Source organism: Sturnira hondurensis, unplaced genomic scaffold (genome assembly GCF_014824575.4).
Source record: "Sturnira hondurensis isolate 20B ecotype Veracruz unplaced genomic scaffold, ASM1482457v3 Scaffold0004136, whole genome shotgun sequence".
NCBI lineage: Eukaryota > Metazoa > Chordata > Mammalia > Chiroptera > Phyllostomidae > Sturnira > Sturnira hondurensis.
In genome coordinates, this window is record NW_028076767.1 from 33459005 (window position 1) to 33531093 (window position 72089).

At 36.7% G+C, this 72089-nt stretch overlaps 1 long non-coding RNA gene across 1 annotated transcript; it reads left to right on the forward strand.

The window, feature by feature from the left end:
* Nucleotides 1–28016: 28016 nt before the first annotated feature.
* LOC118985925 (uncharacterized) lies at nt 28017–41800 on the forward strand. Its single transcript, XR_005066231.1, has 3 exons — nt 28017–28026; nt 37128–37134; nt 41742–41800. It is a non-coding gene; the product is annotated as an uncharacterized LOC118985925 (long non-coding RNA).
* Nucleotides 41801–72089: the final 30289 nt, after the last annotated feature.

The following is a 72089-nucleotide window of genomic DNA, read 5'->3' on the forward strand; positions in this document are numbered from 1 at the left end:
TATACTGCCCGAAAGGGTAAAATTTCCTTCTTTTTCACAGCCTGGTACTATTCTACTGTGTAAATGTCCTATATCTGTTTTATCCCCTCATCTACTGATGGACACTTGGGCTGTTTTTATATCTTGGAGATTGTAAATAACACTACAATGAACATAAAAGAGCTTACATTCTTTCAAATTAGCATTTTGGGTTCCTTCAGATATATTCCCAGAAGTAGGATTGCTGGGTCAAAAGGCAGATCCGTTTTTTCTTTTTGGGGGTATCTCCATATGGTTTCCACAGTGGCTGCACCAATCTGCATTCCCAACAAGACCAACAAGAAAAAAGGTTCCCCCTTTTTCACATCCTCGCCAGCACTTGTTGTATGTGGATTTATTGATGATAGCCATTCTGACAGGTATGAGGTGATACACCATTGTGGTTTTATTTTTCTTTCCTCTGGTGGTTAGTGACCTTGAGTATCTTTCCTATGTTTATTGGCCATCTGTATGACCTCTTTAGAGAAGTGTCTATTTAGGTCCTTTGACCATTTTTCAATTAGGTTGTTTGGTTTTTGGCGTTGAGTATAGTAAGTCCTTTATAAACTTTGGATATTAACCTCTTACCAGAAGTATGGGTGAATGTTCTCCAATTCTGTGGGTTGTCTTTTTATTTTGTTGATTTTTTTCTTTTGCTATGTAAAACCATTTTAGTTTGATGTAATCCCATTTGTTTATTTTTTCTTTTGTTTCCCTTGCCTGGGGAAACATATCCAATAACATTTTGCTATAAGCAATGTATGAGATTTTGCTGCCTATGTTTTCTTCTATGATTTTTATTGGTTCTGGTCTAAAATTTAAGTCTTGGACCCACTTTTAATTTATTCTTGTTGTGGTATAATAAGGTGGTATAGTTTCATTTTTCTGCACTTGCCTGCCCAATTTTCCCAACACCATTTTTTAAATAAACTATGTTTAGCCCATTGTATGTGTTTGCTTCCTCTGTCAAATATTAATTGGCTATAAAGGTGTTGGCTTATTTCTGGGCTTAAGGATGCATATAATCACATTAGGCCCACTAGATGGTCCATTATGATCTTCCTATTTTAAGATCCATAACCTTACTTACATCTGAAAATTTATTATATCATGTCATGTTACAAATTCTGTGAAATAGGTCAGGGGCATCTTGGAAGGCCATTCTGCTTAACACAACATATTTAAGTATTGTTGGGAGTAACCCATTTTATAGAAAGTGGCTAAGTATAAAGAAGAAAGATTATATATGGTTTCAAAGGCAATAAGAATAGATAGTATCCCAAATAATGGTGATTTGATCGACATTAGATAGAATAATCAATAGTTTCTTAAAAAGCTATAGGAGAGAAGGAGTGGCTTGTAAAAATGTATTCAAAGAAATTAAGGGATAAAAAAAGTTCAAGATGTAGAAGGTGGGTCCCAGAGTGTAAAGCTTTGGTGAGAATGAATATAACAAAAGCTAGAATGTTGTAATTGATTCAGTAAGTAAATCTCCTTCAATACTTTTTCAGGAGGAATCTCTCTCAAGTGTCTCGGGTGGGGTGAGCTATAGAAAATAGATGGCTATGTGCAAGAAACTAGAGAAAAATTACCCTTAGGTATATTTTACATAATTTTTTATGTTATGGATTGAAAATGTAAGGGAAAAATATGTAGCTGGAGCTAAAATGTCAGGAAGTTATAAAGGACCTATAGTGGAAGGAAGTTAAGAATCTTCAAAATGTTTGCATGTTTGGCTATGAGGTGAGAGAAGAAATTAGGGGTCGAAAATGACTGCCAGAATTCTGTTGTTCATTGGGTGGGTGGTGCTACCAACTGTTCACCATGAGACAGGGAAGAGAACACCACTGAAGGACCATTTACTGTCATTTTCATTTCATAGATTACTACTTACAATACCCATGTGTGCCTTCCCTGTTATTTAAAGCACCGTAATTTTGTGCAGAAGAGCAATGGGCTTGGCTAGAAAACTGTGTTTTCCAGCCTACTTGGCAGCGACAAATGGCTACAATATGTCAGTGGCCAACATTCTGTTGGGCTTCCTAGATAGTCCCTTAAACAGGACTAATGCCCCTAGGAAGGAAACCTTCCCGGTGCCTTTCCCAACCTTCATCCTTCCCATGTGAAATGTGTGGATAGCTGTAGCTCCTGTAGCTTTCATGGATCATGAGGTTATCTTGAACAGAGAGTGACCTCACTTTGGTAATGGAAAAAAATAAACAGCATTGAGTCACCTAAACTTCAAAACCAAGAATGGTTAAGAGCAACAAGAAAGGAAATCCTTCTAAAGCAAAATAAAGATTTGCTAGATGGACTAATTAAGAGATCTATTCCACTTTCTGAACAGATGATCTTTATTATTCCTGGTAATGGGATATGATAATTACTATGCACCAGTAAATCCATGTGTTTCTTAATGTTCTCTTCCAAATGGTAAGAATTTTTTTCTTACCATGGTGTAAGACGTGTAACATTCAAAAGTCTGTTTTTTTAAAAATTAAGAATTAGAATTTTGTTATAATTATTATGTTAAGTTCTAAACAACTGAACATTTTAACTTTTCCTTAGTGGTTTTGTTATTTATTTATATTATATAGACAATTCATCAAGTGACTTTCTCTAATTTTTATAACAAATTAAAACCCTTAAAATTGAGCATATTATTTTTATATTTGACATTACTACTTAAAATTTTATGTCATCAAACCTATAAGGACAAATTATGAAAGAGTACAAGATATTTCTTTTAAAACACTTTAATATATAAATTTAGTAATTTAATATTATCTTAAGTATAATGTAAAATACAAATTTTAGCAATTGACCACTAGTCAAGTTTAAGTTCTCAAGTCTTTGAAATTATTTATTTTCTAGAATCCTGGCCAGCAGTTTTTACCATGATATTAGGCAAAGTATTTTGGTTTCCTCACATTCTAATACCATACTTCCCTTGCATTCCTTGATGAAATGTATTATATTTTTCCAGATTCCTACAAAATCTTGGACATAACTTTTTACATCTATACCGCAAGATGGATTTTCCCTTGATCTGTTAATTGAAGCTTATGGAAGAACAAGGGGTGGAGAAGGTGATGTAAATGAGATGGGGGCAAGGATTCAACTACTTCCAAAAGACTCGAGGTCTGTCCAGAAAGGATCCAGCCAAACACTATGAAAAATAGACATCCATTGAAGAAGATACAAGAAATATTGTACATAGGACAGTGAAGCCTCAGTCCCCTTCAGAGTAGGCACCATTGGACCTCACACAGTTTTCCCAATCCCAGTCTCCCAAAGGCAACTTTCCATGAGTCTCTTGCATTTCTACATGTCTTGTGAAACACAGCTTGCCCTTTTCTATGTGTACTTCCTGCACTGGAAAATATAAATAATGTCTAGTATACGATATAGGGCTCCAGGTGCCCTATAATGGAAACTATTGTATGTATAGACATCCAACTGGGTCCATTCACATCACCTCTATGGAACTGGAGGTAAGGGGAATGGAAACAGTATACTTATGCTTATGCTCCTTACTAGGAATAATAAAATCTTTTATCTCTAGGGGGAGGCAAGATGGCAAGGGAAAAGGTGGATGTTACACTCACCTCCTCCCCGTATCAAACTGGAATTACAACTAAAATGTAGAACAATCAACCAACTGAAGACTAACTGAAAAGAAGTGTTATAACCAAGGGTTTACAGAAGAAGCCACACCAAGACTGATGGGATGGGCGGGGCCATTAAAGGGCTGGCCCTGCTCCCACTGGCAGTGGCTGAAAACAGAATGATCTCTCAGCTACAGAGGTTCCTCCTGAGGAGTGAAAGATCTCAACCCCATGTCTGGGTTCTCTAGCCTAGAGCACCAGAACCAGGAAGAAGCAACTGTATAATATCTGGCTGTGAAAATCGGTGGGGATTCTGACTACCAAGAAGAGAGAGAAGACCGTTAGAAATCCAGGTGCTGTCTTAAAAGGTCAGTGTACAAAATCTTGTTTATAGCTACTCACCCCAGGCTCCAGCAGAGAAAGGGTGGAGTAGACTAGAGTCAAGTGAGGAGAGATTGGTGTACATGGCTCTGGGGAGAGAGCTAAAGGGACAACTGCCATGGTCCCTGTGTTGAATCCTTCTCCCACAACACAGATGCCATTTTTCTTGGGTGGAGCAATCCCCTCCATATGGGAGAATGCAATAGCCCCACCCTCTTGATTCCCTCTTGCCCCACTTTGGGGAGCTTATGCCCTGTGGCGGAGTTATCTGTCCTCCTTGGTGTAAAGAATTGGATGAACTCAGGAGGTTTCAGTGACAGAGCTGTGTCACTCTTGGGTGGAGACCATTCTCCAAACCTTCCCATGTGCCTGACTAATGTCACCTTGTGGGAGATCCACTAGCCCCACCCTCCCAGCTCCCAGCACTCCCTGTACTCTGCCACCAAGCTTGGTCTCTTTAGGAGGTCTGAGCAAAATCTGAGACAGCTCCTGCTGTGAGACTGGATCCATTTTTCCCTCTCATACCTGACTGGTGCCAACCCACCCCTTCACATAGCTAAATCTTGGCCTATCTAACATGTTGTCTTTCACGTCTATAAAATTCTCAAACCCTTTACAGTTTTGGCATGCCCTTGTAAACCACGTTATAATTACTTAGCATGCTATGTTTTTCTGTAATCTCTTATCAACTGAATACTGAGTAAATGCATATATGTTTGATCTAATCAGATGTTAATTTAGAATATAATGCCAGGCAAATTGTATAGGCATGAACCCGGTCAGGATGCTGGCCATATCTGTGATCAAAGTTTATGTGCCATATCACTTAGCATCATGGGATAATATTACCCAATAAAACCAGAATGAAAAGAAACAGGCTGGTGGATTTAAGTCGCTATTTTCCAGTGTACAAAAGAATATTGAATATCCAATATTGTGCACAATAAAAATAGGCAAATGATTAGTATCTCTTAAAATACCACTAATTTTTTTTCTAAACTGCAGGTAAAAATGGAAGGCTTGCAGCAAACACTAAGTGGTATATATTAACTCTTATATGTTTCATACAACAAGTGCTTTCTATTTTATAGACAGTTTCATTGATTTTAGCAATTCTTAATTTTTTAATTATCTATTATTATTTTAATATAGCTAATTTGAATACTGGTATGCCATTCTGAGAATATAAAGATTTGATTAAAGGTATCAGATACAGACATCTGTATCTTTACGACAATGACATCTTTAAGACATCCTTATTTTTATATTCATATACAGCTTGTAGATGGTCATTAAATTAGCAAGAATTACCTACATTATAGCTGCTCTTTGGAAAGAATCCCCTTGAGGACTGTGAGATTATTTCTTAGAGAAAGTACCAGGATGGCTTCCCAGCTATTAAATGGTGATGTATGTTAGCTGCTACCTTTGATAGGCCTGGCCTCTGAAATTTAACTACCTGCTAGTTTCTAAACTAAATATGAAGAGGATGTCCTAAGTCTTCTATCGGAAGTACCTATCTAGTACAAAGTTCCTAAAATCTCAGCAACCATTTCCTCTTTATTGTTATATTAGTAAAATTTTATAATTAACTTATAACACTTTAAAAAATTGTCCTGCTATTTCTATAAATATACTGTGCCTTTGTGGTCAACATAATAACTATTCCTTATTTTTTAAGATTCTTTAGGTAATTAGCTTTTATACTCCATTAGCATAATTTCAGAAAATTTTACTCATTTTCATCCTATGTAGTATTGCATTTCTTTATTTCAGCGATCATAATTACCTCCAAACATCTGAAATAGTTAAGACAATGGAGGAATTTACTTTATTCTTTTAAATTTGCCTAAGAAAATTTTTGTTTTAAATTATGGTAAGTTTTATAGGTAGCAGTTAAATGCTTTTAAAAGCCTAGCTCTATAGTTTAGGTATATTAATAGAAGTAAATATGCCATAAGAATAAAATATATGTCATATTAAACCAAAAAAACATATTTGTAATGCTAAATGAACCGCATTGCTAAGGAAGATAAGCAAAGCATTTAACAATGTGTAAAATAAAACTAATTCTTTCTAAGAATAAAAAAGAAACATTTTCACTAAATTTTTCAAGACTACCAAGAAAAGATGTTTTATGTCACAGTTATCACAGTATTTTCCCCTTTGCCCAGCCCAACCCCACTTCCACAGTCCATCCCCACACCGTTGTCCATGTCCACCGTCATTCACGCATCTTCTTTGACTAGTCCCTTCCCCTTCTCTCCACCATTATCCCTCTCCTTCCATCGCTCTGGTCACTGCCAGTCTGTTCCATGTTTCCATGACTCTAGTTCTATTTTGCTCATTAGATTGTTTTGCTCATTAGGATTGCTTTTATTGGTGAGATCGTATGGTGTTTGTCTTTCACCAACTGGTTTATTTCACTTAGCATAATATTCTCCCAGTTCCATCCATGCTGTTGCAAAAGGTAAAAGTTCCTTCTTTCTTTCTGCTGGGTAGTATATTCCATTATGTAAATATACCAGTTTTTTGACCTACTCATTACTGAAGGGCACTTAGGCTGTTTCCAGCACTTGGCTATTATAAATAGCACTGCTAGGAACATTGGGGTGCTTAACTTCTTTTGAATTGGTGATTCAGGTAGACTCACTGGGTCAAAAGGCAGTTCCATTTTTAATTTTTTGATGAAATTTCATACTGTTTTCAACATTGGTTACAAAAAAATTTTTTTAATTAAATTCTTCATTTTCCAGGTACTATCTTAGTGATCTTTGAAATTTAGATATTTAAATTTGTGTTAATTCAGTTCCTATTTTGTTCAAACATTATGCAGTTTGGTAGAGATATAAGGTTAAATAAATCTTAGAGTACAAAAAGAAAAGAAAATATGTTTAACAGCAGACTACTATTTACAAACAGGCTGTACTACAATAATATAATACAAGCAAGAGTTTTGTTAATTAAATAAATATGTACTTATTCACTTTCAAAATTTAATTTGAAAGTGAAGCTTTCAAATTAAAACTGGTAAGTTTGAATTCATACAACAGATTTTTTGCTTTAAAAGGATAATTCAGTGTATGTATAAGAAATTGTAGGAAAATTAAAATTGTAGAAAGGTACTCAGGGATTATAAATGTGAAAAACAATCAATATGCTTTATGACCTCCTCTTGTATTTTTAATTCTTAGTGGAAAGAACATTCTGAAAAACTAAATAATAAAAAGTTTATTATTGTACTTTAAGGGGGAGTTGTTAGTAATGAATATGCCTTTATCATTAAACTGACAGATTTATATGTAACTTAAACTAATAGAATATAAAATAACAAGTATATTGACCTAAACATGTTATATCTTTCCTGTTTTTAGAATTTTAGTGTAGTTACTCTAGATCCCTAATTCTCATCTAGCATTTTACATATTTTGCTGATATATGCAGGTAGGTAGTAGAAATATATTTCTGAAGCCCAGGAAAACCAAGTCTAAGTGAGAATTCAGAGTCTCAAATATACTCTTTAAAACTGAAAGCATTCTCAGCTGAAGAAAATAAACTTGTGTTAATAACAGCTAAAATCATAAAAGAAAAAAAACCAAGAAGAGAATCCTGGAGACCAGCTGCATTTAGAGGATGTCTGAGCCAGAATAACAGGGAGGAAGGGAACGGTGCAGATCACACTGGCTGGAGGACAGAACCAGAATGAACATTACACATTCGTAAGTACCTTTTAGTGTGCAAGTATCTTTAAATAATAACCAGCAACACTTGCATTAAAAGAAAAGAACCTAATAGTGGCATTTTAGGCCCTATTGTAAGTCAAATAGAAAAGTCAAATATATGAAAGCAGGAGTAACTTTCAACATTATTCATTGTCAAGTGGGCAACGATAGATCCCACTTTCTCATCAATTCCTTCAAATAGTAAAAAGAAACAATGTATGTGAACTTTCTTTGTGCTAAAAGTTTGTCATCCCTGCATCTAGAAAGGTATACATAGCAAAACAAACTTGAAGTCCTTTTGGCTGTCTACAAAGGGTTAGAAAATGACTTATTTTTTTTAATATTCAACCTAAGCTTATTTTCTGTCTGTAAATCAGTAGAAGTGTCTCAGAGAGTTTCATTCCCTTGTATTGTGTTTTTAAAATTATATCAAGGTAAGTGTATAGTGTGTTCATTAAAAATAAATATAATCTTTTCCCTAATCCTTAATGGATTAAGTTGAGTTTGAAGTATTGATCAGCAAGAGAATCTATTGAATAGTTTAAGGGAAGGTCATTACAATTAACTAGACAGAAATAAAAAAGCATCAAAGTTTATGCAGCTGGGCTGAAGTTTGGGCAGGAGAAGAGAGAGGGGGAAAAGAGAGCCAATATATAGCACTGTAAAATAGTAGAGGTTGACCAAGGAACAAACAGTTCTCCTAGCAAATAAAGTTAAATGTCTGCTTTGTCCCTGCAAAAGACCTCTCTATCCTACAGTATTAAAGTTATAATGACAATATACTTCAAATGAGTCTGGTTAGCTCCAATTTGTGAGACATTTTGGGGAGGCAATAAGGGAAACGATGGCGCCTAAGGTAACGGTAACTTTGACGCCATAGTGCTCCAGTCCAGTCTGCTCCATAGACTGTACGTCAATGTGACGGGCACTCGGGAGATGATTAGAACTGCAGAATTTCAGCCCCACTTCCTGCCCCCAACCCACTGGATCGGAATGTACAATTTAACAAGATTTCAAGCAGATCTGTGAGCTGAAAAGCATTGCTCTACAGAACATCTGCAGACTGCTGATTAATGGGTACTGACACCGGTCAATTCAACGTGGGCAGTAAATTCTGTAGTTAGTTATCTCTGTTGTCTCACCTGTTCTCCTCCTTGGCACTGACACCTGTGAGTCAAGCAAGACCAGAATGAGGCAGGAGCTCCCATGGTGCCCTGAGGACTGGCTGGTTCCCAGCAATCGACATGCCTGCTGCATACCAGTAATCTGCCTGTTCTTTCATCACCCTGAAGAGGTAATGAAATGGGGCCTCAATATACCACAAGCTTACACAAATCAAAATGCTTCATATTTTATAGAAAATAATGGCTAATAGACCATTTACTTTGGAGATATAGAAAAACGGTATTAATACATTTATATGAATCGCATGAGTAAATATGTTGGTATATTAATTAGATACTGTTTCTTGGTTCTAAATAGAAATATTGTTCTGTTAATGTTTAATGCTCTATGAAAGAAAATAATTCACAACTAAGCTGCTTAATTTCCCTTTTTCTACTTGCAAGTCTTAAGTAGATTTTACACGTTATAATAAAAGATTTTGTCAGAACTTCTTATTTCCTAGGGATTTAGCAAAATATAATCAATGTACTTTCCAAAAGTTTCAAGTTCTAGTAATCATCTTTAGTAAACTGTGTTTCAGATTCTTCTTAGTCCATCCACCATATTCATTAAAGAGAAGCTTCCATATTGAGAGCCTAGAAATCAATCCAAGAACATTCTTCTAAATCAATTGCACCCAATGGGCTGATCTGCAGATAGCAAATACTTACACAGATTGTATGATAATGGCATTGGAGCCCATTATTAAACAACCTTTCCTCTTTCGGAAAGATATTGACCTGGAAAATTTCCAGCAGAGAAAGACTTCCAGAATAATGCATTTTTATTGTGAGTAATTCTGTGCTTTACGTAAAGCTAGAAATGAAAAAACATAAATCACTTTCTACTTACTGGTAAGAAGAGAGGTTATATTAAACTTAGAAAGTTACTGTAGAGATGAAAGTGCTTGATGCTAACTATAGAATGAGAAGAATTCTAAGAAAACAAATAGCTTTTACTCACCCTAGCAGACACCACTTTTAAGTCTAAAGGTAGTTATTAGCTGATTCAGAAATTATAGTAATCAACTATATATTCAAACTTTATATTTAAAATATGATTATTTTAATTACTAAAAACAAGTTTTAATGTTAATTTTGTCTGTGTTTACATAAACAAATTAATAAGTATTTGAGAGGAGACTTTCAGGGTTAATGTAGTTCCTTGTAAATAATTCAATCAATTCCACAGAAATAATTAACATGATATTGTGTCTGTAGACACTATCTGAACTTTTAAAAAATTGCTTATAAATAGTAAAATGGTTTATAGTTTATAAAATACATTTCTTATTATTGCAATAACAAATTAGCATTTTTGAAGAATTTATGTGATGAGAATATATAAGAAATTGCATGTGCTAAACAGAAGTTCTTATATTTTTAATGTTATTGCTGAATTCTTGGTTGAAGCTCCCACAAACATAAATAACTAATAAAATAACATTTTGAAATTATGCTACATAAACTGAATATTTCTATAAATCTCTATGAGTAAATAGTACAGCCATTGAACTTAGGGGAAAACTGAAAATGTCTTGATTGAAGATTTCAAAGATTAACCCAGACAAGAATCTCATGAAATACTGCTGAAATATAAAATCTAAATAGCTCTCTGTAGCACTCAGCAGAAGAGACTACCTACCATTACAACAGAGCTGAATAAAAAAAAAGTGATACAAGGACATTAACATTACTGGAAATAATCCAACAATTCAATGAAGTCATAAGCAGACTAGAAGCATGTGCATCTTTATCTTAAATCTAAGTTTTTGTAACAACAATGTTATAGATTTTAACATAGAAGCATGGAGAACAATGATAAGGTTGCAATAGACTGAACTAGAAGGAGGCACTAGTTTGCCTCATCCCTAAACTTCAGTCTAAATCCAATATAGTGCATCTGTGGCCAGGCCTCTAAGACTACTAATAACTCAGAGAAGGAAGACTTCGAGAAATTCTAGCCCAACAGGATGGCAAAAAATATCCCTTACTCTCGCTACTTGTTCTTACTAACTAGTCTTTTTGGATAATCAGGCTGCTGATTTGTTACAGATTTTTTTAATCCTGTACCCAAATTCTTATTTTTGAACTCTAACTTTGTTTCCTATGCTGGAAAGTCTGAAACGCAACACTGAAAACTGTCGATTTTCCTGATTCTAGGATTGAGATCCTGCCTTACTCTTACCCAACGAGTCAACTTGCCAAGGACTGGACACCATCCTGGAATCACTGTCCAGGGGAACAGGGTTTGCTCTTTGTTGTTCCCCTTAAGCTCTACATGCTCCCCACTCCTGAATTTCCCATTTCTGTGGTCTGACTCTTGGTCTTGATGGCATGGTCTGTTTTTGAAGATCACCACTCCTTACGGTAATTTTATGCCTTTTGATACGATACCAAACTGGATTGTCTTCTGTAAAGTTGACTATTTTTTCAAGTAAATATAGAACTTTGACATGGGTATTTATAACTATCTCCTGAAAGTTATGTCCTCAGATGCAAGAAGTCTTGCTATCCATTTCTTAGGAGTGAAAATACACTATAGACGCTTGAACATTTCTAGAAATGTCCTAACAAATTAAGAAGATTCTCTCTGAAAAACTGAAATGGCATATGCCAGCCATGAAGATGCGCTGCAGAGAGCTCTTACTTCAGGGAGCATGACTGACTGCTACCCACTGAGTGCCCACCTCTCTACCGAAGACATGCTGAGGTGGGATCCTCCCAGCCAATGACTTAGAGCAGCAGAGGTACCAAGGCCGGCTCATTTTTGTGAGCAACTCTGAGTTAAGTCCTCCCCGCTAATCTGGCAAAAAGCTTCTTAGAATAGCACTCCAATCAATGACCCTTCTTTTGCCCCTGTCTCATTCACAGGTATCAGTCTACAGTGCAGTCTGATGTGTTCCCCAACTAACTACCCTCGTTTTTCCTCCCAGAAATGTTCCCCAACAAATCTCTTGCCCACTGAATCCTATTGGCATATTTTACCACCCTCTTTGGCATAAGAGTCACTGTGAGCGGAAGGCACTTTAAAAACAGCACATGTGGGAAGATTGTTCTGACTCCTCTTATTTGTCTAAAGACAGGTCTTCCAAGGGGAACTCAGTTGTCATAAATACTTTCATGGAGGAAAAATGACTCATCCCAGACAACTTTGGTCACAAACTATTACATCTCCCACCTCTTCTTCTAAAGGCCCATCATCTTTCCTAAAAATCATTTACTTCCCCTTAAGTCCCCTTCCCCTATTAACATCTCACCACTATTTTGGGTACTCACTTTCTTTTCCTGCAATGCCCCTGTGATATAATACTAAAAATTATTAAATGTATATACTTTTTCTCTGTTAGCCTACCAATTGTCAGTTTACTTAACAAACCCAGCTATTAAGCCCAGGATGACGGAAGGAAAGTCTCTCCGACTCTACCATGTCTTGGTGTGTGCTGCTCAGAGAACCAAATAGAAAAGACATAACAATGATGAAAATAATGGCACTTAGACAACACAGTTTATGGGCTTTGTATAGGTTTTTACTAAATTAAAATTTTGTTATCTGGAATCATGTGACTATCTCTATAAAAACTTAGAGATTTGATACTTAGTTCTCTGTTTTTAATCTTTTTAAATTTATTTTTAATTGTTGTTCAAGTACAGTGTTCTGTCTTTTATTCCCATCCTAGCCCACCCACCAAGCCCTCCTCACTCCCTCCCATTTCTGCCCCCCGCCTCCCGCCATAGTTGTTGTCCATGTGTCCTTTATACTTGTTCCTGTAAATCCTTCCTCTTTTCCTCTGAAATTCTCTCCCCTCTCCCCTCTGGACACTGTCAGCCTGTTCTCCACTTCAGTGTCTTTGGTTATATTTTGCTTGTTTGATTGTTTTGTTCTTTAGGTTCCTGTTAAAGGTGAGATCATGTGGTATTTGTCTTTCACCACTTGGCTTATTTCACATAGCATAATGCTTTTGAGTTCCTTGAACAATTTTTGTTTTGGCAATAATGAATTAGTCCTTAGTTTCTACTAAAGCACTTATCTGGTTGGAGTCTAGTGGAAATTCAGCTTAAACATTAATCAATATTTCAAAGAAATCAATTAATTTTCATAAAACTACACTGCGTTAAAAGCTTTCTTCTTAGATCAATGAAATGAAGATGACATTTAAAATCTGGTTATTTCAAAAAACAAAGTTCTACTAATATCATAAGTATAAAAAATAAGTATCCTAAAATTAAAGGAGAGATAGCCTGTAAACAATATTAAATATATAAACTCACCTTTAAAGATATTTTAGAATATTTAGGAGAAATATTTTCTTAAAAGGTGTGGTTAACAATAGTTAGTGGTTAGTAACATTTTATCATGACTCAGAAGTAAATATCTTAACTACAGAAAAACATCAGAAAATACTCGAATAGTTTTAAATTCGAATAGAATATGAGGTCTGTCTGGAAAAAGTCCAGCCATTGTTAATATAATGAGAATGGTTTGCACAGCATGGATGTAGCCTGGCAACCATCCCACATTTAAAATGACTGAGCAAGTAGGGTAATGAATCTGCATCAAATTTTGCATTAAGTTTGAACATTCCTCCACAGAAACTATTCAGATGATTCAGAAGGCCACAGCTATGGGCAAACTGGTGACTGGCAGCTTCATCACGACAACATGCATCATGTCTCATGCTAGCTTTTTGGCAAAACGCCACACACTCAGGTAACTCAGTCTCCCAAGTCACATCCAAGATTTGGTGCCCTGAAACTTCTGGCTTTTCCCAAAACTAAAATCACCTTTGGAAGGCAAAAGATTTCAGGCTATTGATGAGATTTGGGAAAATATGACAGGAGAGCCCGATGGTGGTTGGGAGAACTGTGTGAGGTACCCAGGTTCCTACTTTGAAGGGAACTGAGGTGTTAGTTTCTTGTGTGTGATGTTTCTTATATCTTGTATCTCCTTCAATAAGTGTCTCTATTTTTCATTCTACAGGGCTGGATACCCTCAGCATAGACCTTGTATGTAACTGAATTTATTAGCACAAAAATAAAAACAAAGAAAATTGTACAATTTCTGAATTACAATTTAAGTGTTTAAAATTTGTAGTGTTTGAAAATTATCTCCAGTGGTATATTAAGTACACTCCAAGTTAAGTTAGAAGTAAGATTTCAATGGAAAGTATTCAATGAAAATGTTGCAAAATCATCTGTAAATTTTCTAAATATTTGAAAATAACATAAAGTAAAAAATACCTTACTATTAGACATTATACTTAAATATCCATGTTCTAAATTAAGCAGTAGCAAACACTATATTATAATGTGCAGTGTTAATGTTGGTGGCATTACTTTTATTTTTACAGCTGAGAAAACCAGACAGCTGTATGCTTGTACATTTCTGTCACTAATTTAACCTTCAAATTCTTAATCAGATGAGACTTGCTATGCACTTAGCCAGGCATGTGCAGAGCAAGGACAATAGGCCCAGTACAGAAGATCTCCCGGACAGAAAGCCCCAGGTGCCTAACAACGACCAAACTGGTAAACAAGGACCTCGCCTCTAAGATAAACTTTTCTCTACGAGCATATTGCTGGTCATGTGATTTAGATCCCCTGACCTGTCGCATTGCTGGTCATTGTATTTGGACCCTGCCCTGACCTTTCCACCCCAAGCGTGTCATTAGTCATGTGGTTTTAGACCCCCTTAGACTAGGGACAAGGGGGCAGAGAATAGCCTCGTTTAACTTCCACATGAGCCCTTGCATGACCACTCCATTAAGCCTTAAGCCCTCTGGACAGTGAAGTTCTAGCCTGCATCACATAATCTTAGGAATAAAGTCTTGGGTCTCTTGATCATAGAGACAGAGTTTTGGTCAAACTAGCAATCACATCTAGGCCTCAGTTTTGTTTCAGTTCCAGGTTCAGTAAAGCAGCAACACCACAGATGATATCAGGACCAGAACAAGCTATACCTTCTCCTAGTGCCAACCAATCAATGAAAACTACCATCCTGAGGGGACACACCTGGAAAACTGGTGAATACTCCATTGAGATCTTCCCCTGGGACCTCCCCTGAGACCTCCCACCTTTGGATAGGAGTAAAAGGCCTTCTAGATAAAGAACCCAATGCACCTGTCTCTATGGAGCACACCTGTGCCTTTCTCCAATCCCAGCCCCAGGTGCATTTTCCTTGCCTATCTCTTTCTCCTAAGCTGCAAGGCCCCCTTCTTTTGCCTCTGTAACTTGTTTCCAGAGCCAGTTTCTTCTAAGACTCATTTATTTTACCTATGTGACTTTCTAAATAAACTTCCTCTTATAGTTTGAGTCTTGGCTCTGAATTCTTTCTTAGCCAGAACTCAAGTACTGAAAGTGCTGACAAAGGTCCAGTCTGACTCCAACAGTCTAATACCTGGTACTGTTTTGTTGCCAACAGAGAGACAAAATTTAAGTTGGATCCAGAACAATTTTTATAAAAATCAGACTTTTATAAAGCCACTCAAAAATCCATAGGACTTATTTGCCAGTATTAAAGAGCCACAGTTGAAGATTATACTTTTAGGGACTATTTCTATAGTTTGTTGAAGAGCCACAGTTGTTTTCTATGCCTTGCAGAATAAACTGTAAAGAACATTTTTGGCTTTTCTTCCCTTTTCCTTATATATGACTCATACAGAAGATCATGTGCATAGCATGAATGTTTTCCTGAGTAATACTACCTGTTGTCAACTATTTGCCCAAAACTAGAAACACTTTGTTTTTATTACACTCTTACACACGTGTTTGTATGTTACTGTATAGGCTGCTTTCATACATGGTTTGTTTGGGAGAGTAACTTTGTTTTTATACTCTCTACTTTTGAAAACTGTATATACTATCTTTCATGCAGCAAACATTCATAATATATTTTTCATCAACAGTGTGAAAAATAGTAAGACTGCTGGAAGATGAATTTTTATTAATATCTGTCAGTGTAATAAATTGCCAGACAGAATCTCCATCTCATATGGGACCTTCATATAAGTCATAGCATCCAAGAAAACATAGAAACTCCCAGCTTTTCAAAACATTGTAACCATGTTAATAAACAGGGTAAAATAGCCTTTAGTGGAAAACAGGGCGAAGTTAAAAGGAAGAAAACGAATAGCACTGACATTGTGTAAAAAGAGCAATGTAAAGAGATCAATCTTTCACAAAGTTCTGCTTCCTAAATTACTATGCTCCAGCATGTTCAAATTAATTTTAAAGGTTTATGCTCTAATGAAATGACAACTTGTTTCTAAGTCATTACTCACAGGTTTACAAATTAAAAAATGCTCTTAATTGTCATCTTTATGAGATGTAAAAGTTTTCTGTCCTTTGAAGTAATGAACTTAAAAGGGCAGTTCACTTTCTCCCCCACATCCGTCACTAGATACTCTGGGCAGACTTTGCTGAGCGAGTGGCCCCAAGCTGGTGAGCTCCAGCAAAGGGAAGCAAGAGGAGCAGATCGAGCATCCCCTGACGTGTGCCACGAGGACTTGCAGGGTACACTATCTAATGCCCAATATTTCCCCCCAAATATATAAAACTAGGAACCTTACTGGGTCCACAAAACCAAGGGAGATGTCTACTTTGAAAGCAGCCCTGGCTCCAATGACTTAGTCAAGCAAGTTCTGGGAGTACAGAGGCGCCAAGGAAAGCAGCTGAGTTGGAAACATCTTTAAAAGATCGGGCCCACAGCACCTACATGTGAAGTCCAAGTGAACCCAACAGCAAGAGGCTATAAGGCGTAGGTCATAAGAGAAGAGGAATCTGTTGAATTATCACTTGTGAATGGGGACAAAGAGAACTAAAACTTCTACACATATATAAATGAAGTTCTAATTCCATTATAGAAATGTGCTTTATGATTAGAGGCCATTAATACTATATTTCTCTTTCTTCTTAACAGTTTATAATATGCTATTGCCGAAAAATATTGCATTGGAGGGCAAGCGTGTATGTGAATGTGTTTGTGTATAGTGTGTGTGTACATGCACGTGTGAGTGGTGTGTTCATATGTTATAACATCAGGTGCTGGGTACTGGGAAAAATAGAATTATATCCATCATTCACATAAGTTGGATAATGTTGAAGGATGAATAAAACTAGAACTCATGACAACCTCTGGGTAGTTCCACCAGACTTGGACTGTCAAAGAATACCATAGAATACTGTTATCTGGGGTTTATTATTCTAAAGTGGCTAACTCGTTTTGAGGAAAATATGCTTCGGGTTGGGAGTAAATAGCAGTTTATCCATTCGATTAACAAATGTATACTGAAGACCTATTATGTCCAGAACAAAACTAAAATAGAGATCAGTACACTCTTTAATAGAGATCAGTTACATTCTACTCTACGTACATCCAATGATATGCTATGAAGAAAAATGATAGGAAAAACAGGATTTGGAGGATATTTTCATAGGGAGGGCAAATGTTATTTTACAAATGATGGATAGAGAAGGTCTTTGTAGGAAAGATAAAAGTTTTCATTGGTCCTCTCAGAGTCCCTGGATGGGTCTGAAAAGTAAACTAACAGAGATCAATTGACTAACTGAAGAAAAGGGTACAGATTTATTTAATATAAGTTTTATATGACATGGAAGCCTTCATAAGGAAATGATGAGCCAAAGAAATGGTTAGGCATGAGAATTTTTATGCTAGGTTTGATGAAAAGTAGACAGTCATGAATAAACTTTCTAAGCTAGAGTAATGCAATAAAACAGAGAAATATGGTTAAGTATGAGTTAAGTGAAATAAACTGGGGAAAACTTAGCAAGACCTGTCTGTTGGAATTCTTGGTGTTCCTCTGTTTTTGGAGCTAAGGATGCCACTTCTCATCCAGGTATACAGAGAGTTACCTCTCACATGAGACTTTCATGACCTGTTTCATGGGAGAAGCATAGGGGGAAGGTCAGGTCATACTGTTTACGCTGTTTTTTTTTTTTCCAAATTCTTTCAGCTTAAAATATTTAATATGCTAAAGTGCCATATTTTGGGGTCCTAAATCCTGAACCCTATCACTCCCCAGGTAAGGGGACAAGTAAGCACTAACAATATTCAAATATTTAAAAATTTCTAAGACAGCATTATTTCCTACCTACATAGGAAAATGCCTGAGCAACCATGAAGACAAGACAGCTACATGAATCTCAGCTCTGCATAAGAAAAGCCTAGGTAATGTGAGAGTGAGAGTTTACTACAGAATGTAGTAAACAAATAAAATAATCTACATTTTTAAAGAATCACTCTGGAGTAGTGTGGGGAAAAAAAGCAAGGAGACAACTTAGAAAGTTATCGTGAATTATTGAGTTGAGACGAGGACAGTAGTTACTGAGAAGCGATCAGCAACTTTAAGGAACATTTTGAAGGTAGAATACATCCTGGCAAAACATTTAATAAGCTGTAGCCTTTGATAACTTAGAAGGCAGGCCATGTGCCGTGGAGGCCCATATTTCTGAGGAAGTAGAAGGGGTCAGATTGTTAGGACGTTGATAAATTTGCAAGAAAGGGAAAGTAAAAACTTCTATTTGGGGCCTCCAACTGTTATCTATTGCCAAAATAATATTGCTGCCACACAAATCCTGAGAAAAATTGTAAGGATTTCAATCGAGTATCTGTAGGTCAGTTGCAGGGGTGGGGGGCAGGGTTTCTTTCAGGTAGTCCTAGTAGGCTAGTGTGCCAGCAGGGAGCTCCTTGGCCTAAGACGGGCTCTCCTGGGCCATTCAGCTCAGCCCCAGATAGACTCTCCTTTTCTCACAGGCTGTGCTAGGTTCAGTCTCATGACTCTTGTACAGTCACACATGAGAAAGCAGAAATGTACAAGGGTTTTGTAAGTCTCTGTTCATATCATGTCTGCTAACCTGTCATTGGCCAAAACAAGATACATGAACAACTCTGTAGTCAAAATGAGAGAAGACTGAAAGAGAATCGTAAGGATACAGGGAGGCCGCTAGTAGGAGCCATTAGGAAACCAGTTTTTCAGGGCTTTGGCGATTGCAAGTACTGAGGAACAATAGATGTGACTGTTGCTCACACCCTTTTTGAAAGGCCGATTAAGACTTCAGAGCCAACAATAAAAGGTTTATAGCAAGGACCTTGTCTTCCTATTGTACCTGTTTTTGAAATGATCTCAAGGTAGCTGTTAATGGTCCCAAAGACCACTCTCAGGCCAGATGATTTGCTAAAGGACTCAGAAAAGCTGTTACAATTATGGTTACTGCTTGTTATAGGAAAAGGATACAAATCAGAAAAGGAAAAAAGTGCAAGGGACAAATTCTATGAGAAATCAGGTTTAAGCTTCCAGGGGACCTTTCGCAGCAGAGGTGCATGGATGCACTTAATATCACAAATAATGATGTATGACAGAACATGCAAAGTAGGGTCAACCGGGGATCTCCCACGCCTTCTTATCCAGCGTGTTTTTGGGAGGTGAGTCATGTAGGCATGTGACACCTGCTGTGAATGGCTTCAGATACTCAAATGTCAGTGCTCAAAAGGAAAAACAGGAGTTCACTATTAATCCCACTGTTAGTATAAACTATCTAATCAGACTGGCACTGCATGACAGAAAGCCTCTGACACACAAAAACTGGTTTTTACTACAGGTAACTTTGTTACCACAAACTATCTGATCCAACTGGCACTGCATGGCCTCCAGTCTCAGGTGTACAAAACACTAATGTAATGAATGCATGTATGTATATACATGTACACACACATAGACATGCTACACATCTATGTATATATACACAGTATCTACAGATACATACAAGATGTATAACATATACAATAAATTATTTAAATAACTATAATAGGCAGGCAATAAGAAGATGATTACAGGTTGCCAAACACATATCTTTCTCACAATAGAAATGAGTGACTGTATCGCTGAATTAATGCTATCTTGTAAGATTTCAAGAATTAACAGTGAAAAAGTTACTGAGAATAATTTTTTAGTTATTGTTGCTTTCATGATGCATGTGAAAAATAAAGTAATCCAGTACAAAAGGAGTGGAATGTTTTCTGAGTTAATAATACCAGTGTGTAAGGCTAGTCTTTGTGATTCATCTGACATTGAGCTTGGTGAATAGCATGTTTTACAATCCACAACTGTAAACAAACAAAGAATACCCAAAGTAAAAGGTATTACATGCTATGCAATTTTTACATCATAATATTGTTAAAATTAATTTTCAAAATTTTGTTATGAAGAAGTATTATGAAGACAAAGAAAAACTTTTTAGTAAGTTAGGAATGGCCCAAAATGAAAATGAAATCCTCAGTGGTATTTCTGTATTCCTCTGCTATTTTGGTATGACTATTCAGACAAGGCCAATGCCAGTAATAACAACAGTGATGGTAATCAGGATCTCATCTAAGCTGATAAAACCATGAAGTAAAAGAGCCAGACATTTAAATTAGATCATACAATGATCCAGTTGAGGGAGATTTTATTTTATTTTATTTTTCAGTTGAGGAAGATTTTAAATTTCCCTCTGTAATAAGTATTTGTGTTGCCTTAGCTAAATTTGAAGTCAATAAACTGCTCCTGAAAACTATCTCCTCTTCAGAATTTTAAAACTTAAGGCTTTATGTCTCTCACATATCCCCCCAATGTGAAGCTTTTTCTTTGAGATTCACCTATAGTTAAGACGGTACTCACAGTGAGCCACAGTGAGAACTCACAGTTCTACGGTGTGTCTAAGACAAACTGTATGAAGAGATTGTCCCATTTATTTATTTTCCAATTTTATAAACAAGAAAATTGAAACAAGGACAGTTTAGCAACTTTCCCAAAGTAACAAAGGCAGTAAGAGGTAGAACCCAGATTGAAGTCTAACTCTAAAGCACTTGAACTTAGCTTAAAAGATTTTCTGATGCTCTAGTGCTAACTTCTCAGTACCTTTAATATTTGCCTTTAAATTATTTTTTGCTTCTATTTTTGTCCACCATAATTATAGACATAGTTAGTCAAAAGATAAATAATAAGTTAAGGAGCTACTATTTTTTAAATATAAAGATATTTTTTAAAAATATATACTATTTTTTAAATATACTACAAATCAATAAGTAAAACACCAAATATTAATAGAAATAGAAAAATTACTAGGATTTGTTTAAGCAATTCATGCTTTAGAAAGATCCCTGTGTTCCACTAAAAATAATTAATTGGTACGTTCCATAAAAGAAATTAAATTTAAGAAGTCTTTAAGATATTAAGTCTTAATATCTGTTGACACTCTAAAAAAGAAAGGGCAATGTAAGATTAATTGTCCCATTTTAGCTTTAAAAATCTGTAAATTTTATCTTACTAAAAGCCAAAATTCAAGAAAAACAATAAAATATTTAAACCATAATTTCATTAATGGCTCTGTTTACTAAACTTCAAGAAGAGATGAAAAACAGGACTCTCAGAACTTTTGAAATGATTTTAAAGTTCTTAAATTTTGGTGTGTAAATAGAGATATTGATAAATTAATTTAGAGAGATATATTCTTTATAAATATTCTTGATAAATAAGGTAATCATAGAGAAAGGCATTCAACAATATAAGCCAATAAGGCAATGCAGATTAACTCTAGCTGGATATCACACAGACCTATCAGTATGACTACATAAAAAAGAAATGGTGATAGCAACCAATGTAGGTATGGATTTAGAGAAACTGGATCAGTTAACTGGATCAGTTATAACTGATCAGTTATATCAGTTATTGCTGAAGATAAACTCATACGAAACTCATATGAAAACAATATAGTAGCTTCTTATAAAACATGAGCTTACAATGTGACTGAACAATTATCATTTTGGACATTGACATCAGAAAAATTTTTAAATATTGTTTATACAAACACACGAATGATCATTGAAGCTTTATGTGTAATAGCCAAAACCTGGGGAAAATCTGAACTTCCTTCAAGGGGTAAATGGTTAAACAAATTATGGTATCTCCGTACAATGGAACACCACTCAGCAGTAAAAAGGAGCAAACCAGTGCCACCTGCCATGACTGGTCTGCATCTCAAGAGAATCATGCTGAGTAAAGAGAAAGCCCTGTTATAGGCTGAAGACACAGTTGCCAGGGGAGAGGGAGGAAGGTGGGAAAGAAGGTGAGCATGACTATAAAATGGCAGCACAAGGGATTTTTTTAATGGCACCATTCTGTATTTCGATTGTGGTGGTAGTCATATAAATCTACACATTAGATCAAATTACATAGAACACACCCACAAACAGTCACGCACATGCGTGCACAAATGAGTTAATGTAAAACTGGTAAGATCTAAATACAGCCAGTGGATTGTATCAATGTCAGTTTCTTGGTGACTTGTATCATAGTTATACATCAGTTACCTCTCGGTAAACTAAATGAAGAATACACAGGGTCTCTCTACAATATCTCTTACAATGGCATGTGAGTCTATAATTACCTCCAAATAAAAAGTTATAAAAAAAGAAATAAAAATATCCAAATATCCCGAAGGAAATTTAGTCTTCTTAATTATGTGTAACTGAAATATACTAATATAAATGTGTTCAAGGAGTGTATATTTTCATATTAAAGTAAATATATCTAAGCACAAAATCTGACTTTGTTTCTAGGGTTTTAGGTTTCACTGTTTTTCTATTGGGTTCAATATCAATATGCTTTGGAGTAACTTGAACCTCACAGAGTTCTGTCATACCCTCGTTGTTTTCTCCCCTTCAAATATCACTACCCATTGCGGCCACATCTTGAACCGGCAACCCCCCTCACCTTCTCCACAAAGAAAAATTGCACAATTGTTTAACTTCTTTCAGGACTAACACATGCCTCACACTAAGCTCTCAAAGACTGCCTTGGATAACTCTGATTTGATAAGTCTGTTAACAGTTCACACTGAAAAACAGAAACTTAACACTCTAAGCTTACTGTGCTGTCACATATTTAAATCCAGAATCTCGTCCCAAGTAGCTGAACTAATTGTCCTCAGTCAAACATACTAGTTAAAAAAATTTAAAGGTGGATTGACAATTTTCCTTGTTGGAGATAATTTCTTTAGAATTGTTACAAAACTTTGCAAAGCATTTCCTTTTCTTCACCTGATACGTCACTGACTGTCAACTTCCCTCAATCTTTCTGAGTGGTGAGGAATTGCATTCCTGTTCCTGGGCTCTTCTCAATTGCAGGTTGAAATGGAAACGGACGCATACAATGTAGAATTCAATGTCCGGGAAATGCAAGCTTAGTCTTAGTATTTTCTTTGCCTGGGTTGGGTCATCTGTGTCCCTGTTCTCATGATCTATTTTAAGGACCAATAATAATTTAATTTCCAATACCCACTTGTATTTCCATTTACTAATGCATCCTTATCCAGAGTCTTAAATGATTCTTTATAGTTGGTGTCTTGTCAGATGATTCCACAATTCACCCTGAAACAAAATGGGCAGGAGGGGGTAACTCTAGTCCAACGACAAACAATATTTTCTAATCAGCCTTCCAGTCAGTAGAATTTTGGTGCTGGTGCAGTTATGAACACAAGGAATTAGAGCATGGAGCCTGACTTTATCTACCTTTGGCCAACATTGTGAACTGAGAAATAATAAAGCAGCCCTGATAACTGACAACTGGTAGATGGCCCCGCAAAGAATAGCACTCCATGATGCTCCCTGCCATATTAAAATGATTTAACAGAATATCAGCCTCTGATGGCATTACTCCATGGCTGTAATTGAATTATACAGAACACGAAGACATCAGGCAATCACAAATACTACCAACTATGCCTCTTCCCTGGCCAATGAACAGACCAACTGCTTCTCTAACTATGACAAGTCTAGCTTTACTCTCCCATCTTATCTCCTAGACTAAAGTCATTAAAGTCTGCAATTACGAATTTTCTATCTTGTCGTGACAAATCCTAATCCAGAACAGATCCCTCTTTCCTTAGTGCTTCTCACAAACCACTGAGGATGCACCCCAGCACCGCGACAGGCCCATGCTGCCTTCACTGACACAACCTTCACCGCCGTTGGAGCAGGCACGCCTGCTTGGTCAGTCTACTCGGTCTTCAGGTGTGTCCCGGATGGTTTTACACATTAGGGTGTTTCCAGTTCACGCACAAAGGGAGGGCCTCGTTAGAACAACTGGCTACTCCAAATACCGGTTTGCCTTAGAGTAAGTGGCACTTACTCAAATCCCTAAGAGAGAGTAAAAAGAGCGCAAAGTGGGGTTGGGGAGATCTCATAACCCTCTGCGTCCTGACTCCAAGTATGTCACCTTTGCAGAAATTCGTAATGTTGCACATACAGGATATGTGCACTTGACTGAGTGTTAAAAATTTTGAATGTACATTTTTTAACAAAAATGCAGACAACATGGCAAAATGGAGCTCATCGCTGCATTGTAAAGATTCTATTTTTAAAAAAATACGTTAAGTATAGTTGGTGTATCATTCAGAGTCCCAAAATGAAACATAGAGTGCACTAAAAAGGTGAATTGAAAGAAGTTTAAGAAACAAGTAATTTATATAGCTTAAGACAGAGTTGAGTAAACCAATATGTGATGTCGATACACCCAGGAGCTAGTAAAACTTACAAAATCCTGAAATTTGTTTTAGATGATGATCTGAATAATTAAAACTTTTATGTCTACAACATTAGATTTTGTCACCTCTGTGGGATATTTTAAAATGTTTTAAGTCACCATTTCAATTTCCTTAAAATCTCTTATCATTAGCATATGCATAAAATCAAGTTTTAGTAAATCTAAATAATTATCACTAGTTAAATAAGGTTTTTAAAACTTGCAAAATAAGAACAGATTAAAAATGTGATCACCCTAATCTAAATTCTAATCAAATATCTGTAAAGGGAATTCAATACTTTAAATTAAAACTATCTTCTTGCATGTGTAAATCAAAGTTACCCTTATTAGTGCTAATTAGATTAACACTTTAATTAAATCTCAGTTATTCATAATAGAAATTTTAAATATCATGAAAATTATATGCCAGAAGTAATTAGTAAAAAAATCTAGTTTTGACAATCTTGCAAAACTCCCATGCAAACACAGCTTTTATTTTAGACTCCATAATTTTACTTCATAGTGTTTTTTTTAATGACTGATTTTTTTTAGAAAGAGAGCAAGGGAGAGAGGGTTGGAGGGAGGGGAAAGAAAAAGAGAGAGAACTATGATTTGTTGTTACACTTATTTATACATTCATTTGTTGATTCTTGCATGTGCCCTAACTGGAGATTGAACCCACAGTCTTCACGAATGGGATAGCACTCTAACCAACTGAGCCACCCAGCCAGGGATTCACATAGTGTTTTTGACATGAGTAAATTTGAAAATTATTTACTATCTTACCAGATAAATTCACTTCTCTCTCAATAGAAAAAATATACCCTTTATTCAGTTCACCTACAGAGTAGGTTTAACACAAAGCCTTAAATACAGAAAAGTATAATAAGGCATTTATAATGTTGTCCTCACACCCACATTCCAAACCTCATCTAGAAGCAAGAATGAAAACACAAAATCCCATAGTATGGACAAGAGTTATAAAACATAGAGAAAGCTATAAGTACACATACATACATGCATACCCTCCACAGGGCTGTTCTTATCACATTGGTTTGGGTTCTATTTGTAAGAGAAAAAAATACACGAACCTAAAATAATAAAAGGACTGGATAAGAAATGGGGCAAACTCTTTTCTATTAAAATAAATGTGCATTTTTCAACAACACTGTTTGTACATTAGCATGAAAAGGACTATCTTTTGCTCTCTAAAGTTTACAGTTTCTCTCAGAAGGATAAACAGGCATTTCCATTCCCATTTCTGATGATAATTTATTTTTATCTCACCATGTCAGTAATGAAGAACCAACCTCATATTGAGATTGTGGTACCACTACAGAATAAACAACCATGATGGCTGAGCTAATACAGAGGGTCATAATATCAAATCAAACTCACACGAATCAGAGCCCTCACCCACTATCAACCTGTATTAGTAATTTCAGAAACACAAGCAAAGAAAAGGAAAACAAAGTACAGAGAAAATGGGGCATCTCGTGTGATTCCCTGGTCTTTCCTGCCCACAAGGAGAACTCACTGTCTAATCCGGATTAACAAGTGATGCTGAGGTGGAGTTTGATGGAGGGTTCATTTAATTGATAACTCTCATGGAAAAGGAAAGAGCAACATGCATTCTTCATGTGTGAAAATCATCGAAATTATGCACTTAGAAAAAAGTGACATAACCATTGGATAACCTCTATCTGTCTGCTCAAACTTCTGCCTTGAATGCCTTCATCACAGTGTTTCCCACTCTCCCAGTTTCACATTCAGGTCTTACAGAGCACCCTTCTGAACCCCCACCGGGATTACTAAACATCGACCTTTCTCAGCCTCGGCACTATTAGCCACTGGCGCTGATACCTCTTTGCTGCGGGGGCTTGTCCTGTGTATTGAACGATGTGTAGCAGCATCCCTCACCTCTACTCAACAGTTGTCAGGAGCAACCACTGACAACCATGGCTTCAGACAATGTCTAATGAATGGTGCTGAGCTGCCAAATTGCTCCCAGTTAAGAAGCACTAAGATTTTGTGAGCATCCTTATCTGGCAATCCTAAGAAGTTTCAAATGCCAGACCTCAGACCATTACGCCCAAACTTGACAAAAGGCCAAGATCTCTGACTGTGGGTTGTACCAGCCAATCCCAGCCTCTTGGACAATGTTTTCAGAATCTATGGCTTTATCTGAGTGAAAATTAAGCCTCCTCCTCCAATTACTTTTTGTTCTAAATTACAAATTTTATCATTGGACTGTAATTTCTCTAGAGTAGGATGGACTAAAATTGCCACAGCACTTTAAATCACAAGAGCGGGTACACTGTTCTCCAAAAGTCATCTAACAGATTCCGTTGAGTCTGTTCTTTCTTTCTCCATGTAGGCATTTCTCCTCTCTTGCCCTATGGCTTTTACGGTCTGTATCTTTTATCCCTAATGTACCTAGTACACTGCAACTGAGCCTGCATCATATGCTTCCTCGTGAATATTCTCCTGGCCTCCTAAGGACTAGATTACATAAAGCACCCAAGAGTAGGAAGAACTCCAGGCCCAGCATCTAACAGCATTTCTGTCAGTGGCATTTAATTAGGGATGTGTCTCTGGTCATGATAAACCCAGTTAACATCATGTGTACCTGTAGCAGGCCAATCTCTTTAGAAGGATTGTTACATTTAAGGGGTCTGGGCAAGCAGGATAGACACTCCTTTCAGGGTACTTCTACCCTCACCCCACTCCCATGCCATAAGCCACTGCAGCAAATTAATTGTAATAACATCCAAAAACATCTGGTTATAGAAGTTTTACAACAACTTGGGAATCATTGGTCGAACCAAAATATCCCTTCCTTTTAGTAGAATCGAATACTAGCAACACAGGTCCAGTATTAATTTCCTGAGGCTGCATAACAAATTTCCCAAATTATGTGACTTAAAACAATAAAAATGTATTTCCTCACCATTCTGGAGTCTAGAAATCTGAAATCAAGCAGTTGGTAAGGCCTTCTCTCTGAAGGCCTAAGGGGAAGAATCCTCCCCTGCCTTTTCCTAGTTCATGTTTTGTCAGCAGTTCTTAGCATTCTCTGGCTTATCAGCTTATTGGCACATCATTTCAATTTGTGTCACCATCTTCACAGGGCTCACCCTTCTGTGCCAGTGCCTGAACCTCTGTCTCCTTAGGATAAAGGCACTAGTCATTGTGTTAGAGCTTGCCCTCATCCCTTTTGATTTCATTTTAACTTGGTTACATCCACACACTCTGTTTTTGAATATGGTCACCTTCACAAGTTCTGGTAGACAGGAACTTAGAGGAGTCAGTTTAACTCCTAGTTTTATGGAAAAGGTTATCTGTCATATTTGGGCTTCTATAAAAAGACACCTGAAGTAGTTTAAAAATGAGGGTATTGCTAAGCTGGGAATATCTATAATGACAAGGTTTTAGATGGTCACTTACAGCCCTGATGGCACCTTAAGTTTCCATAGCATCTTGTATTGGATGTTAAAGAATTATAGGATCAAAATTTCAAAAATAACTTTAGTCTTTTGGAAGGCTTAGATATGATATAGTATGCTCATGGAATATTAAAGAAGTTACCAAAAAAATTTAAAATAGATAGGAGGCAAAATAACTCAAATATAATAATTAAGAGATTAAAATATAAAATCAGCCAACTAAGAGGATAATGGTGCAGGAAGTAATTAGCAAAAATGAGTTAAAGGCATAAACTTGCAACCAAATAAAACATGAGGTCATTAATAAAAATAAACAGTTTAATAGCCAAAATACTGTCTACATTATACCTCTCACTACAAGTGAATTTTATTACTAGATATCTGCTTGATGTTCTTAATACCAGGGAATTCCTCCACTTCACTGGCAGACTCCTCAGTTTCCAAGATATTTAAGAAATATTGTTGTGTGTCGTATACTCTGGAGTATTTTATATTGAAATATATGTGAGGGAGGACCCCAAAATACCAAAATTATCTTTTGGAAGGTGGGACTCTTATAACACAGGCCTCTCCCACTAAGTGAATGTTCTAGGAACCCATCTGTATCAATGTCCCGGCCTCTTTCAGCTTCTGTGACATTTTTTTGAAGACTCAAAATGTTTGCCCATTTCATGATGGGTGATTTACGAACACACCTGCCCATGCTGCGCTGAGTGTTCAGCAATTGTTTCCCCAAAACAGCATAACTGCTATGCCTCAGACCCCCAATTCACCTGATGTAGGCCTGCACAACTTTTTTTATTTGTTTGCCCTAGTGAAAAAAGTCTCAAAGGGACACATTTTGTTGATGTAGAAGAGGTGGAATCAAAAATGGCAGAAGCACTAAAAGGCATCAAAGTCAATGTGTTCAAAAACTATTCTAAGCAGTGGGAAAAAAGTCTAGATAGGTGTATTGCATGAAATGGAGAGTACTTTGAAGTTTAAATATGTAAGAATAGATGCCCAATTATTTTATAAATAAATTCAGGGTGTTTGGGTCCCCCCTGTATATATATTAAGGGGTGTCCAACCTTTTGGCATCTCTGGGCCACACTGGAAGAAGAAGAGTTGTCTTGGGACACACATTAACTACATTGCAACACATCATCGCAAAAAAATCTGATAATGTTTTAAGTAAATTTACAATTTTGTGCTGGGCCTCATTCTCAGCCATCCTGGGCTGCAAGTAGCCCACGGGCCACAGATTGGATACCTCTGTATGGTGAATGCTGCTGACTTTTTAGTGATCACATAAAGTATAAATCATCATCGAAATAAACTTCTTTCTTTTTAGAGACTGATAATCCTGACAGTTTTATATTATGGAAAAAGATCTTCAAATGTAACCCAATTTGAAATTCAAACCCTTAAAAAAATAAAGTAAAAAAGTAACTTTTTTAGAAAGCCTACATGATGATTTTGCTTTATTTTATTTTTTAAGTAGCAGTAGTCCAGCAACACAGTGCTGTTTTATCCTTAGAACTTTATCCGTAACTCACACATAATGGATTCCACATGTAAGTGAAATCATGTTATTTGCCTTTCTCTGACTGGTTTATTCCACTTAGCACATGTTCTCTAGGTCCATCTATATTGTCACGAAAGGTAAGATTTCCTTCTTTTTTTAATTTAATTCTTATTCAAGTACAGTTTTCTGGGGGTTTTTATGGCTGAATAGTATTCCATTGGGTAAATGTGCCACAGCCTTTTTACCCACTCATCTGATAGGCACTTGGGTTGCTTCCAAATTCTGAAGATTGTGAGTAAGATACCAATGAACATAGGGCTGCATATATTCTTTCAGATTAATGTTTCAGGTTTCTTCAGATACATTCCCAGATGCAGAGTCACTGGTCATAAGACAGTTTCATTTTAGTTGTGTTTTTTTTTTAGGTAACTCCATACTGTTTTCCAGAGGGGGAACACCAACCTCATTCCCACCAACACTGCAGGGAGATCCCTTTTCTCCACATCCCTATTTCTTTTTGCTGATTTCTTTATGAAAGCCATTCTGTAAGTCAAATCAAATCAAAACCTGCTGCTTGGAGCCCTTATTATTCTTGATGTAGCATTTATACTGAACTCTACCTTCCCTTCTGTGTACTTCATACTTGTTGGTCACTCCCATATATCCTACTTGCTGCTCTCTGGGCCTCTCATGATACCTTGGTTTCAGATGTTCTAAGGACAACAGTCCATATAACTAAGGTGCCCCAAGTCACCATATTAATCACATGTGATATATTATATTATATTATATTATATTATATTTTTAAAATTTATAGTAAAACCAAGTAATTATACAGAAAATTTTGTATAATAAAGTTGATGTTTGCACTTTTTAGAAAAGAAAAAAAACTACAGAAAGCTTATAACATTTTTTTTGTCTCAATCATTTATGATGCCTTCATAAATTTTGAGTTCCAAGAATTGCTAGGTTTAAATACATCAGTTTCTAGCAACACAGATAAGTCAATGAAACCTCATATCCCCAGGCTCTTTTCCATAACATTTTATGAGGTAGAATTATGTGAACGCTGCTGTCCATGTCTGGAGGTGACTTTTTGTGATATATTCCTTGGTTTCCGACTATGAAGCATAACCGGAGCCAAGCACACGGATGCAACGTAAACCAAAGAAGAGAATCGTATTCTCATGAAGCTCCCAGTTTAGTGGAGGAGATATACTAAAGCCAAGGAAACAAACGATGGTAGACGATATAAAGAACAAACTGGACGCCGATTTAGAGAAAATAAAAAGGATGTATATCAAAGGGGAAACATCTCTTGATAGAATAGTTTGAAAGGGTGTTACTCAAGCAGTAATTTTCTGGCTGATGCACCAAGGACACCACAACTGCCTAGGCGCTTCCATGTGAAGGGTGGCAGGGAAAACAAAAATATTTGCTGCTGAATTTGAAATGGACATGAAATAACAGAAAGAATGAAAGATGACTCGACAACCCAGCTCAAGCAGCTGGCTGACTGTCTCTACAAAATGCTGAAAAGGGTCCTGACAGGTGTGGCTCAATGTGTTGGGCATCATCCTGGAAAGCAAAGGGTTGCCAGTTCAATTCCCAGTCAGGGCACACATCTAGGTTGCCGGTTCAGTCTCCCATCAGGGCACGTGAGAGAAGCAACCTATTAATGTTTCTCTGTCACATCGATGTTTCTTTCTCTCTCTCTTTATCCATCCTTGTCCCTCTTTTTAAAAATAAATAAATGAAATGTTTAAAAAAATACTGACAGGAGAAAGTCAGGGCAAGAACAAAGGAAGAGGTTAGAGAAAGGATAATAAGAGTTCAGTGGGAAAGTTTGAAGTATTTCTAAGGCATTGAAGTCCCTAAGATATTACACAGTTTGTTATTTCATTTTGGGGCACTTGACATAATTCTGGGTTTACTAATGTTGTAGAATTAAAAAATAAAATATATGCTATTCTTTATTCAGTTCCCAGAGCCACCCCCACACAAAAGCAATGGGAGTCAAACATAAAACAACAGATCCAAAAGACAGACAATGGCATCCAATAGGCACCATTGGCTACCTCTCCTGGTAGGACTTCTAGATTGAGCGAACGATCCAGTAAAAGCCCTCCAATTGCAGCCATCTGTTCATTAGTATTTTGTGGCAATGATCTTGCAAACGTGTATCCTCCAAGAACTCAGTATCAGTGTCATCTGTGCAACCCAAGAAAATCCCGTGAGAGAATTCGAACACAGTTATACCTTGTTTCATTCTGCTTCACTTTATTGCACTCCCCAGGTACTCTAGTCTTCAGAAATGAAAAGTAAGACCCTCCACCAGCAAAAAAAAAAAACACTGTGACTTGCTTCTTTACTGCAGTAGTCTGGAACATAAGCCACGCCACCTCCTAGGTATGCTTGCACCGAGAAATAAAACTCTGGAGGACAGGATTGAGCTTTAGGGGAACACAGGCTGTTGTAATAAAAACATATTTTACCCCTCTTCCCTACCAAGAACAAATTGTTATTTCTTTGGGAATACTATTGTTCTCATCGAGAATCTGTACCTTACGTCATTCCAGGTCCAACAGACAGTAGTGTTTTCCCCATTACCAGCTAAATTGCTGTAGACGAAACCAATATATATTTCCATAAGACGACATCCCTACAGCTGGCTTCTAAAGATTTAATTTTCCATTTACAATTAGGTAACATAAATAATAAGCAAATCTAAAAATAAATCATTAAGTCTTAAACTTCAAATTAATTGCAGTTCATTCCTTCAAATTAACTCCAGAAACTATAGTATGTGATTAGAAAAAAATAATATAATAATAAACCACTGATACACTTTGGTTTAATATTACCTTGGCTTTCACATAAACAGAGGTGTCAATGGAAGTGGGCTCAAAAATATAAATGGGTGTTCGAAAAAAATATTTCATGACCGGTAAAGTTTTAAAATGTATCCTCATATTTCTTTCTATTTTGGCACACTTTGACCTCATTTTCCAGTCTGTAAATCTTTTCACAAAGCTAGACTAAATTCAAGGTAAAATCATGCTGAGGAATGAACAGCCAAATAAAATGATTATTCTGATAGAGAAAGACCTTCTGTGAACAATGTTACAAAACAACAACAAAAAAGACAAATGGTTGATGATCGCTACTGCCTTTTCTATTCCGTCTTGGGAATTCAATTGCCCAAAATGCATTTGTAAATGAAGCAAAAATACAAGAGAATTATCTCTGAATAATTTTTCTTAATTATGCAAGTATAAAAATTTCCGTAGTTAAAAATAGCAAGGTTTTTTTTCAGGAAATAATATTTTTAAGTAATTGGCAAAAATCCCAGCTGGAAGTAAAATAGTCTTATTATCAAGTTTAGTAAAGTACAGAGTAAGGCATGAGTGGTAATTGCTGATCCCATGGAAAGGGAATGATCTGGCCAGCGTGAAAGAAGGAAACACGGTCCTGGGGCTGGGTGGACCTTCAGCGTTACACGTATACTCTGAGCGGCCATGACAGGCATATCCTACCTATTAATTATATCTCTAGAAATCTTTCTAGTCTTCAGAATAGCTAATGAATAGTTGTCCAGATCTACCACTGATTGAAATAGTCTAGGACATAGTTACAGAAGGAAAAAAAAAATATCTCATGCAAGTTTAGTTTGGCTTACATTCAGGAAAACAAGCTTTCTAAATATTTTCCCCCACTTTGAAGCATGAGACCTGTAGCCTAATGTTCTGAAAAACTTGTATTTTGCTAAAAGCAGGGGATTTTTTGTATAATTGAACAGTTTGCCACACTCTTAAATTTCTAATTCTTACTTTCTGTCTAGCTCATTGTTCCATCTTCTGTTTCAAACTTCTCAAATACAAGATCCATTACGTTTTAACTTGCTCTGAATAGCACCAAGCGTAATGCTATTCGCAAATACCTCCTTCAAAGGTTCTCAATGATGATATTGACATATGGTCTCAGCAAAGAACTGAAATTGTCAGCAGAGAGTAGGAGCTTGGCATAAACAGATTTTTATCTCTAAATGGTGATTGACTTGCCTAAAAGACAAGTAACTAGTAGAGTTGAAAATAGACCAAAATAATCAGCATGGCGCCTCCTAACACTAACATTAAATAAAAAGACAAAGCCAGCAGGAATTCCCCAGTGGTTGGGATCGGTTGGAGATACAATTAATGCAGCTATGAGAACACAATTTTGACATTCATGTTTTTATGGGGTTTTTTTTGTTTTCTTTTGTTTCATTTTTCTAAGAGCACACTTTCTGTCCTGGCTGGCATGGCTCAGTGGCTTGAATGCCAGCATGTGAATCAAAAGGTCACTGGTTGGATTCCCAGTCAGGGCAAATGTCTGGGTTGAGGACCTTGTCCTCAGGGGGGAGAGGCATCTCTCACACATTTCCCTCCCTTTCTTTCTCACCCTCTTCTCCTTTCTCTAAAAGTAAATGATTATTTTTTTAGAAAGAGTACACTTTGTTATTGTGATAATACCTAAACCCTTAAAGAATTAAATCAGTTGGTATTTGTAGCTGCTTCTGAAATGACTGGCAATTATAGTTTGTTTAACAATTTTCCTGTATTAGAAACTCAGAAAGCTGTGAAATTGTCACCACTTGGTCACCATGTGACTTTGGAAGTTCACTTAGTTCTCAAATTTAAAAGTATCTCTGTCATTTATTATAAAAATATTTTCCTTATTTCCTCCAACAAATAAGAAATGAACTTTAAAAAGTGTTTTGCATCATCAAAAACTAGCTCTATAAATATTAACAGATTATCATTATCATGCTAATGGTGATAATGATAACAATAAGAATAAGACTACTTTTCCTATGTATTTTATAAAAGTATCACTAGAGTTTTCACTGAAGTGATGTTCAAAAGAGACAAAAGACAAAGTCTTACATTTGTAAAAGTGTCTCTCTAGCTTACTATAATCCTAGTTTAATGGGATCATATAATAAACATTGTTTTAAAATTATTTTTTCTTAGTATTATCTTTGCTACATTCCATGTCAGAGCATATAGATCTATTGTTTTCTCTTAAATCGCTGTATAGTATCCAGGATATAGTAATATTTAGGTTTATTACTTAGTTATCAATAAAACTACATAAAGTTTGCAGTTGCATTGCACCTTTGTGGAGTCACGTGACCAAGTCTGGAAAAGGAAATATAGGCAGAAATAGTATATCCCATCCATGTCCAACCCTAAATCTCCCATGAGATCCTTCACTTGTTTTCTATTCTTTCGTTTCTTGGCCAGATCAGGATGCTAGATAATTTTATGTTGCTCAGTCATTTGTATTTCTTTTCCATGACTTACTCATGTTGCTTTTCGGTTGTTTTGCTCATCTCTTTCACTTTCACTTGTAAGATTTCTCCACCTTCTAGTGAAAATATTCTTGAGTTCTATGTGAAGTAGATAGAATTTCCATGCATCTACTAAATTATTTTACAGAATTTTCGATCCTTTGGAACATTTTCATAGATTCTGTCACCCAATTAATCTACTTTTCTATTTTTAGCTTCTATTTATCATACCATATTTTATTTTTTAATTATTTTATTGTTATTCAATTGCAGTTGTCTGCATTTTTCTCCCATCACTCCCTCCCACCCCAGCCAAACCCACCTCCCTTCCTTGCTTCCACACTTCCCCTTGGTTTTGTCCATGTGTCTTTCATAGTTTTTCCTGAAAACCCTTCCCCTCACTATCCCCTCTCTGCTCCCCTCTAGCTATTGCTAGATTGTTGTTAATTTCAATGTCTCTGTGTATATTCTGTTTGCTTTATTCTTTTGCTGATTATGTTCCAATTAAAGGTGAGATCATATGGTATTTGTGCCTCACTGCCTGGCTTATTTCACTTAGCACAATGCTTTCCAGTTCCACCCATGATGTTGCAAAGCGTAGGAGCTCCTTCTTTCTCTCTGCTGTGTAGTGTTCCATTGTGTAAATGTACCATGGTTTTTCGATCCATTCATTTACTGATAAGCACTTAGGTTGCTTGAGTATCATAAATTGTGCTGCTATGAACATTGGGGTACATAGGTTCTTTTGTACTGTTGTTTCAGAGCGCTTAGGATACAATCCCAGCAGTGAAATTGCCAGGTCAAAAGACAATTTAGTTGCCATTTTTAGTTTTCTGATGAAATTCCATACTATTTTCCACAGCGGCTGCACCAGTCTGCATTCCCACCAACAGTGTACTAGGGTTCCCTTTTCTCCACATCCTCTCCAACACCTGTTTGTTGCTTTGTTTATGATGGCCATTCCAACCAGTGTGAAGTGGTATCTCATTGTGGTTTTAATTTGCATCTCTCTGATGGCTAGTGATGCTGAGCATCTTTTCATATGTCTCTGGATCCTCTGTATGTCCTCCTTGGAGAAATGTCTGTTCAAGACTTTTGCCCATTTTTCAATTGGGATGCTCATCTTCTTTGAGTGGAGTCAAGTGAGTTCTTTGTATATTTTAGAGATTAAACCTTTGTCTGAGGAATCATTGGCAAATATGTTTTCCCATATAGTTGGTTCTTTTTTCATTTTAATCCTGTTTTCTTTAGCCATGCAGAAGCTTTTCAGTTTGATGAGGTTCCATTTGTTTATTCTTTTCTTTATGTCCCTTGCTTTAGGGAAATATCACACCTTATTGTAAAGAACTCCACAACAACCCCCCACAAAACATTCATGCAAAATTGTTCAACTTTTTAGATTCTAGGTCTTTTAAAACTTTATTTTTAAAAGTAATTTTAATCTATTTGTAATGCATTTTTATTAATGAAAGTAAACTAGGAATTCAACATTTTTTAATATTTAAGATTTAGCAAAGCATTATTCTATAATTCATTTTTACCTAATAATTAAAGTGTGAATTCTTACCTATTCAGTTTTCCCATATATTTTTTTTTCCAACATGATGTTTTTCTTCCATTGTAGGTGATATGATAATTCTGCCTGGAGGCATTTAGGATTCTTTTCTATTACAGTTGTCCCAATTTCCCCCCATTGCTCTCCCCTGTTCCTCACCCCCAACTCCCATAGTCAATCCCCTCCTTGTTCATGTCCATCGGGCCTTGTACTCATTCTTTAACTAGGCCCTTCTCTTTCACTTTTAGGATTTTTTATCCTTAAAGTTTAGTTCATTTTCTAAAATATCATAATTTTATAGGACATAATTTAAACTTCATTCCATAATCTAAAGTTACAGGACAGGAGATCATTGGATTTTGATGACTTTTAACTATTTTAGTTGCTCAATGGCAATAAAATGTTTGTGTGCTAAGTAAACTGATTGGCTCCAGTTTTAATAGATTATTTTCTCATCCCTCATCACTACCTTTTACTTGTTCCTTGGCCCTCAGAAGAATGTAGTCCCAAGAGGCTTTCACCCAAAAGTTAGCTCTTATATACTTTAGGCCAGTGTAAATATCAATGGCTATACATACTTTGGGTTTGTTTGTTTTTAATAACTTTCAAAGTTCTCTGCTTAGATAGTTGTGGGCAGCAGCTACATGGCCGTGTTTTGCATTCCTATGTCCCTTCTGTTGCAAGGTTGTATCACTCCAAGATATTGCTTCTGGTGGTTTGTCTCCACAGTCTTACATTCATTCCTTCTTTTCTTGCTTTGTAAACACTGTGTGTGCATTATGTTATAGTTGGATCTAGAGAGCAATTTGCCAAATCTCAGTGATTTAGTCCAAATTTTAGTCTGCTAGATATTCTTCATAGATTATGGGATAGTGGTGCTACTGTTTCTTATTTTTCGCTCTTTCTCTTCCTATTTAAAATTACTTAGGGAAGTTAAATTAAGAAAGTACCTGTACTCTGCCATACTTACTAGAAGCTCTGAATCCTGACTCAAAGAATTATTTTCAAAATAAGTAATAAAAAGAATAAGCCTGGTTTTAATCTATTTGAAGATACGACTATTATAATCTATCTAGTCATACTTGACTGTTAGGAAGGTGAGAGTTCTAATTTCTAAGGGCCATAATTTTTGAAGAAAAATAAATTCTAAATAACTAAGAATCAAATATAATAGACCAGACAAAAGAATTTAAAAAGCAGATTAAATGCAAATGGTAGATCCACCTGAGAGAATTTAAAGAACAGAGCTATGAATGTTAAGGATAAACTTAGTGTTTTTTAATATGCTTTTGAACAATTCTTGTTAATACGGATGAAGAGAGGGAAAGGCCAAACTGTGATAGACTGAGCAAAGGGAAGAGTTGCTTGGGAAAGAACTGAGAAATTGATGAAATCAGGTGCCCAGTCTGGAAAAGACGGACAGTGAAATGCCCTGCTTCAGTAAGGTAAAGTAAAAAAGTCCCCACCATTCAGCTTTCACTAGATTATTTCATCTCAGTTAACACATTGATTTGTACATTTATAGTAGTACAAATACAAGTTCTACTGAAAATAGAAGTATATGACTCTGTTTAAGCTGATATTTTACTGTTTGTTAACCAATAATTCAGAAAATTCAAAGTCTCCTTGTACCAAACAGAAAAGAGTAAGAGCAATAATTGAAATTAAAAAAATATATATGACTATCAGAACTGGTTGTTTTATGCATGTAAAATGCAGCCAAGAATAAACATAAATACTCCCTGCAAAACCAACATTTGGTTGCAGATGCAGACATGAACAATGCAGCCTTGGGTGTTGCTGACCTTACAGTGCATTTACACAACACCAAATATTCGCCCAGAGAAAGGGCATTTTGGTCCAGTCAAAAAGCATATCAGCTTGACTATATTTAACTGGCCATGCATCTATAATCTTTTTGTCAAAATGTTGCAAATCACCAAATCAAGAACTCAAGCTAGTTTTTCTGATAAACAGTGATAAATTTACAGCCTCATATTACATATCTTCCATGGGTAGTTGGGGTGTCTGATTTGAAATTGAACTCAAGTTTTGCACCAGAAGACGAGTCATCTCTTGACTGCTTTCTCTAGCTTGTTGTTTGTTTAATTTCTGGGGCAAAAGGATCAAGTGGTAAGTACCTAATGCACTTGTATTATAGACTCCTATTAGTCTTTGAGGTACACTCTGCTCCCAGATGGAATCTCTTCCCAAAGCTTCAGTATTTGTAGACTTGACCTCTGATTTAAGGACCAGGCTTGATTCTTTGAGTCTTTTAATTTTGGGACTTAGTCCAAGTCTAAAAATGAATTCCTGGTGTCCTCCCCAAAACTTTTACCTTCTCCATCTCAGTACATAGCCACTTCTTTCTGGTTTCTCAGGCCAAAATCTCACAGATAACTTTGACTCCTTTTTTTTTCTCATACTGATACAGCGTGCAGCCAGGGGGCTCCCCCCAAAAGATTTGGAATGGTGTCCAGAACTCAAAGTGTATAGGAATATTGGAGAGACATATAAGATGTCCTCACCGCCCCCACCCACCCACCCAGGTGTCAGTTGGGGGAAGGGACAAATGGAGCAGGGCCATTGAGAGCTGTTTTGCATAGCAACAGTTTCGCAGCTAAACTCTGGAATGGTCATTTAACATATCTATAGCCTTTAACTGGTTTCATAGATATGTTAAATAGCTGTGGCCAAGTTTTGGGCCAGGGAGAAGCGAGTGGCTGCTACTCAGGCTGTAATTGGGGGCTGCTTCTCTGACAGAGTGCCTGCGAGAGAGCCATGTGGCTTTAGCAGAGTGCGGACCCCCTCTTGGCCAGGTGAGGGGAAGAGCCACGCTGTTTTGGAAAGATGTAGACCCCCCTAGCCATTAGGAGAGAGAGCCCACCCGGTTTCAACAGAGTTAAGATCCCCTCTTGCCCAGGTGAAAGAGAAGACTACCCAGCTTTGCCAGAATGGAGATCCCTGCGGCCAGGTAAAGAAGAAAGACATGTGCTTTTGGTGGAGTCCCTGCAGCTTTGGTAGAAGAGGCCCCACGTGGCTTTGGGGCCCTCCCTTTGGCCAAGTGGCCTAGAAAGCAGGAGAGACTTTGACTAGAATTTGGTACAAAGAACTCTTGCCAGTGGAAGGTGCCCCATGACTTTGGATTAATTGGAGATCCTGCCTGGACAGGCGACACAGCCCACAGCGCCAGTGACCTGAAAAACAGATGTGTGCTCTTTTCCTGATTTATGGTACCCGGAGTTGGGACAGTGGGAGAAGGGAGCACTGTGTGTGTGTGTGTCTGTGTGTGTGTGTAGGTGTATACCCTAAAGGACTTTGATATTTTAAGGAAGGCATTAGGCCTGAATAGCATTATTTCATTTCCTTTTCACAAATCTCTGGCATTGAGAGATGTCTTTCCAATTGACAGTGGCGGACAGAAGAGCCCAATAGATATTAGTATATTGTCCTTGGGAGGGACCTCTGTTTTCTGTAGCAGTTTTTTGGCATCCCTCGGTGGACCAAGTATTGCACCCCCCTGGGACCCCTGTTCGGTAACAATACTCTACAACTGCCTATCAAAAAGCAACTCCTGCTGGCTCTAGAATTTCTTCTCTACTCAATACTTTCACTACCACTACCACATCACGCTCTTTTGCGGATTTTTGCGACAGCCTTCTAAGCAGATTCCTGCATTCACTCAAAACGCACTATTTCAACTCAAACTATAATCTAAACCCATGACGGTGACTCATAAATCTCTGCTTTTACTCTTATTCAATCTCTTGCTATTCTCCTCTTCTACAGTTAGGCCATACAGACCTTCTTGCTATTCCCTGAAACAAATTAAGCATATCCTCACCTCAGAGTCTTTTACCATATATTCTCTCAACCATGGAGTATTTCTTAATTTCCTTCCTGTTTTCTCTTCAAAATGCCACTTTATCAATGAAACTTCTCTTACAAGATGAAGTGATTAGGCCATCCAAGACCTTACTGTAGGAGACCATTCTGTTCGGTGTAGTCCCAGCCCCGAAAATCCAGGCTAAACCTTCCAAGGATGAGTGTAACCAGTTCAACCACTTTTTCCCTTTTCATTTGCAAATATTCCCTCTTCTGCGATGTGATTAGGGGCATTGGCTCCTTTGTCTTCTATAAAGGGTAACCACCTAAAGGCATCTGTGCATAGTAAATGAGGACCATGATGTAATGTGCTGAGAAACCCAATAAAGGTTGGTCACAGCAAAGGCAGCAGCTTTTGCTCCCCTTGAGAGAAAAGCCATCCTGTCCCCTTTCCTCCACTCGACTCTGTAATCTGTGTGAATGTCTCATTTCATCCATAATGATTCGAACACTGCGGTCCAGTGTCTGCATCACCTTACCCACTAGGATTTCCTATTTCACTGCTTGGTGCACCTCCATGGTAATGACTACAAACTGACATGCTGAAATTATATGCTTACCTAAATATGCCATATATCTTTCATCCCACTAGAATGCAGCTATAAAACAGGGGGGTCTTTGTCTTTCATATTTACTGTTTTATTCCTAGGAATTGTAAAAATATTTTATTTTTTAAAAATTGTATTACTATTTAATAACCTTATACCCCCTTTCCCTGCAATCACCGCATTGTTGTCCATGTCCATGAGTCCTCTTTCTTTTTCACTCAGTCTCTCTACTACCTCCTACCCACCTCCTAAGATGTCAGCCTGCTCTCCATGAGTCTGTCTCTCTTTTGCCTATTAGTTTAGTTTGCTCAGTAGATTCCACATATGAGTGAAATCATATGGTCTTTCCCTGATTGGCTTACTTCACTTAGTATAATGTGCTCCAGGTCCATCTCTACAGATGCAAAAGGTAAAATTTTCTTCACTTTTATGGCTGAGTAGTGTTCCATCATGTAGGTGTCCTAGAGATTTTTGATTGACTCTTCTACTGATGGATACTCTAGCTGCTTCCTTATTTTGGTAGTTGTAAATAACCCTGCAATAAACATAGGGGTGTTTACATTCTTTCAAATTAGAGTTTCAGATTCCTTTGAATAAATTCCCAGAAGTAGAATCTCTGGGTCATAAAGCAGTTATATTTTTAATTTTTTGAGTTATTTTTGTACTGCTTTCCATGGTGGCTGCACCAATCTGCAATCCCACTAACAGTTCAAAAATGCTCCCCTTTCCACACATCCTTGTTAGCACTTGTTGTTTATTGATTTATTGATGACAGCCATTCTGACCAGTGTGAAGTGATACCTCATTGTAGTTTTAATTTGCATTTCTCTGATGATTATTGATGTTGAGCATCTTTTTCATATGTCCATTAGCCATCTTTATGTCCTCTTTGGAAAAGTGTCTATTCAGGTCCTTTGCCCATTTTTAATTGGATTTTTTGGTGTTAAGTTTTATAAGTTCTCTGTAAATTTTGGATATTAACCTCTTATCAGATGTATCAGCAAATATGTTATCCCATTCAGTAGAGTGTCTGTTTATTCTGTTGATGGTTTCCTTTGCTTTGCAAAACCATTGACATAGTCCCATTTTTTAAACTATTATAACTGATAAATGAACTCAATAAAGAGAGTAGCAGGATACACAATTAATATCTGGAAATAAGTTGCAGTTTTATATGCCAATAATAAACTATCAGAAAGGGAAATTAAAAGACAATCCATTCACAATTGCTTCAAAAAGAATGAAATATCTAGGAATAAATCTAACTAAGGATGTAAAAGACTTACATTCAAAAAATTATAAGACACTGAAGAAAGAAATTGAAGAAGATACAAGTGGAAACACACACGCTGAATTCACAGATAAAAAGGGTTAACATCATTACAATGTCTATACCACCCAAAGCAGATTCAATGCAATTCCTATCAAGACACCACTGATATATTTCACAGAACTGGTACAAATATTTCAAAAAATTATATGGCACCACAATAGGCCCTGAATGGCAACTGTGATCTTGAGAAAGAAGAACAAAGTTGAAAGAATCGTGCTACCTAATATCACACTATACTATAAGGCCATAGTAATCAAAACTTAGTGGTACTGGCATAAAAACAGACATATAGATCAATTGAACAGAACAGAGAGAAGATTAAACCCACACCTTTATAGTCAATTAATATTTGACAGAGGAAGCAAGCACAATAGGCTAAATACAGTTTATTCAATAAATGACATTGGAAAAATTGTACAGATACATACAGAAAAATAAAAGTAGAATACCTTTCTTTTTCTTATGCCACATGCAAGAATAAATTCAAAATAGATTAAAGACTTAAATGTTAAGCCCAAAACCATAAAAATCCTAGAAGAAAACATAGGCAGTAAAATTTTGGACATTGCTCATAGCAGTTATTTTATCTGGTATGTCTCTTTAGGCAAGGCAAACAAAAGAAAATACTTATTTTAAATGACACTTCTTCGTGGATGTTTTTCTTGACTACCCCTACACCCATTCCTAGGTTAGTTCTCTGTTGCACACTCTCGTCAAAAGCCCAGCCTTCGGAGAACTCACTGCCTCATTACCTGCATTAATGTACTGATCAGTGGGTAACATCTGCTCCAATAAAGGTAAGTTCCCGGAGGACAGGAACCAACCCTGTCTGGCTTTGAGAACAGGGGCATAATAATGGTTTTGGCACATCATAAATATTCAAACTTGTTGATAAGAAAGATGGTTAGCTGAAAAAAATGATTTAATGAATTCTATGTTCCACTCATGCCAAACTATTTATAGTTCTGTGGGGCCTCTTATTTCTCTCTAAAATTCTTTCTATCTAGTATCTTAAACTCAGAATAAGCTTGGAAGTCTTCTCTAATAATATTGAATCCACCCCAAAATTGTTTATGCCACTTTTGTGCCATCATAGTCCATTTATTTATTCATCTGTGAAAGGATTTCAATTTGAAATGGAACTAAAGAATATGAAGTAGAGAATCTCATGCATGCACCCTCAGAAAAATCAAACTTCAGAAGTGAGAGATATCCCATAATTGCCTGATTTACAGAAAACCATGACTTATCTCCTCCCATCCAAGTACTAACCAGGCCCGACCCTGCTTAGCTTCCGAGATCAGACGAGATTGGGCGCGTTCAGGGTGGTATGGCCGTAGACAAAAAACCATGACTTATCTCCTGACCAATGAGCATCTGCCAAGAAATTTCTCCCTATCCTCAAGTTAATGAACTTACTTCTGAAATTCAGGCTGGACATACCCCTCTTTCCAATCTTTGCCCATTAGTACAGCTCACCCCACATCCTTAATGGGCTCTCTTGTAGCTTGCTATAGCATGCAGTTCCAAAATTGCAATGCCTCTGCTATTCCCAAATAACCTCCTTTCTTGTTATTTTTGAATTTGCCTCCATTTACCTTCTTTATTTTGGTTTACACATTCACCGATTATTTTTGAACAATTTTAACCAGGCTGGCCTAGAAGCTGTATATACATCAGTCAAAACCAGCACACAAACAAAAAAAAGCATAGTTCTTACCCTCATAGAGCTTCTATTATAGTGGGGGCAGTGTGGGAAGAGACACAGAAAATAAAGAAATATATAATGCCATCAGTTAATGAGTGCTGTGATGAAAACATAAATCAAGGTAAATGGATAGAAAGTATGAGTGAGTACTTTCACCAGGGAGTACAGGAAGTCCTCTGTGATGTGGAGCACAGAACAGAGACCAGGACGGTGAGAGAGCGCACCCTGCAGACATGTTGGTGTGCTTGGATTAAGGCCCAGATCCCAGCTCCTTAGTACTTTAACACACGGCTCACAGCAGAACCCTTCTCCAGTTCTGATGCGTATTTTTTTCTACACCACCAAACTATTCGATTCTGACACTACCTACCTGGAGATAGCATTGTATCTCACAGGTTAAGGGCTCAGTCCCCCTAACAAAACTGTCCCCTCGGACCCCACTTCAGATGCCAGTCACAAGTCCAGATTCTTACCTGTACTTCTGCTGGCTGGCTATACACCAGAGGTTCCGATGATGTGCTGCTCACTGAACTCAGAGAAACATTTTAGTTATTAGATTACCAATTTATTATTAAAAAGACACAATTCATTGGAATAGCCAGATGGAAACGATGCACAGGACAGGCATCTGGAAGGGGTACGGAGCTTCCATGCTCTCAGAACATGCTGTTCTCCTTCAATCTCCACGTGTTCACCAACCCAGAAGCCCTTTGACCCCATCCTTTTGGATTTTTATGGAGCCTTTGTTACAATGGCATGATTGTCATGATTAACTCAGTGTCCACGGGTGACTGAGCTCAGGCTCCAGCCCCACTCCACTCCCAAGAGGTTTAGAAGTAAGATTGAAAGCTCCAATCCTCTAATCATACGGTTGGTCCTTCTGATGACCAGGCCCAGTCCTTACTTCCCAAAAGTTATCTCACTAACATAAATTCAGGTGTGGTAAAGAGGTTTGTTATGGCCCTGGCTGGTGTAGCTCAGTGGACTGAGCACGGGCCTTCAAACCACACGATCACGATTCGATTCCCAGTCAGGGCACATGCCTGGGTTGCAGGCCAGTTCCCAGCAGGGGACTCACCAGAGGCAACCATACATTGATATTTCTCGCCTTCTCTCCTTCCCTTCCCCTCTAAAGATAAATAAATAAAATCTTTTTTAAAAAATCTAAAAAAGAGAGATTTGTTATGAACATTAAGAAATCTTTGTCATTTGTATTACTTAACAAATTCCAACAATTTTAGGAGCTCTATGCTAGGAATGAGAGAAAAATCAATGATACATTTATTATAAATCACAGTATCATGCTTTCTTTAGATGATTTCTCTTAGTTGTAGAGGGCAAGTGCCTAGGAGATTCCATTAAGCCACTCTTTTTTCCCCCTCAGGCATGCAAAGCCAATGATCAAGTGTCATAAAGGTATTAAAATCCAGCTCCTCAGCCTGATGCAATTCCTGCTCCAGTCGGAAGGCGCTTCCCTAGTGCTCCCTTCCCTCATTACTTGCACTTGAGTCCTTGGCTCTGGGTGTACTTCTAGGAGAATCTGACCTAAGATGTAGAAAAAACAGCATTGTAGGCATAGGAAATGAATGGGAAGTAGAAAGCAACAAAGATGGAATATAGTCAAGCTATTGGAGGAAAAACAAGAAGGCTGGTGTGGCTGAAGTAAGAGAGCCATGAGGGAGGTAAGAAACAACGTGGACGAGATAACCCAGGCATCTGCACCCCTCCCACACCCACTAGGGCTCTGGGAACTTGGTGGGGGGGGCGGGGGCTGCATCTCCTTCATTCCTCTGGCTTTGGCATCTACATTCTTTAGATGTTCAGTCATATTTACCTTTTTTAAGAATCAACCAAGTGAATATTTGTTTGCAGTATTGTCTTATTTCCCATTCATCTACTTGAATATTATTTCCCCTAATATTTCAGAAATGTCTTTAATTCTAATTTTATAATTAAAAAATGAAAGATTGATAGAACTACAGCAATATATATAGAAACAAGTTTCACTTCTGATGACTAGACTAACTAACTGAACAATTTTATAAGGTGTAATAGAAAGTGTGAAAAATCACCTAGATGGCTAAGGTATTTATGTCACAGACTGTCATAGTGTTGAAAAAATCCTGCATCCTTAATTATAAGTTACTTCTTTTTATGCCTAGTTAAAAAAACACTATTGGATTTTATTATAACTTTTATTTTAAATTCATGAGGCAATAAAGTAAAATATAAATATTTAATTAATTACATTTGTCTATTTTGAGGTTATAAGAATGGATACTGATATAAATATTTCAGAAGATCTCTGTCTATCCAAAGTCACAGTTTCAAATACATGGGTTAAAAATAATTCTATTACCCATATACACAACAATCAAAATATTTCCAAGAGCTGAAAAAAATTATTCTGTGGGTGAACTTGACTATACCTGGGTCGGTTGCCTGCCAAGCATAAAATGAATCATTAAATATTAATAATTCTCAATTTCCTGTATAGCTGTCCTGAAAACATTTACCACATCTAATAAGCTCACTGCCACTGCCAATGACTCATTCTTAACTTCTGGTGTTGGACTGGATGCCTCAACTTAGCACATGGTATTTTTTATCTGTAGCAAAACCTTCTCCCAGAATTTAAATTGGATGTTTTTAATAGTGTTCAGGCTTCCTCTGAGTTATTGACCTTTTAATGATACCTTTCATTTGTCTGCTATGCCCACTTCATACCTACATAGCAAACATTTATCTTTTCCTTAATAAAATATTAAATTTCATCATTATGCATCATTAGTAATAGCACACTATTTTAGTCTCTTGTGGCTGCTATAAAATATTACATAAGCTTGGTGGCTTAAAATAACAGAAACTTATCCTCACAATTCTGAAGGCCAGAGATCCAAAATCAGTTTCACTGAGTCAAAATCAAGGTGTCAGCAGGCTGTGCCCTGGAGGCAGAGAAGACAATCTATTCTTTGCCTCTTCCAGTCTCCAAGGGCTGTTGTCATTCCTTGGCTTGTGGCCACATCTCTCTCAACACAGCTTTCATGGCTAAGTGTTTTTGTCAAAGTTACCTGATTCTTAAAAAAAAACACATGTGACTTCATTTAGGGCCCACAGTTTGAATCCAGAATAAGTACCTCCTCTCGAGATTCTTAACTTAATCACATCTTTTGCCAGGTAAGGTAATATTCGCAGGGGATTAGGAGATGAACATATCTTGGGACCAAATTTTGACCTACTGCATATACCCATTAAAAACTACTTTATATTTTAAATGGAAAAGAGCTTTATCATTTGCTCTTTTAGGGTGTTGTTGCTAAAGACTTTTAAAATGATGTTGCCTATTAAATACTGTAAGTATACAATTTTTAATGAAAAAGGAAAAATATATATAAAGATATAGAAAAGGAAATAAAGATTTATAAAAAGAAAAATAATCCAGGGGTAGGGATGGAATCAGACATGATTTAATAAGTGTTCTAATTTCATCTCTCTGAAGCCTCTGAGCTCTGCCCTCCTCTACCTACTGCCTCTGTTTCGCAACAGGTAGCAAGAAGGCCTTTTTAGATCTAGGCTTAATATCTGCAGGCAACAGTCTCCAGAAATAAAGAGAAACAGTCTTTTCCAAAAATCCTCTCCCAAGAGTAAAGGACTGCCAGTTGCAGAGGCCTCAGGTAAATGTTCCCTGAAGCCCACTTATTCATGCAGAAGCATGTGCCCATTGCTGAACTAACAGCTTGAGGCCAGGACAATTCCTTGTTCAGACAGGCCTGGGCCTAGGTTCCTGAACTTCAGTCAGGAAAACAGGGTTTCTCTTAGAGAGTGGAGACTGGGACTTAGTGGGTAAAGGGAGATTTCCTAAATTTGTTTTAATGTGGGTAGGAAAGTGAGGGTGTGCAGGGAGATTAAACTGAGCAATTTTTAGTAAATTTTAGTAAAAAACCTTACTGTATCACTAATGTACGCAAGTCTGAACTTTTGTGTAACATCTACATTGAGATAAGTGCTATAGAGATAGCACTTATAGGGATAGCTAATAGAGAAATCTTAATAACTTTTTATATTGTTTTGCAATGCAAATTTTAAGTGATTCTGTATGTTAAACTGAAATTTGCAATTAGAAAAGGAAGTGCTACCTATTCATTACCAAAAGAATATTGCAAAATGGAGGTCATAAGTAATTGTGTGGAAGGAAACATCTATACTTCTACGACATGTGGAAGCATGTGCAGACCCAAGTCAACTGAAGTACAGCCCTGTTGCCTGTGTTTTTCAAAGATCATGCATGTAAATTTCATTTTTAAGCAATTTCATTCTTATGGGAAGGATTGATTTTTTCAGTAATATGAATATAAAAAGAAAAACAAGTAAAACTAATATGATTCGTGAAAGATATTTTTCATCAGTTTTTAATGCATTCCCTGTGAGATAATATGTTTGATAGCTTGGTAAGTACTGAGAAATGCCTTAACGATAGGCTCCAGGGGAAACAGAGAACAGAGATGTCGCCTGTCTGTCACTTAACGTCGGGCTACTTGAAGCCCATCTTGCAGTTGAAGCTAAGTATTTATCTACCAAAGCACAGTGAAGAAGTTTTTGAAACATGTGCACAAAAATGTATTATTTTGTTGTTGACTATCCCTCAATTGTACCCATCATGAAATTCGAGACAAATGTCAACTCATCCCCAGTGGCAATAATATATAATTATGCCTCCATTAAACACTTCAATTTTGCCCTAGAAAAGTTTCAGAAAAATCAAACTGTTGACAGAAGAGAACATTACTCACTTCTAATGTGCTTTCTGTGTTTTTATATTTTTCCTTTTATTGCCCACTTTGAACAGATTTTCTGTATAAAATGTCTGAAGAAAAAAATAAACACATGAATTATAGGAATACAGCAACAAGGGCACAGAGAAAATATTTTCCTTAAAAGGGCTTATGAAAAAAGAACACACTTTGGGAAATGGTATATTTATTATTTTAAAAATAACTTTATGAGGAATAAATAGATGATAAATAATCTCTGATGATAAAACTGGTATGATTTCAAATACTGGACACTTGATGGAGGTCCTTTTATGAAAAGGGTATTTGTTCCAGGGGACCCTCTATAGCTTAAGAAAATGCTGTTAAGTCACTGTCAAGAAGGTTGCTTGCTGTGGTGTTTTCCTTAGATCTAATAAAAATTAGTTTCTGAATAGATCTGTGTACAAAAAAGTTAAGTACTTGTGAACGATTTCTCTTTATAACCTACTTCAAAAGTTTCCTTTAATTTTTCTTCACATGCTATTTTCTTTCCTGTCATTAAGGAAAGAAAACCAGTATAGCCTTCTTTTGTAGTCTGAGAGTACATATCTACCCATGTGGATAACATTTGTTTTTACTCTGATCTAAATACAATGAAGTCAAGTTATATATACTTAGAAGTGTACAATTTTAAGCTTGTCAACCATGTAAGTAGTATAACCAAATAAACCTAATTGAAAATATATTCTTTAAATTCATGCTTCCATGATGTATTTAAAAAAGGAATTGGACAACATAATCTGGCAAAGATATGGCCACATCTAAGTGGGGAAAGGGGCCTCGTGCAAAGTAATGGAAATTCTTTCCCACTAGTATCTATCCCAAGAGGTTACCCAGGGATATATCTTTGGAACCTGGGTTTCCCTTGTCCCATCAGAAAGATAAATGTATGTTTTCAAAAGGATTATCCAAGAGGGTTAAGGCAGAAATAGCTAAAATGAAAAGAGAACGAAGCATGACTTTCTGAGGGAGCATGTCCCCATACGAAATGTTTCCCTGAGGCTGAGAATGGAAGGGGAGGTATAGGCCTGACCTGCTGAGTCCCTGCTGAAACACACTCTTCTGCAAGAGACAAAACCCCTGATGGGAATGCCTGTAAAGGTACACAGGAGAACTGGTCCCTAACATGTCGTGCATGGGCATTTAGTAAGACTTCTGTGGCTAGTCTTGTGCTTTCTTGGGCTGAGAAGCTCTGGGAGGAAGCCACACTGCAGTCTTCCCAGAGAATCCATACCTGAAGGCAGTAAAACCGTCCTTCAGGAGCAGTGACTAATACAATGGATGGTGACCGTCACTCACTGAACTATCTAATGAGGACTTTCTACATGCCAGGTAGTGGGTACTAAAAGTAAGTCCCCAAATTACATAAATCCTGAAGTTTTCCAGTAGTCTATTGGTTTCAAATCCCCAATAATGAGTGCTCCTGAACTTTCACCAAGCTTAGCAAGTGATGACCAGGGCCTTTGGAAAAAGTAAAATAATGTAAAATTTCTTCCTCGCATATCATGAATCACCTTGAGCCCACTCTACTCCTAAACGCCTGACTGACATGCAGCAGTCCCAAGTCTCGTCACTTGTGCTTCTTGTGGGACGTTGTCTATCATTTGACCAAGTCTCCAGTTTTCTCATTTATAAGATGGGAAAAGTATTTCTACCTCCTTTGCAAGATTTACTAAAAGTCAACTTATTATGCAAAATCATGGGAGTTGAAGATTACCTTAATTTTTTTTTAACTTTTTTGGTATTTCAGTTATCTCACTTATAAAACAAGGCCGCAGTTTCTCGGTCTCAGTATTATCAATGTGTTAGGTGGATAATTCTATCTTGTGGGCACTACGCAGTGAATTCTATAGGATGTTTAGCCTCTACCCACTAGATGTCAGTGACACCCACTGCAGACAACCAAAAAATGTGTCCAGATTTTGCCAAAAATCCACAGGGTACAAAATCATCCCAGCTGGGAACCAGTGGATTAGCGCTAACTCTAATATGCCTTCAACTTTAATATTTTATACTTCTACACTAGATAATGAGCAATAAGAGCATGTGGTAAAATTGCAATATGAGATATAAAATAACATATTCATTCATTCCCTGAAGAAGCTTTACTAAACCTCTGTTAGCAACAAGACAATATACACTAAGAGCTTTAGCTGTATTAGACAAAAATTATATTTCAAGGGGCTAACAACAGCTGGGAATGTAAACTACACATAAATAATATTTTTAATATTCTACAAAGCAATGTCGTGTTAGGGTTAGATATTTAGAACAACATGCTTTTAGTAAATTCAAGTAAGAAAAAGGGTTAGGGAATTATTTCTAAGCAAAATAGGCCATTCACAAAAACTGTGCCACAGACTAGGCTAAGAAAAACCATTACTCATACTAAGGTGCTTTAAACTTACATCATTAGAATCATAAAATTTTAGAGTTTGAAGGGACTTTAGAGTTCACCTATACTATCACCCTCATTTTACAGATGAGGAAATCAAATCTTTTCTCAGCCCCTGTGCCTTAGCAGCACAGGGAACAGAAATATGCACGAAAAATCTAAATCTGACAACAGCAGAAGGGAGTTGCTCAGTTTACATATAAATTTTAAAGAGAATAACACAAACCATGAATTTCTGCTAAATTAGGAAAAACCTGCTAATACTACGTAACAGAATATTGCATACAAAATTAAAACTGTGGTAATGGGAAAAACCATGTTGCCTAGTGGGGTGTGTGGGATTCCCCAACGGGAAGTTCAAACGTGGGGGAAAAATTTCTTAGTTCTTAGAACAACATTTAAAGAATTCCCTGAACTAGATATGCACATGCCTAAAGGCAGTGACTTCCCAATCTCAACTCTTGCTGTATGTTGTTATTCAGTACACCATTTATTTTAAATTAAAAATGAAGAGTAGTTCAAATTAAAATTAGTGCAATACATTCAAAATGCCTGGTAACTTTCCAGAGCAAGTATGCTAATGCAAGTGTCCACAGGGACCAAGAAGGCAACATGAATGTGCTAAGGAGGCCAAGTGTAAAGTACCGATTGCCATAATGGTTTCAGGCTAATGCCTGAAACATGGTCTGAGGATGCTCCGTGTGGTCTGTTTCTGAGAATGCTGAAAAAATAAATTAGTCCCTCAGAAAGATATTTCCTGATTCTAAAGGTACTTATCAGAGATATTTAGACATTCAAGTGTTAATAATAAGAACTGGGGGAGGTTGAGATTTAGAAGGTATTACTCCTTTGAATTTAACCTTATAAAGAAGATTTAAAATGTTTTTACTTGGCAGATAGATAATATAGGGAATTGTCTTTGTAAGATTTAAGTTGGAAAACATTTATATTGGCATTATATGTTTAAAGGATTAAGTAATAAATTTTATTCTTGGTATTTCCTTACATTCTCTAGCTCTTCTCTATTCACAGGGGTAGAAATTCTCAAATTCTCTAAATAGAGGACGACAAATAAAAAAGCAAAAGAAAAGAGGTTAGTTCTTGGGTTTAGAATTTGAAATGCCTAGTGTAGTGAAGTGGTCTACTTTACTTTGTATATACTCTTGACTTTGTGTGGTTTCCAAAACAAATAGTTGAGAAGCGGTGGCACCCCCAGAACAGAAGCAAATCTCAGCCCAACTTTCCCCATGCACAACTTTGATGTAACCATGTTACTAAATTCTAGTTAATGGACTACGAACAGAGGGGACATGTCCTATTCCAGGCAACTCATACCATGCCTGATCTTTTAGGCTCTTTTTTCCCCACTGGTTGTAGATAATAAAATCCTGAGATTATTTAGTGACTGGTTTCTAAACCTCCTCTCGGAAGACATGGCCCTGCCCACTTGTACCACCACTGAATAAGAAGCCAACCTCTACCATGTTTGAATACTTACACACTATGGAGTGTGTTGTTACCAGTAGGATATCTTCAGAAAACAACAATGAACAACAACAATCAGACATTTGAATACAGATTAATAGTGGTGCCAGCATCTAAAATAACACAGACAGAACAGGTTTGTGGGGAAAGATGAAAGATCAATTTGTCTTATTCTGTATGTAAGTGTGTGTGGATGAATCCAAATTGCATATTAGAGATGCTTAAACATATAAATATGAAGGGGAGCATCCTTAGATTTTTTAATTAATTTAAACTTAATTCTGAAGGTGATGGTGAGTTATTTTTAAATTATTGAACAACACAGTGTTGCATGTGCCTTTTAGAAAGGTCATTCTTATCTATAGTATGGAATATAAGACTAGACCCTGAGACTAGGTCATGCTAAAGAAATTTAATCTTAAATTACCTCTACCAAACAAAAAGAGGGGTTCAGCTGCCTGTAACCACAAAACTCACATTCATGAGTCAGACATTGGTGCAAAAGGAAAGAGCTTTTATTCAGGTGCTATGCATTTCTAGGAGAATGGTGAACTCTTGTCTCAGAGCCCATCTCCTCGGCAAGGCCAAGACAAAAGGCAGTGTTCAGAGTTCCTGCTCTGATGTAAAATGCAACCTTTAGAAGCCCACAGGCCACTGCTAAGCAGTCATCCAAGTAGCTTAGCTTGTTCCTGGCTGCTGTCTATTTCAGGCTCCCTCCTGGAGCCCATGTGTGGGGCCCATGGAGCCCATGGGGCCATGGGTCATGTGGCTGCTGGGAGCACAGGGTCGCATGATTGCACCAGCCAGTCTACCACCAACTGAACAAGGGAATATTTCTTTGTTCCCCTGGGACTATATTAGCCTGGGTGTGGGGTGGACCAGGTGTTTTCTCACGTTTTGGGTGAGTCCACCTCCCAACCAATCCCTTCTTTTCCCAGGCTAGACTGACAAGCCTTTTTAGCCCAGCACCTCCCCTGCTACCATTTTGACTTCTGTGGTGCATGTGACTGCCTTACCCTGGTCCTACCCCTAATCTGGTACCAGAAGCGGGCAGGAGAGCTTTCTTCTCTATCCAATTATCTTGCAAGCCTTGTCTGTGCTCAGTGTAAGAACCTCCCCCTGCCACAATCATGACCAATGGGAGAGACTTCCCTGGTACTCCATCAACTCTGCACCCCCCACACCCTAGTCTTCTTATGCACAGAGTTGCCGACACTCAGGGCCCACTAACAGAGAGCAACTGAACCAAAGTCATGAGCAAAGGAACCCTGGGAACCCTTTACAGCCTCTCAGGCAGTGCAAAGGGTGGCCTCAGGCAGTGAGTGTGGAATCTGCAGCCAGGGGCAACACTTCTGAAAGATACCACTTGGTTACCCAGGCAACATAGCTTCCAGCCCCTGAAAGGTGCAACTAGGTGCAGCACTGCAAAGCTCAATGTGTTTTCCATGACCCTGGGTGATTCACAAAGGCATTCTTTGAGCAGTTGCAGGCCCCCAGCACTCAAACCTACCTCCATTTCTGAGGAGTGTGGCTCCATGCACAAGGGGTTCCCACATCCCAGTCCTGTGGTCTAGCTCTGTCCACCTGGTGGCCTCTCCTGTTGACCCTCAGCCCCCTCCTACCACTGCTGCAAGCTGGAGCCTCCATGGCAGTCTGGGCAGACTCTCTGCCAGTAACAGTCCTGCCCTGGCCAAAGGACAACTGAGGTAAACTAGAACCTACGTTTAAAAAGTACCTTCTCCTCCAGTCCTTGTATTCCTCCAACATCTGGGCTATCATTGCTGTGAACAAACCAAAACCAATTTAGCTATTCAACTCTGCTACATTCTCTTCTTAAACACGGAGAGCCTCAGGAGATCAGAAACGTGTGTGGAGGGGAAGGAAAAACAGAAACTATACCTATATCGTATAACATCATCTGAGGAGAGAGAGATTTCTGAGGGTCAAAGAGGATGCTATTAATAATCAGGATGGAAAATATATATAAGCCAGAATTGTCCCAGACAATTATGGGGCTGGCTGTACAAACCCCGCACATCTCACCAAGCAGTATGTTTCAATAAATGCAAAACTGAGACCAAATTCTGACAAATACATAGTCATATAACTTACTCTTGTAACACTGAATAAGTCTTCACTTTTGTCCTCAGATGCTGACACTAGGTTTTTGTACAGGTCTGCTGCTCTGCAGGTAAATGAGAAAAAGGTTCTCAAACTCCCTCTTTAATAAAGAATCCAGGAGTGGAATTTATTACATCTCAACACAATAGAAAATAAATCCCAAAGGAATTCTTTTGGCTTTCAAAAGGAACTTCACAATTATCTATGTCTTCTAGAATACCAAGATGTCAATTTAAACTTTCTTAAGAGAACAATTTATTAAATCACCAAAGGTCATAGCAATAACTCTGAAATCTTCAACGATTGCTTCACAGATTCCTTTTTATGAATTAGATTTTCAAAGATGAGTTTATTTAAATAAAACAGAAAAGGCACTTGATGATTCATCTTCTTCACACAAATCTTCACAAGGAACTGAGATTAAGTTTAATACGTTTGTGATATGATCATTTCACCATTACATGAGAACCAACTTTGTGAAACCAAAAAGTGTCTACTTTTCTGCAACTACAGAGAAAAAGAGTATTCCACCTACTTTTTGAGATATTTGTTTACATCAGCAACTAAGATGACATAAAATTTTAAGCAAAATAATTAGAATTTCATTAGTTATCAGTAAGACAAAAATACGAAAAAAGCAAGTCCCAGAAGCATAGAACTTAATATGAAGTGTGCTAGGAGAGAATTTTAGCAAATGGGTTGCTATGTAACACTGTGAATCTATAGCTGCAGGTGGAAACAAGAATATTCTGCTGTCAGGACCAGACAACCTTCCAATCAGTTGAGTTGACAGTTGTCCTTGGAATGTGAAACAGCAGGAACAAATGGTGTTAGAACTTCTGAAGAGCCCCAGTGGGCCATGAGGTGTGTGTGATTAATCTCATTTATGCAGGAATGGTAACCAACCGTGTAGCCTAAGCACCACTTATCTCACCAAAAAAAAATTATGTCATTCTTCTCCTTGCATATGTTCTATTTATATATTTGAAGTGTTTGTGTGACATTACTTCTACAGTGTGACTTTCTCAATACCGTATCTCAAATACTATGTTGCCACCCCCACTTTATATACATGTTCATACAGACATGTCAGTACTTATATCAAAGTATTTTTAATTTACAGTGATAAAATAAAAGCCATGACCCATCAACAATATAATAGTGGTCTCTGTGTTCTTAAGACCACATAATGAAAATTTATCTTCCAGCCAATTATCCCTTAAGTATTAAAAGAATAAAAGCCTCAAATTATTACCTTGTAATGTGGAAAAAACAGTGAGGTCACTGATTTCCTTGGGTGCTTTCTCCCAATATATAGACTGTTTTTTAAAAAAGGCAAAAATGGTCATGAGATTTCACAGCATGAAAAGCGTTGCCTTGGAATCTCCAGAGAAGCATTTGGAGTCCCATTCTAAGCGGAAGCTGGATTGTGGAGAGCAGAGCTTTGGGAGGGTCCCAGTGTTTGCCTCCTGCCCTAACGGGGTTGGCATCCAAAGCTTGTGATTGCAGTCGCTTTCTGTTTCATCTCACGATGGGGGTGCTTTTATAAGCACCTCAAATGCAGGTGCTTTCTTATAGCTCTGGTCACAGTGACAAAACAAAGCTTTTATTATTTCATTGAATGAATGTCTCTAGGTCATTTAGAACTGAATCTATTTTATACTTCATTAATGCTGAAATCACAGCTTTGTTTTTATTTACTATTTTTAGTTCATTTATAATATGTACCCTTCTTTCTAACCTCTCAGGACACATTGCTGTTCTTGGAACCGCTTCCCACAATCCAGCTTTTCAAGAAAGGGCCCTCTCAGGCAGGAATGGATGCCCCCTTTTGTCTAATCACCCCCGATCTTCTCGAAAACTTGAAAACTCACTGGAAAGTATTGAGTTTCCAGAACTCATTCTGGAAACTAGTCCTTCAGTTCTCTATAAGATTTAGCTACTGCTCCTTTGCGTAGCAATACTCATTCCACTTTAGCACTGTCTAACTTAGCCATAGAACAAAGTGAAGTGCTAATTTTTTCTATGCCCATCCCAATACCGTCTGCATTGTATTCCACCATAATGAAATAAATATTCCAAGGTGTCATTACAAGAGTTTGCTTCTAAGGTGGTTGCTTAGATATTATTCCCTGAAATAGCTGGCTCACAGGACAATTGATAATGTTTCATTGTTGAAGACACACATAGATTCGACAAATGCCACCAGTACACTAGATATTTTTAATAATCTTAAAAAGAAAACTTTAAACACTGTACTGTAGAGACTCCAATGTTTAGCCTTCCAGGTACATTAATCATACAGCTTAATTGACATGTCATTTAAAATTGGTTTATTTGAACTGAAACTACCAAGAAATGAAGTCATCTGGATATAATACTGAATGACATTTTTAGGGCCACTAAGTTTAACTTAAGAAAATATTGAAAGATTATTTCCTTATATTATTCTGATGTGTATTTTATTAATACATTTTTAAATGAATAGTTCTCATGATATTCTCCAAGGCTTTAAGCATTTTCTTCAGCCTATGTCAATAATATTACCAGAAGATTGTGAATAAGCAGAAAAATCTAAAAAGGCTTAAGCTTTTAAAATTAATCTCTATTTTAATGTTTTTTATTATTTAAAGAACTCTACTAAATGAATGCCACCATGGCTAATATTTTCACTAGAAATGGAAGCTAAAGCAGCAAAGGAAATAATCAGCCAAATGAAAAGGCAACCTATGAAATGAAAAAAAATACTTTGCAAACTGTATATCCCATAAGGGGTTAATATCCAAAAATATGAGGAACTCATCCAACTCAGCAGCAAAAACATACACGGACTCATTAATAATGGATAAAGCACTTGAAAACATAATCTGTCCAAATAAGACATNTCTATTTTAATGTTTTTTATTATTTAAAGAACTCTACTAAATGAATGCCACCATGGCTAATATTTTTACTAGAAATGGAAGCTAAAGCAGCAAAGGAAATAATCAGCCAAATGAAAAGGCAACCTATAAAATGAAAAAAAAAATACTTTGCAAACTGTATATCCCATAAGGGGTTAATATCCAAAAATATGAGGAACTCATCCAACTCAGCAGCAAAAACATACACGGACTCATTAATAATGGATAAAGCACTTGAAAACATAATCTGTCCAAATAAGACATAAATGGTCAATATCTTTACAAAAATGCACTCAGCATCAATAATCATGTCAGAATGTAAATCAAAATCATGATAAGAAATCAACTTACATTTATTAGGATGGCTTTTACCAAAAAGATAAGCAGTAACAAATGCCGACAGGAAGTGGAGAAAAGGGACCCCCTATACACTGTTGATGAGAATGTAAATTTGTATAGACACTATGGAAGACACTATGGTATAAAAGTTCTTCCAAAAATTGACAACAGAACTACCATAGGATACAGCAATCTGACTTCTGAGTAAATATCCAAAGAAAATAAAATCAGTATCTTGAAGAGATTGCTGCACTTCCAAGTTCAGTGCAGTATTATTCACAATGGCTAACATACAGAAAGTATCTAAGTATTACATAGTCAGTAGATAAATGGATACAGAAAATGTGATGAAGTAAACAATGGAATATTATCCATCCATAAAAAAGACAAACACCCTGCCATTTGTTATAAGATAGGTGAACCTAGGAGACATTATGCTAAAGTAAAATAACCCAGACCAAAAAAAAGACAAGTACTACATTATGGTATTACTTATAATGTTTAGGGGGGAAGACAAGTTCAAAGACATGGAAACAGAGAGTAGAAAAGTGGTTACTAGGGTGGGAAACAGAGAGGTTGATAAAGGTACTTCAATTACACGATGAATAAGGTCCAAGCATCTAACACGTAATATGGTGACCACAGTCGATAACACTGTATCAGCTGAATAACAATTGAAATTTGCTGAGAGAGTAGAACTTACATGCTCTCACCAAAACAGACCAAAGAAAAACCCCCTAAATATGTGAGGTGATAGATGTGTTCATAAACGTGATGGGGAGAATCGTTTCACAACAGATACTTAAATCAAATCATCACTATGTATAACAACTTTATTTGCCAGTTATACAACAACAATGAAGCTGAAAACATAAAATAATACTATATTGTATACTTGAAATTTGCTAAGAGAATAGATTTTAAGTGTTCTCCCCCTAAAATGTGAGGTGATGAATTCACTTGATTGTATATTTCATCACATACAAAGGTCTGTCCGGAAAATGTCTAGCCACTGTCAATATAACTAGAATGGTTTGCACAGCATTGCTATAACCCGGCAGCCGAGAAGAGTGGACTGGAACTCACACAGAGAACAATGACAGCTTGACTATACTAGTCAGGGAGGTCAGTACATGCTGTTGAGTGAGCATGTGTATTGTGTGACTGTTGCATTCATGATGAATGAGCAAGTACAGCAATGATCCTGTATCAAATTTTGCATTACACTTGAGCGGGAACTATTAGGATGTTTCAAAAAGCCACAGCTATGGGCAACTAATGATTGGCAGCTTTATCATGACAACATGCCCACTCATGCATCACATCTCATGCAGAGCGCTTTTGTGAAACATCAAATCGCCCAAGTGACTCAGCTCCCTACAGCCCAGATTTGGCTCCCTGTAACTTCTGGCTTTTCCCAAAACTAAAATCACTTTTGAAAGGAAAGAAATTTCAGACTGTCAATTAGATCCAGGAAAATACAATAGAGCAGGAATGGCAATTGAGAGAACTGTGTAAGGCTCCAAGGTACTTACTAGGAAGAGGACTGAGGCATCATTGTCCTGTTTCTTGTATCTTGTATCTTCTTCAATAAATGTTTCTATTTTTCATATTACTTGGCTGGATACCTTCTGGACAGACCTTGTATGTATATTAAGCCATCATATTGTACATACTATATACATACAATTATTATATTAGTGATACCCCAATAAAGATGGGGGGACCCCACAATTTTACAAAATGGAGACAAGTTCAGTTAGAGAGGGGGATGAGAAGCAACCCCATCCCCTGCCTCCAGCAAAACAGTGGTTGAACAGAGGTGGGACCAAGCCCTCCACAGCCATCACCAGCCTCACCTAGGGGGCCTTGGCAGAGTGCTTTTTCTGGGACTGGAGGCGGAAGGTGGCAAGTCAAGAAGAAAGGCAGCCCATAAAAGCCAGGAGAAGTCTCAGGCTAAGAAGGTAGGTTGGTGTAGAAAAGAGCTTAGTTACCTCAGGGCAAGAGCTGCACAGATCTGGGATGTGAGTGACACTGTCTCACCTGGATGAGATCCCACCCCATTCGGACAATAATGGGCAAAGGCCTTTCAGGCCAGGAGATGTGCAGAGCCCTGGAAGACAATGGGGAAGTGGAGAAGTGAGAAATCAGGCAGCTAAACTGTGGTGCTCAGAGAGATGGTAGAATAACACACCGTGTTAGGTCAACAGGAAGTCTGCTCCACCACGTGGGAAGTCACTGCTCTGCGAAAGCCCAGAATATGTGATACGAAAAAGCCTCTTCTCCACCCACCAGCCTTTTAAATTGCTACCTATTTATCTACATTTATTCATTACCTGTGTATCATAAAGCAGGGTTTTAAAGAAACACCTGGCTTGTAACTGCCTTTTAGTAACAAAAGGAGACAAAAATTTAACCATAGAAAATAAGTTCCCTCTGGGAATGACTTTCTGAAAACAGAACTGTTAGACCATCTCAAGAACTGACACTTCCACATTTGATCAATGGGTTAGCTGAGAAGAGATGGAACAGAAGGCTATGAAGAGGCCTTATTAAAAAACTGATGGAATTTTTCATCTGTAATTGGAATATCGGGACTGAGGAGGATAAAAGGCTAATATATTCAATTCATATGAGGGCACTAAAAGCTAATGTAATACATGGGTTACAAAAATGTTTATGATTATAAACACCACAGAAAACATGTATGTATGTGTGTGTATATATATGTATATATATAAACAGTATCACACAGAAGCATAAAATAGAAAGAGAGGATCTGCAGAGATGATTCTGTGATGAAGAGGAAAAATGGCACTACACCAGACTGCACATATGTGCAAGTCGTATTTATGTTATAACCACCCTTCTGTCATTCCTCACTACTGTATATGCCGGTTACAGTGCCAATAGCTACTTTTTTGTAGTAGCTATTTTTTCTAGATGTTCTGAAGTGCTTTATGCTAAAAGTATGTAGTAACATAACAGTCTGTAAATATTTTCATTAAATTTCTTTGAAATACTATTAAGACAAGTGGCCAAGCCACTTCCTTAGTAGGACACCTGCTGCTTGCGCACAGGTGTCAGGGGAGGAGGGCGGGGAGTGAGGTGCAAAGGGCGCTAGACACGTGTGTTCAGAGTGAAAGCAGATTGGCGTCCCACATGTCTGTGCATCTTGTTCTACTTTTCTGTGTGGATAATGCATGTCATGGACAGATGAGTCTTAATTTTACATCTGGTATCTCCAAATGATAAAGAGTTTGCCATGTATAACAAAATAAAAATTGGAAAACTAGTACACTTTAGGATAAAATTCATGGGGAAAGGCTGTCTTCTGAAAATTTGAGTCTTACAGTCTGCCTGTTGATTGATAGAGGGGTGAGAGAAAGGAAATGTTTTGAGCCGGAATGTTCACATTTAAAAGACACATTCGTAGTATAACTATGGGTAGATGGGTGCAGTTCACTCACGTCTACTGTGTACTCAGTGAACAAACTATGTTCTTATTTCAAACAGCTGGTCTATATTAAAAGATGCAGTAAAACATCACTGCAAATATACAGGCAAGAATTGTGGGAAATACTGTCCTTCAGAAATAAAATTCCAAAACCACTTATATGAGCAATATACTACTATTGATATTGTTTAACGGCTTGGAAGAAGTGGGAAGGAACAAATTACAAAAATTTGGCAGTGTATTTATAGGTGGACAGTTTTAGAAACCATTTTTTGTATGGTGTGTGAATTTTGTTTTGATGTCTGTGTAGTGTATATACACAAATGAATCATAATTGTGCAACATCTGGCCACTGGGTGTTTTAAAATTTGCCAGTGTATGACAAACTAAATTTCACAGAAATAAAATGAATACATTTTGTACATTTTGTTTTAAAATGTATAGGCAAGCTTGTGTCCTATAAAGGATTTTAGAAAATTACTTGTTCAATTACTTCTACGCTTTATAGATGTCTCTACTTGTCCACTGTGCTGGAAGTGGAGGAAAGGAAGTAAAGGAATATTTAGAGTAGTTAAAACCACAGTTATGTACTTTTATTTAACAGTAGTATTTACAGAGTGGAAAGTGGACAAGTTCTTACATGAAATACCTAATCTTTCCAGATGCATTGAAGACTAAATGTTGTAAAATGTAGATTGTAAATAGCCTATTTAACATTGATGAGTAATATTGTCTTGGGAAATGGAATTGATGACCTTTTGAGAAGTATATTGTTCAGTGGATTGAAGGAGGCAGGAGGGAAGAAATTGCAAAAGTTCTTTTTCTAGTGTATAGCAGAAAATTTCGGATTACCTAATGCTGTACATATAATGTGATCTTTTTAACTTTGCTAAGCCACATATATTGTGTATGCACTGCACAAATTCCTTTTTAATGTATAGGATATAGTGCTTACATATTAAAAAGGTGACCAATATACAATCAAAGTACAGTCAGTCAGTAAACCAATACATTTTATACAGTTTGTGTTAAAATTCATAGACAGGCTGTCTTTAAAAATGCCATCTAGAAATAACACGGTAAACTTTCATCTCAGTGATTCATGTGCCTATTCTCAACCATTGCGTTGGTGTGGAATGAAAAAATTAAAGAAGTAAATGGTTCTAGACTATAATGTTCCTATTTAGAAGATACTTTCAAATGTATCTACTATCACATGTATATGGTTTAGTAACACTTCAGGTCATAGAATAGACAAATATAAGCAATTATCTGAAACATACAGTTTTTATAATATTTAGAAGTGCACAGATTACATTAAAAAGAGATAGTGATAATAACACATTTTATAAATGCTCTTAAAATTCATGTGAAATATGATCTTTGGAAATGGAATGATCAACTCACATCTTTGAGAGAGACACTGTGTTTACATACCAGTTCTGGGTGAGGAGGGAAGAGAAGGAAGTGTGAAAGGCTCTACGCCAGTATTTTCTAGGTGAGACAAAAATTAACCACTGTCCCATAGGCCAGTGTACTTGCTGTATACCTAGCAAATCTAGTGGAAAAATGAGACCTAATTTCACAATGCCCGGTCTTTCTAGATGTTAAAGAGTTTGACATTGTATGACAAAAGTTGGTAAAATGAAACACGCTGTGTCAAAATTTATCTTCTGAAAATAACTTGTTTCAAGTGTGCAGTTTATTCAATGCTACCGTGTGTTGATTGGACACTCTTAAGTCTTACCAAATGTCTAGTGTTTCTAGATGTTTGAAGTGCACAGCACATGCTAGAAGTAAAGGAAGTACAATAACTATTTTTTTTCCTTTAAAGATTCATAGGAATGATTATCTTTTGGGAATGAGAGTATTAAATTTGACCTTTCAGAGCAAAATATTGACTGTTTCCTGGGTGGCAGAAGTGAGGGAGGGGAAGGAACTACTCCGTGAAGGGTTCTATGCCCAGGGCTTTTTCAACAAGATCACACTGCCTGTCTAACCATTGTTCTTTACATGCACTTTAGTTAATATTGCTATGTATTTATAGGAAAAACAAATCCTAAGTGACCAAAAGTACAGATAGCAAAGTAACTTCTCTCTAAATATACTCTCCGTTATACTCTTTGTTAACGAACCTCTTGGAGCTACACAGGTATCTACAGTGACTCACTCAAACAGTGGAGGAAGGCGTAAAGGTGAAGGGAATAGTGCTTGGCTAGCCTGTCCACGTCTCCCAGAAAGCACAGTTCACCGTTCTGTGTGGCTACCCTGTGAAGCGCTGATGTTTCAAGTGGACACTGTCCATTCTTTACTTCATAGCATCTATGATTTTAAACGTCTTAAGGTAACAATGTATGAGAAACAGTAGAGAGTAAATTAACCAACTTACAGATATTTTTTGTTATAATTAATAGAAAAAGAAGCATCTTAGAGAAGGGACTGTTAAATCAGCTCTGAACATATTTTAAGACTTGTCTGTCGGGTTGGCCGCAGAGGACTGGAAATGAGGGTAAGAAAAGGAATCACACAGTTGTGTTCTCATGTATAGCTTGACTACATCCATTCATGTATGAGCATATCTCTTTTGGTTGTAATGTGTGAATGCACTTTTAAATAATTTGTTCAAAGTACTTTCTTGCTAATATTTTAATGATCTAGATCTCATAATTAATTCTCTGAGGACTGTGCTTACTGTGCTCTATTGCTTTATGTCTTATTTTATATTGAGCAGTAAGAGAATGCACTACTTTGCCATAACTCTATCATCTTTACCCAGAGTCCTGTTACCATTTGTATCTTTTATGAAAACTTTGTCCACCCAAAGGGCAGGATTACATTTTCTTTGTTGTTTGAGTCGGTGAAGTGTCTTCTTGGTTACCAAAGTACTCACAGCTCTTGAACTTTGAATTAGTAAATATCCATAATGTGGAAAATCATGATACATACTGTATAATCTCAACCACATAAAATGTATGTTTAGCTGTGTGTACACACACAAGGGCTCACAACAACACATCAAATGTAAACTCCTTACAATTATGGATGATTTTGTGTTCTTTGCTTCTTACAACTATGCCTTGTTCTATAATGTACATATTAAGTTTTAAAAATGAGGGAAGTGTTATTTTTTAAAGTAGGAATGGAGTGCCTTTTCTTTGTTTATGATACGATGTATAACAAAAAGAAATAGAAAATCATGTAAATATACTGTTTTTTCTACGCTGATCTTTTAAAGAACACTCTATAGTTTCAAAGTGTAACTTCCACACTTTCATAGCTGCCACTAAAATTTTAAATGTTCAAATTCTCGTAACATCATCTTTTTCCAAATTAATGATGATGTTCTGTGGTTAAACAGAATTTTATAGTTAAGTGAGCCATTCCCGTCACATAAGAAATGCAAAACCAGGAACAGAAAAGGGATAAAGAGAAACATACAGTCATTTGATAACAGAGAAATTTATGTGTACTAAGACACATTTTAAATGATATTTCATTGGATTGATGAAATATCAATGATATGTCCCACTATTAATAATCAAAAATAGATATTGAACACCTAGAACACAATGCATTGGAAATTTAATGGCTAAAATCCTGAACATGATAGGATTACTTCATTTATTCTCATCCACAAAGTTGTCGCTGCCACAGAAAAATCTAGTAATTCCAACCAGAGACCTTTATTTGTGTAGAGGCCTAGGATTTGGGGGAATATAGAGATTTGGAGCCCGAGGTAGAGGCTCTGAACTGATATCTTAGATTAAAACTTTCGGGATGTTCAATTTTCTCCAAAATACTTGGGGCATCTAATCAATCAGCACAGCTTTGCTGTCTTAAAACCAAAGCATCCAGGACACAATTTTGTTAAAACCACCCAAGGTCAGAACTCAGAACCCACGTTTCTAAAAAAGCACAGATTCAGAAACTGCTACTGACATCTTCACTGCTCTATGCTAATGATAACAAATATGTGGAAATTCTATCAGTTATAAATAACCTTACCATTCTTTTCCCAACAGTAAAATGAAATTATCACATTTATGTTAGAGGTGTAGAGGTCAGCTAATAAAAATCAATCTGCTAACATAATGGGTGACACAAACCACATAGGATCAATTGCTTAAGGTCACTGCATAGAACCACTTCACTGTATAAAACAGGAAACTGGCTTCTCAGTTTCTATACCTCTGTTTTAGAGAATCTCATTCTCTCTTTTACTGCTAATTTGGGTGTTAATATCTTTTACAAAGTATCAGTTGGCTCCTAAGATAGTTTAATATCTGTTTTTAAAAATCTATCTTCCAACATTTTTAACATTTCACTACTTGATTATATGAGCTGACCAAAAATTCACGGCAAAATGTGCATTAGTATTTACCTTCACCTGCAGCTAATTGTCTTCGAAATCTAAGTCAGGAATCACACAGCACAAAAGTAAACCCATTTCATAGCTTCCCTGTGTTTTGTGAGTGATATATACGCTGTCCTCTTAACCCTCGGCTAGTCACATGGACACATTTGTCAATGCTGGTAAGAAACATCAAAATGGAGGCAAAACCAGAAAAGGGAACTTTAGCAGCTAGGAAAATAGGAATTCTAGCCCGCCTCCCACCCCCCACAAATCCACAATGTTGTCCATGGCAAGCAAGATCAGCCATCAAAATTCTCACCACAAAATCATTTCCTGAGATCCCAAAAGAAACTAGAGTTGCTAAAGAGTCATTAACATAGTTTTAGCTCTTAAACCTACTTTCTCCTTAAATCTATCCTTGAAATAAATCAAATCCCATCTTCCAAAGTGCTATTTCATCCAACAACGTGTTTGACTTTACTTTTAGTCCTCTCTTATTTTGAAAGTTATTAAAGCATTAAAAGTTGTAACTCTATCAGTTCTAAAGTCTGTATCAAAAAGTTTTTCTATAAACAAGGGAAATGAGAGACACAGATAAAATAAATAACTTGGAATCTGATCACATGAGTAACACCGAATATAAATGTGAATGTAGGTCACAAACTCATTTAAAATTCTAGGGATTATAGTATTTCTGTGTTAGCAAACATGGCTCTTGTCGTCAATATTTGCTGCTTCAACTCAAACATCAACAACATTTCTCAGACTAATTAGCTATATAAGTGGTGATTTCTCCCCAATTAGAGAAACTTGGTAACCTCCAAGTTACTCTATAGGGGCTTTTTAAAATTCTAGGTATCAAATAAAGGTATGTTTTCTACAGATTCAATTTCCTTCTCTGCTGATGAGAGACAAGGGAGAAATGAGCCTTCAAATTGTGTATTTGCTAAAATTACTATGAACAATACAAACCTGATTAGTTTCTAATAATCACTCATTTTACCAAGTCCATGCCTTCCACCCTGGTTCATTTGGGTGATATGCAAAAGGTTTTTAAAGTGTTTTGATGACCATAGAATAGTACCTATAGAACCCTTTAAATGCTGAATTTCAAGATGGATGGACTTTGCTTGTTTATAGAACTGAACTTTATTACTTGTCTTAGCCGTAGCATAAAACTACAGTAAATGAGTGTGAAAACTTGAAATCCAGAGTACGGTAATAGAAGAAAGCTATTGTTCCCAGACAGAATCATATATCTCAAAATGAGTTGGCATTCTGAAACCATGTTTTCCTTATCCTGCATGGAAAACCACTATCATTAATGCTGACTCAACTTCTCTCTCATTTATATCAATAAATCCCCTGACAAGCTTCCAAATTTGTCTACCTTTATTGTCAGAAAAAGACAAACCACTCTGAAAAATAATGGTGCTCATACATGGGAGACAAAGAAGCAATAACAGCTTTATTTATAAATCATTAAACAAAAAATCCTGCTCACAGAAAAGACCACTGTGTAAGGTTCCGGACAGGGCAGGCATGTTTCAGATGGGTCAATTCATAGAAACACCTCACCACTTTCACAAGGAAACCTGAGAAAAGCTGTCACTATGATAATAATGATCTGTAATGTTCACCAAATATCAAGTTACTATGCAGCAGAATTATGCTCTTGGAAAGATATCTAAATGTGTTCATTTAAGTGATAAAACATGTGTTAAATTCACTATGGCATAAGTGGAACATGCTCTTTACTATATAAATATTCTTCTACAAGGCATCTTGGTAAATACGTCATTTTATTTCTCTTGGGAAAATATCTAGGAGTAAAATGGCTGGCGTGCCAGTTATCAATATGTTGACATTCAGGTCTAAATCTGCCCTTCATTTTCAGGTTTCTTACAGCACTTGGTGGCAATGACACACAGCACCTTCCTGTGTGCCTTCCGGCATCTCTTGGGAGACTTTCCAACAAAGGTTCACCATGAAGAACCTCTCTGGGGAAGGCTCCCCCAGAACTCCGAAGGACACGTTCCTAGTGAGCTGCCCTGGCATAGTACCTCAGCAAACTTTGCCATCCTGTGACCGCAGCTGTGTTCTCCAACGAAGTCGGGAACTCAGCTCAGGGTTTGGAGGGGACGGAAGTACTGTGGTGGGCGCTTCATCTCAGCCTTAGGAGTACATTTAACAATTTCTTTACCTGTCAGTATCTAAACCCCATTACTCCAAACCTGTTCATTCTTTCTATTGAGCTTTCATTCTTCAATTTACTGTGTAGTCTCCGTCATCTGATTTGACATTCATCTGATACAGCTGGATTATAGGGAAAAAATGTGTATTTAAGTTTAAAAGCAACAGACAACTGGTTTTCTGGAAAGTTGTATAATTATACACCTCCGTTAGCAATGTAGGATGGTTTGGTTGCTCCACCTGCACACCAATATTTAGAATTGTGTGTTTTAAATTTCAATCATAATACTGTCTGTATGAAAATTTAACCTTGGTTTTAATTTTTATTTCCTGACAACTTCTATGCTTAGTGACTATCTTTATTTGAAAAGTACTTTAAAGGCTCTTATTCATTCTTACTTGGACTGTCTTCTGATTACTGAATTACAAGATCTCTTCAAACATTCTAGATGCAAGGTTATGGCTTCCCTATTTAATTGTTGCATTTTGTTGTGGGCTTATTTATTTTCTTAAGTGTGTCTTTTGATGAGCAAAGATTTTTAATTATCATGAAATCTAACTTATTGATTTTTTTGGTTTTTAGTATTTTGTGTGTGTGTACCCTGAAAAACCTTAACCACCCCAAGGTCAATGAAAATCTAATCCTTGCAAGTTTATAGTTTTAGATTTTACATGGAGGTCTATGACACAGCTTTAATAAATAATGTTCATAGCTGGAGATACAGGTCAAGTCACTTCTTTTTTTTCCCCCTGCATTAGAATAATGAGTTTTTCTAGCTTGGCTTTTTGAAGACTTTTCTCCCCTACTTAATGGCCACAGTGCCTTTGTCAAAAACCATTTGACTAATATATACTATATTTTTACTGTCTGTTCAGTTTCTCTAAAACTATCTGTCAATTTATTCTTATGAGAAAGCAACATTCTTTGTTATTGTAGCATTATAGTAAGTTTGCAATTAATAGACTTCTGCAACCTAATTTTTTTCAAAATTATTTGGCTACTTAATGCCTTTTCCATTACAAGATATTTTATTACCACCTTGGCAATTCCTGCAAAAAGTTTGTTGAGATCTTAAATAGAACTGATTTAAGGCTATTGATCAATGTGGAGATTGTGACAGCTGAAAAATATTTTCTACTCCATGAAAATGCTCTCTCTCTCCATTTATTTAGGTCTTTTAAAATTTTCCTCATCAGGCCATTTTTAATTTTGAGTGTAAGGTCATACAATATTAGATGAAGTGTAATTCTAAGTATTTTTGATGCTTATTAAAGAGCATTTTTTCTGATTTTCAATTGTCATTGCTAAGTATAGAGAAATTGACTTCATTTTTATAGAGATCTCATAGCCTAAAACATTGCTGAATTAATTAGTTCAAATAATTTTATACACCTCTTAGAATTTTTATATGGATATGTAATTATGCCAGCTATAAATAAATATAGTCCTTATTGTTTTCTAATCTGTATGCCTCATATTGTTTGCCTTTTTTCACTAATAGGGCTAAAATAAAATGTTGAATAAAAGTAGTGAAGGGTGGTATGCATCATTATATAAGATAAAACAGTTTTCTGTAAATGTTCTCAGGTTGAGAAAGTTCTCTACTGTTCCTATTTTGCTGAGATTTTTCTTAACACAATGGACATTGAAGTATTAGAAATGTTTTTGTGCATTTATTGAGATGACCATGTAAAGGTTCTCCTTGTCTTTGTTATTATGGTACATTACATTGCTTGAGTTTTGAATTGAACCAGTCTTGCTCCTCTGGGGAGGACAAGAAACCTTACTTGGACATGATTTTATCCTTTTAATATAATGCTGGTTTAAATTTGCTAATACTTTAATAATTTTTGTGCCTATGCTCATGATAAATATCAGATTGTATGATATTTTCTTTTTCCTGTAATATCTATGTCTGGATTTGGTATCAGAATAATGGCTTACAAAATGAATTGAGAAGTACCTATTTATTCCCTATTTTCTGAAAGAGTTTATGATTGCTCTCATGTCGTTTAAAAATATCTGATGTCAGTCACCAGTAAAACCATCTGGACCGACAGTTTTCTTTGTAGGGAAAAAAATGTTTCATTGTACAAGGTGGGGCAAAAGTAGGTTTACATTGTGAATATGCAAAACAATTTATTTTTGCATTGTTATTATTATATTATGTTTAATAAAAACAGCCATAAACCTACTTTCATCCAACCCTGCATTTTCCATTGTGTAGTTGCTGATTGTCCTGGATTATCTGTTGTCAACCAAGCATTACTGCCTCAAAATAAGGCTGGGAAATATATTTACATTATTGTAAGTAAAATTTTGCTTATATTATGCTAAATAAAAATTTCCAAAGACAAGGCCATGCATGAAATCAGGAAGCAGGCATACAGGACTGGCCATCCATCATTCACAGATGGTTCACGGTGGACAGATCCGGTGATGACTGCTCCTTGAAAGGCATCGGTCTTTGTTCTCTTCCCTCCTTATCTCTCCAACTTCTTGCCTGGCCAACCACCCACTTCCATGTTTACCACCAGACACAAGTCCACAAAGTGGGCGGATCCCACAGAGAAGCAGTAGTTCCTTCAGAGACAGATGTTTTCAAAGAGGCACCAACTTCTGTGTGACCTGCAGGCCTGTCCAAAGGCTCCCTGAGCCAGCCTGCTTTGGCAGCCAGCCACGCTCAGCCTCTCAGCTTTCCTTTAAACTCTCACTCAGGCTTGCTGGGCTTGTGCCAAGGGGGCTGTGATTAATTGCTGTCCTTTGATCAGTGTCCTTTTCTTCTTCTTTATTGTTACTATTGACACTATTACAGCCGTCCCCACTTGCCCTCCCAATCAGTGCGCTTTTCTATAAGTTTTCTTCTGCTTCTCTAAGAATATGTAAACTCCAATTTCTAATTTGAATATTATATATTCCATAATTGTGGTGGCTTTATTTCTTGGACAGAATTCTCATTAATATGCTGATACATGGAATATATTTTTTAATTTGCTTTTTTTGATCTTCTACTTCATTTTTTTTTTTTTTTTACTTTTCTGTTCGTTTCCTATGGAAACATCATTACCAGCTTTGATACTCAGTTCTTCCTTTCTACATATACAATAATACATAGCCATTATTTTATTCTCATATCAGGTTAGTAAAAGTATAAAAATAATAGTCATTCTTACCCTTCAGTGATTATGGTAGAAATGCCTCTAGTGTTTCATGATAAAGTAGCATTTCCCCCCCTTGAAGTGTATTCTTTTCCATAAAAAAGTTTGTACTGATATTAAAATATATTTGTATTTTTGGAAACATTCAATATTATCACAACTGATTCCTTTGCTACTAGACCAAGTTGTAATTATTCATTAATAATATGCTGAATTGTACTTGCCTTAGAATTTTTTCTTTAGACTCATAAGCAGAATCACTATCAATTAGAGCCCTCAGCTGCAAATAACCAAGTTTTTCCACAATCAGGTCTCACAATACTCTAACTGTATTAGTAGAACTAACTCAGTGACTGAAAATAACACTTTAGATTTTACCCTTTAGAGAAGCAACAAGAAAAATAAAAAAAACATCAAAATGTTGACCAGCCAAGAATGTTAAGTGTCCACTATGGTCAAACCTTTTAAATGTTTGATTGATTAGCTTCTCTTAACACAGACACAACTTATTAATACAAAAATTTCTTTAGTCCTGTGTGTTCTTTCCTTACGACTATAGGACATATGTTTTCTGTTAAATTACTCAAATGTGTGTCGGAAAGCTAAAGCAGCCATAGGCAATATGTAAATGAGTAGGTGGGACTATGTTTGCATAAAATTTTATTCACAGAAACAAGTAGCCAACCCACTGAATCATCATATACTTCATGAAAATACCCATTTCTCAGAAATATGAAAAAGCTAACTTAACACTTGCTACAAAATGATAGTCCCTGCTGTTTTTGACATTTTTTGCTTGAATTTTTTCCTGTTTATCTTCTTTGATTTTTTTATGTCTGGCTACCAGATTGTTATTCATCATATTATTTTTAGCCCGAAGTCACTTTGTTTTATTTGCTATGATTTCTTTCTTTTTGCATTCCACTAAAAAAATTATTGTTGTTCAGGTACAGCTGTCCCCATTCCCCTCCCACCACTCCTGCCTGCCCCACCCATCCCCACATCCCACCCTGGATCCTACTCCCTTTGGCTTTGTCTGTATGTCCTTTATATTTGCTATAATTTCTTATAGACAACATATAATTAGATTT